The 72089-nt window shown below is 38.7% G+C and overlaps 2 protein-coding genes across 6 annotated transcripts; one reads left to right on the top strand and one right to left on the bottom strand.

The window, feature by feature from the left end:
- Positions 1-21932: 21932 nt before the first annotated feature.
- On the bottom strand, positions 21933-51642 carry Atg3 (autophagy related 3). 2 transcript variants are annotated; one of them, NM_026402.3, is made up of 12 exons: positions 51300-51642; positions 48024-48065; positions 43442-43491; positions 40535-40605; positions 38718-38825; positions 35173-35222; positions 32160-32241; positions 27781-27815; positions 27495-27650; positions 26662-26789; positions 24237-24305; positions 21933-22811 (listed from the first exon to the last, which is right to left on the bottom strand). In NM_026402.3, exons 1-12 carry the CDS (start codon positions 51369-51371, stop codon positions 22730-22732), a joined length of 945 nt encoding a protein of 314 aa, NP_080678.1. In that variant the 5' UTR covers positions 51372-51642; the 3' UTR covers positions 21933-22729. The 2 variants fall into 2 exon arrangements, with proteins under 2 accessions (NP_080678.1, NP_001343295.1); NM_001356366.1 differs by lacking the exon at positions 43442-43491.
- A 155-nt stretch (positions 51643-51797) lies between these two features.
- Positions 51798-70898, top strand: Slc35a5 (solute carrier family 35, member A5). Of its 4 annotated transcripts, none has more exons than NM_001356453.1 (7): positions 51798-52089; positions 52825-53010; positions 57796-57894; positions 58888-59018; positions 63136-63203; positions 66070-66850; positions 68259-70898. In NM_001356453.1, exons 2-7 carry the CDS (start codon positions 52845-52847, stop codon positions 68322-68324), a joined length of 1311 nt encoding a protein of 436 aa, NP_001343382.1. In that variant the 5' UTR covers positions 51798-52089; positions 52825-52844; the 3' UTR covers positions 68325-70898. The 4 variants fall into 4 exon arrangements, with proteins under 4 accessions (NP_001343382.1, NP_083032.2, XP_006522710.1 ...); NM_028756.4 differs by having other exon boundaries at positions 58885-59018; XM_006522647.4 differs by lacking the exon at positions 51798-52089 and adding an exon at positions 52103-52335 and having other exon boundaries at positions 58885-59018; positions 68259-70851.
- The last annotated feature ends 1191 nt before the right edge of the window (positions 70899-72089 follow it).

Here is a 72089-nt window from a genome sequence, read left to right as displayed (position 1 = left end):
GCCCATTGGACTTGCAAACTTTATATGCCCCAGTACAGGGGAACGCCAGGGCCAAAAAGTGGGAGTGGGTGTGTAGGGGAGTGGGGGTGGGTGGGTATGGGGGACTTTTGGTATAGCATTGGAAATGTAAATGAGCTAAATACCTAATAAAAAATGGAAAAAAAAACTCAGGTGACAGCAGATGCTGGCGCGGATGTGGAGAAAGAGGAACACTCCTCCATTGTTGGTGGGATTGCAAGCTTGTACAACCACTCTGGAAATCAGTCTGGCGGTTCCTCAGAAAATTGGACATAGTACTACCGGAGCATCCAGCAATACCTCTCCTGGGCATATATCCAGAAGATGTCCCAACCGGTAAGAAGAACACATGCTCCACTATGTTCATAGCAGCCTTATTTATAATAGCCAGAAGCTGGAAAGAACCCAGATGCCCCTCAACAGAGGAATGGATACAGAAAATGTGGTACATTTACACAATGGAATACTACTCAGCTATTAAAAAAATGAATTTATGAAATTCCTAGGCAAATGGATGGACCTGGAGGGTATCATCCTGAGTGAAGTAACCCAATCACAAAGGAACTAGCAGTTGAGTTTTAAATAGACCTTATTTACTAGAGCAGTTTTTAGGGTGTGAAGGATCTGGGAGATTCCAATGAGAACCTATGTACCTGCCTTTACAGTTTCTAGCAGCCACCTGTATTTCTGAGCAGCTGCTTCCTTTGTCCATCCTAAAAGCTAGCATCCTTTTAGCATTAATTACCAAGTTTACCTTTGACTATGATGCCCTTCATCTATTTACAATAGCCCATAATAAGGACTGAATCCACATGGATAATGCAGGCTATCTATCCATTTTAAAGGACAGAATTCATTCACATCTACCAACTATCTGTAGCCATTAAGGAAACATCTTCAGTTTGAAGAGTTAGGTTATGATCTTTTTTCGGTAGACCATTATCTGTTCTGCATACATATACTCTCGTTAGTTGAAGATTAATCCTAGAAAAGTATTATTACTTCAGATTGTACTCGGGGTGGCCAGGCAAAGTTGTGATGTCAGAGAAGATGTCAGCAAGTGGAATTTGAACATTTGTCTGAACATAGTTGGAATGGGGAATAATCTATAATTTCTCTTAGATGTAAGTCAACACTTGGAAGTCATATTTTATCCTTATTTTAGTTTTTGAATTAAGACAAGAAAGAAGGAAGGAAGGAAGGAAGGAAGGAAGGAAGGAAGGAAGGAAGGAAGGAAGGAAGGAAGGAAGGGTGGGTGGAAGGAGGGGCAAACAAACAAAAATACCAATTGTATATGTCATATATATGATATATATATATATCATATATATATAAGATTCATCATATAAAGGTAGAAGAGGGACACTAAGTACATAAGACTGGCCATATTTTTAATATAGGAGAGAGGAAGGAAGAAAGAAAGAGAGTGTCAGAGACTATCCCGTGAGAAAGTGAGCCCTTCACAATCTCCCTAACAGACCAAATGGCCTTGTACTAAGAGCTGGTTATCACCCCCTTCCTCCTTATTCCCTTCCTAACACCTAAGGCTGTAAAATTTGAATAATAGTCCCCTCTTCCCTATCTCTTCCTGAGTTCCCATGACATCCAAGGACATGAGTTATGCCTGAGCCCAGCTTGATACCCAAGGCTGTGAAGGAGGATCAATGTTCAGGAGATAAGATGCAAAGTACCCGCTGCTTGGCGCCTGACTTCGGCCCCCATGTCAGCAGATGCCCACTTCTTTGTTCTTTGTATAATTCTCCCTCGACCCCTCCCCTATTCCCCGCGATGTATGCTTTAAAAAGAAGGCACATCAGCATAATAAACGAGACCTCGATAGGTGCCCTTCCTGGTCTCCTATTCCTCTTTTTCTTCCTCCCATTTCCTTCCAGGTTTGCGGTCTCCCTCGCACCCACGAATGACTGAATCCCGCCGGACGGGATAAGAGAGAAACAGAAGGGGACTCTTGCTGGTGGGATTGCAAACTGGTACAACCACTCTGGAGATCAAGATGGAGGTTCCTCAGAAAATTGGAAATAGATCTACCTGAAAACCCAGCTATACCATTCTTGGTCATATACCCAAAATATATGGGTATATTACCCCACCATGCCACAGGGGCACATGTTCCACTATGCTCATAGTGGCTTTATTTGGGACCCATCTCAAAAGTTGGAAACAACCCAGATGTTCTACCATGGAATAATGGATACAATAAATGTGGTTCGTTTACACAATGGAATACTACTCAGCTATTAAGAACAATGACATCATGAGTTTTGCAGGCAAATAAATGGAACTAGAAAATATCATCCTGTCTGATGTAACTCAAAAGGATATGCATGGTATGTACTCACTAATGAGTGGATATTAGCTAGAAAAGTACAAAATACCCAGGATACAATCCACAGAACACAAAAAGTTTAACAAGCAGAAGGGCCCAGGTGAGGATGCCTCAATCCCACTTGAGGGGGAGAAGAAAGCAGAGGGCAGATGGAAGGAGCAACCTGGGTAAGAGAGGGGACAGGGAGGGGAAAGGGGGAACATGATCAGGTACTGCGGGGGGTGGGGGGAGAACAGGAGTGAAGCCCTGAGGGCCAGCAGAATGAGTGGAAATATGCAACCACAGGAGGTGGGAACCCACTAGATATACCAGAGACTTGGAAGGTGAGAGACTTTTGGGACTCAAAGGAAAGGACCTTAGATGAAGTGCTCTACAGTGGGGAGAGGGAACTTGCAGAGTCCACCTCCAGTAGAAAAGATAGGACATCAAGTGGAGGGATAGGGTTGTCATTGCACAGTAAACAAACAAACAAACAAACAAAAAAAACCAAAACAAAACCTCTGACTCAGAATTGTTCCTGTCAAAAAGAACTGCAGGGACAAAAATGGAGAAGAGCCTGTGTCCTGCCCAAATTGGGACCCATCTCAAGGAGAGGCTGAAGGCCTGACACTATTACTGATGCTATGGTATACTTACAGACAGGAGCCTAGCATAGCTGCCCTCTCAGAGGGCCAACAAGCAGCTGATTGAGACAGATGCAAATATTCACACCCAACCAGTGGACAGAAGTCGGGGACCCCTGTGGTTGAATTAGGGAAAGGCTGGAAGAAGTTGAGAATGAGAGAGACCCCAAAAGAAGACCAATAGTCTCAACTAACCTGGACCCCCAAGATCTCCCAGACACTGAGCCACCAACCAGGCGGCATATAGTAATTGGTCCCAGGCCCCAACACATATACAGTAGAGGACTGTCTGGTCTGGCCTCAGTTGAGAGAAGACACACCTAACCCTTGAGAGACTTGAGGCTCCAGGGACTGGGGAGGCCTGGCAGGGTGTGGGGGTAGGTATATAAATATAAATAAGTTAAAAAATAAATAAATTTTTTAAAAGAATAAAGTATGGAATAATTCCTTTATAAAAAACCTGAAAGCATGTCCAAAATACATGTTTATAAATAGATTTTTAAAAAAAAGACATGGACGGTCCACAATAATTTAGCATAAAAAAAACACTTCGAATTAGGTAGTAGTTTAAAAAAGAAAAAGAATAGCTTAATTCAGAAGTAAACTCCAAACAAGAACACAAGTGTGAAATGGCATAAAGATTATATTATAACAAATGAAAATGAAAGATAAAACAATTCTATAAGCCCAAAAGAAGAAAACAATAGAAAGGATTCATTATTGTGACTATCCATTGGATAGTCCAATGCAGAAAAACAATGTGGAACAAATACTTTTTAAAATTATTTCCTAATAGAAGAGTTCTCCCTGCCAGCTAGATGTCATAGTACCCAAAGGTGCTATGCACTCTATTGGGAGAAAAAAAGGCATGGGCCGTGTTATTCAAGCGTGAACCTTAAGAAATATGATTCCAGCTTACTTGACAAGATGTGCTCACTTGTATAACTGTAGTGACCAACTGCTCTCTGATTAAATTTGAAGCTTATTCTACAATACTGAATCTATACCTACACTATAAGTACAGTGCAATGTGGTCATAGACCCCAGTGAGGAAAGGTAGTTTTATGATTTAAATTTTAAATGATTTATTTAACCTCTTCTTCTGTAGGTATTATACCCACAGATAATTATCTACTCTCAGCTTTAATCAGAGAAGACTCTCTTTTTCAGTGAATTTCAGTAAATAGAGACTCATGATTATAAAAGGTGTCAGGAATAAGTGACAGTTAAGTGTTTTGTCCTAAATAAGACATTTATATCATCCCCTCTAAGGGTCAGGGAAGTGAGCAGAAAGAATGTAAAAGTAGCAACATAGAAAAAGAGCTGTGAAATGCCATGTTCTGGGCAATCCACAGACATTAGAATCATGAATTTTCAACTGCAGATCAATGCCCTGAGTGTACCAAGAGAAAGGACCCATCAACAAGGGATGGGTGGAGGAGGGATTCCGTGAGTCCTGTGTTTCACTGCTAAACTATTTCCCACTGCTGGGTTCAGGGAAAGAGAAAATTATTGTCTTTACCTGTATAACCAGTGGTGACTCCATCAGGCCCCAATGGATAGTCACAGTCAAAACTCTATAGCTCAATAGCAGCATCATTTCCATGGAACCAGGAGACAGGGATGGAGAAGAGAGAAAGGAACACTGTTCTGCCCATGCCAGAGTCTCCAGATGCTACAGCTGGAGATGCAACTAAGGCAGCCAGACCAGCCTGGACATCCAACAAGAGACTCCCTCAGAGACTGTACTACATGAATCAGTGCTTTACAGCCCATATGCAGAAAAGAATCATTTCTGCCTTCCCAATTTATTATGTTCAATATTTGTGTAAAAAAATCAATATTGGTTGACAGAAAAAAGATCAAGTTTTTAGATTACTATAAAGTTTTCTGCAAACTTACTTTTTTTTAAAAAGAAGCTTTTTAGTTTATTTGTCCTCTCAGAAATCTGCATGTCACAGCAAAACATCAAATCACTGCAGACCTACTCCTTTGGCTTTTTGCCAGCACCAACATTGGCCTTCGCCGTGCCCCTGACCTTCTTCATTCTGTTCTTTCGTTCCTTTCGCTGTTCTCGGGAGGTCTTTTTCTTCTCATAATGGCCATGTCTTGCGAGTCTGTGTTTAGGCTCATTCTTCTTTGCATAATCCAAAGAATCATAGATCACGCCAAAGCCAGTGGTCTTGCCACCACTTAAGTGGGTTCTGAATCCAAATACAAAGATGACATCTGGTGTGGTTTTGAACATTTTGGCCAGCTTTTTCCGAATTTCTGTCTTTGGTACTGTTGCCTTCCCAGGATGAAGGACATCAATGACCATCTGTTTCCTCTGAAGCAGACGGTTGGTCATGAACTTCCTGGTCCGGATGGTTACTGTGTCATTCATGATGGCTATGGCACCGGAGCTGGAGAGGAGGAAAAAAAATGCAAACTCACTTTTAATTCCTATGTTTTAATTTAAGTTTATAAAAATAAACACAAATACACTTCAGTGGCGGAGAGTGGCAGTGGATTGATGGTGGCTTGGTCATTTATTATGTCAATGATACAATCAACCCTATGACTTTCTCTGGATTTAAGTTCCATTGTTCACAAATAAAAATTAGACATACCCTAAAACTTTCTGCATTGCAGGTGCTTCCAACTTTGTAAGCCTGGTTAAATTATCATTCCGCCCATGTCCTCTTCTGCTAGAGAAGAATTTTCTTCTTGGAGTTTTTGAGTTCTTTGTCTCCAATACTTGCAGTATAAGGCTACAGATTGAGGTCAGAAGTTTACTCGGGCCTTGAAGGGGCCATATTTTCTGGAAAAGCATCTAAGCTAACCTGTAATCACACAGGAAACCAGCAACAAGCATTACCTTGAACCACAGATCCCCAACTTACATAACAGGATCTGTGACTCATTCTAGATGCCCAGGTGCCAACATCTTGAACAACTCTGTCGGTGTTTCTACCATCCTCCACACACTCGAGGGGCCAGTGGTTATTTATAGTAGTTTTCCTTATGCATACCTAATGTCAAGCATTTGAACTGTTTCTCAAAAAAGTGGATGAATGAATGAGAACAATTCATTTACTTCAAGAGCCTTTATGTCTAGCTTGACCTCAGTAAGGTTTTCTTTACCTTTGTCTCTCTGGCTCCTATTGGAACCACCCTGACCCCTCTGCCTGTAGGGAAAGAAAGAACTGTTAAAAAGAAGTGATAGGTTTCAGAGTTTTAAATATTTGAGTTCGGATTCAAGCTTTCTCTGTTTTTTTTTTAATTAGGTATTTATTTCATTTACATTTCCAATGCTATCCCAAAAGTCCCCCACATGCTCCCCCACCCACTCCCCCACCCTCCCACTCCCACTTCTTGGCACTGGTGTTCCCCTGTACTGAGGCAGATAAAGTTTGCACGACCAATTGGCCTCTCTTTCCACTGATGGCCAACTAGGCCATCTTCTGATACATATGCAGCTAGAGACACGAGCTCCGGGGGGTACTGGTTAGTTCATATTGTTGTTCCACCTATAGGGTTCCAGATCTCTTTAGCTCCTTGGTTACTTTCTCTAGCTCTTCCATTGGGAGCCCTGTGATCCATCCAATAGCTGACTGTGAGCATCCACTTCTGTGTTTGCTAGGCCCCAGCATAGTCTCACAAGAGACAGCTATATCTGGGTCCTTTCAGCAAAATCTTGCTAGTGTATGCAATGGTGTCAGCGTTTGGAAGCTGATTATGGGATGGATCCCTGGATATGGCAGTCTCTAGATGGTCCATCCTTTCATCTCAGTTCCAAACTTTGTCTCTGGGTGAGTTTGTCTCCAAACTCCTTCCATGGGTGTTTTGTTCCCAATTCTAAGAAGGGTAATCAGAATATGTTAGACTTTAATTCAACTGCAACCTTTAAACCATAGTGGCTATGTATATATATGTGTGTGTGTATCTATATCTATATTTATATCTATATGTAAAATATGGCGCCTCAACATCTGTAAATGACGCCACAGCAAAGCTTACATGGAGTTTATTTTACTTTTATGTGTCTATGTCCACATGTCGGTCTATGCACATGAGTGCAGCTGCATTGGAGGACTGAGGCATCAGATTCCATGGAGCTGGAGTAACAGGCTGTTGTGAAGCACCTGAGATGGGCGCTCAGAACCATCCTCTCTGCAAGAGCAGCAGGCACTCTTGTCCACTGAAAACTCTCTCCAGCCCTAAGACTTACATATTAAATGCTCATTTTAGAAAAGAAGAAAAGTCAGAACTAATGAGATATGTTCAGAGTAAACATTTAAGCAAAAAGAGAAAAGCCCAAAGTAGTAGAAGAAAATGATAAAAGAAAAACAAAACAAAACAAAACAAAACAAAAAAACCAAAAACGAAACAATCAAAAAGAAAACCAAAGGTATAAAAGCCAGAAGTTCAATCTGTTGCAAAGATTAATAAAACTGATTCATCAGGCACCAAGAGGATTAGAGAGTACAGAACAAGAAATGAAAAGGAATGTGTGCCCACAGCTCCCACATATTAAAATGATAATAAGGTATAGTGAATAATAGCCTTATGCAAACATATATAACATCTTTTGAATAAGCCTATAGATAGAGATTAAATATGTAACAAATATCTTCCTGGAAAAAAAAATTCCCAGAAACATAGCTGTAAAAGGTACTTTACAAGATATCAGCAAAGCAAACACTGGATGAAAAAAACTGAATAACACACTGTAAACAAACAGGGTATATCCCAGAAACATCAAAGCAGTCTAACAGTCAAAACTCAATATACTTAGTAAAATATTTTTAAAGTAAAAAACACCTTTTTCAATCGGTAAAAAAAACATGTGGCAGAATTCATTAATTCAGGAAAAAAAACTCATCAAGTTTTAATGAGAAGAGACCTTTTTCAGTGTAAAGAAGGTTGTTGGCAAGAACTGAGTCTGAAAATATGATATTTGCTCTGCTTATAAGTTAATAATTAGTCTATCACACTTCACAGATGCTGGCAGAAGACATAAGCCTCATGAGGCAACGGTAAGGACAGTTGTTTTGTAGGAAAAGCGGTGTTAATTATATTTTCCTGTTAGAGTTCCAAGCCCCAGTTATCACAAGGTAACACAAGAGCCAGGAATATTCGCATGCCAGGTAGTTTACACTACAGCATTCTGAACTAAGGGAACTCGATCTTCTTAAGATAAACAATAGCTGAACATGCCCGCTCTGCCCAGAGGGTGAGACATTGTCTTTACTATTTGGGATAATAAACAAAACATCCTTACTTTTCAGATGCTGTATCTGCCATGGCCTTTCACTCTTTAAGAGTCCTTGAAAAGGAGAGTCCACAGCAAAGAGTGATTTATGCTTGTGTGCACAAGATACAGTAACATGAAACCTCACAGAAAACGGTCTCCTGGCTGGTAATGAAATAAAGAATGCTCTTAACATAAAATCTGAAGAAAATGATGTAGTTATATAATTTCAACTCAGCATTTGTCTTCCCCAATGTTTTAGTTGATCAGTTACTTCTCTGCTTTTGTAATGAGACAGATTGACCAAGGAAACTTATATAAGAATTTAACAATCATAATTCAAAATATTGCAGGAATCAGTTAAATAGTTCTAGAACTATTTAGAAAGACAAACTAAAAATTATCAAAGTAAGTAGATGTCCTTAAAAATGAATTATTCTGCTACCAATCTTGAGGTCAAGAAGCCAGGTTTGCCTCCATCCTCAGTAAGTCAATTAGCACAGTCAAATTTATTAGTAAAAGCAAAAAAAAAAAAAAAAAAAAAAAAAAAAAAAAAGGAGATGCATTCAATGTGGCCACACTGGGAAGAGGAACAAGAAATACAGTGATATCCCCTGCTGCCCCCCACAAGTCTATCTTCTGCATTCTGAAGTGAAAGCCAAAGGCAAGCCTAACCAAGAAGTCCTGGTTCAGCGCGGTCCTGTCCACCATTGACATGTTTTGGTCAATGACTGTGTCATGTGTAAGGTAGTCTAACAATGCCAAATCTGTTTCTGCATGCCTTCCAACAGGCAGGCACTTTAGGCTTTTTTTTTTTTCCTCTTCCCAGCATGAGATCCCTGGGAAAATTCCAATTTCTTGGGGTGTATCCTGTTAACAGTCTAGAAGCCAAAATAGGGTACACAAGTGTTTCTTCAAAATATTTATTTCCCTGCCAGACCCATTTCAATACTACATTCATTAATGAAGCATAAGCTCGCTGTTGAAAGGTTACTTTTCTACCAAACATATTTATAAATTCATAACAATCTCAGTTAAAAATATAAGGGGATAATTTTTATAGAAAACTTTTTAAATTAAAAAAATATTTGTTTTAAATCATGTGTATGTATGTGTCTGTTTGTGTGTGTATGCACATGGAAAGCAGGTATCCTTAGAGGTCAGGAGATGGTGTCAGATGCCCTGGAAATAGTATTACAGATGGTCATGAGTCATCCAACATGGGCTCTGGAAACTGAACCCCAGTCCTCTGCAAGAATACCTTGTTCTCTTAACCACAAAACCGTCCCTCCAGCTCATATTTGAAGTGTATATGAAATTGAAAGGATGAAGAATATCCAAAGTAATCCGAGGAAGTCTTCCTATAGAGCCATATAATCACAGCGTGGTGTCAGGATAGACAAACATATCAAAGGGACCAATGGAAAAACTCATAGGTTCTCTCACTCTTCATTAAAAGTAAGCCAGGAAAGAAAGTCTTCTAAACAAAATGTGGGGAATAGAGGCATGGACCAACTTGTCCACACCAAACATACACCTAACAGTTAAAACTATCAAGCTGTTGCATACAAATGGAACGTTCACCTTATTAAAGGGTAGAATCTACTTCTGGCTTGGCACATGCCATACTCTCTTCCCTTAAAGGTTAATGCAGTAGGCAGGTCAATCACCTGGCCTCAGAAAGGCAGATCCATTTGAAGCTGTGTTAAAGAGGTGGGAGGAATAATTATCCACTTATTGAGATCATAATATACTTTCCCTTGCCAGCATACTTGCCCTCTCAGTGGCTCATGGGGATCAGAAGGGTAAGAAAGGGACAAGAGGCTCTGTTGGCCTCTTATACAGACTCTGAAAGGTGTATGTTTATTTTTTTTTCTTCTCTGTACTTTTCCTTTAGATGCTGGTCAGAGACCAACCATGCTTTTCCTAACACTTTGGATTCATTCATTCTTCAAGGCTTCCCTCCTTACTATGTGGCTGATCTTCATGATGGCTTAGCTCGAACGGTATGGTCTTTCTCCTCCATCTCCTTCTCCTTTCTTTCTTTTTTTCTTGCTTGCTTGCTTGCTTGCTTGCTTCTCTCTCTCTCCTCTAGGCAGCCAAGATTTGCAGCTTGTTTGCTTTCATTTAATTTTAAAACTCTAATAAAATTTCTCAAGCTTTTATTTTGATTCCATTATAAAGTTCTTTTATTAACAAGACTAAGAACATCAAGAGAGAACCCTAATTTACCCAGTAACAGGGGTGATTCTGGCAAGATAACCCATTTTTTTTCTAACAATTTAAGTGTAGAATGATTTCTGGGCAGAGTATAGAAGCAACACTAGAGAAAAAATTAGAAACCTAGCCTCATAAAAATTTAACTAAAATTTGTATTCTTCAAAAACTACATCTAGGAAAACGAAGACTGGTATTGTGGTACATGTCTTTATTTCTAGCAGGCAGGGGCTGGAAGACCTCTTGTGTTTGAGATCAGCTTGATCTACATAGCAAGCTGCAGGTCAGCCAAGCCTATATCATGAGACCCTGTCTGAAAAACAAACAAACAAACAAGCAAACAAACAAACATCTCAAACAACAACAAAAAAGAAAAAGAAAAAAAGAAACGAACAGTCAATTCACAAACTAAAATTATTTGCAAAACATACATAAACTAAAAGTCTAGTATATAGGGTATATAAAACCCACACTTGAACAAGTTACTAAAAATCCAACTGAAAAACAGGAAATAAATTTGCATAGACATTTTTTTAAAGATCCATGAAGGGGCAGTACATATATGAAAATATGGTCACCACAATTATGGAAGTGCAAATTAGAGACCACAAGTTACTACTACAGGCAGAAAATGTTTAACAGCAAAGACGAATGCCACCAGATATTTGTGAGGTTTTCTTAGCAACTGCATCTCTAGGGCATTCTCAGTGGGAATGCAATCTATGCTAAGTCCCATAGTTTATTAATTGTTCCATAAGGTCACCTGGGCTTTTTCCCATTGCCATCTTTTTTAAAAACAAGACACTGTGAACATTCTTGTACAAGTCTTTTTAAAACTTGTTCCATTTGGATGGGAATGGAAGACTCTAGGCTAGAATTGTTTTATCTCGATGTAGATGTATAGTTTGAAAGAAATTAAACTACCAACAAAACAACCAAGACTGAAAAGGCTTGGGGAAAATACTTTCAACCCATGTAGCTAATATGAATTTATGTCAAAAATACATGAGGTGTCTATAATTCAACAGAAAAAAAAACCATAATTTAAATATGGGCAGTTTTTAAAGGCTTTCTCCACAGGAAATAAATGGCTGGTATTGTAAAGCTAAACAAGAACCTACAGTTAGGTCTAGTTAATAGGCCCCAGGGGTCAACCTACTATTATTATTTTGTTAAATTGACCTAGTGTCAAACTGCTCTCTAAATTCATCTCTGTACCTATAGATTAGTGCAGCTCTCAGGCCTCATCAGATGAGTTTCTTTGTGCAGGGAACAGTGATTAACACAGAAACTCACAACTGGTGAAATTGCAAAGCATGAGTGTCTATAGAGCATCATCTGGAAACAGAACATCTGCATCACCACACCTCTTCCCTCCTTCCAAGGCTAGAGACCATCATGAAAGAAGACACAGAGAGATTGAAAGTCAGAGTTCTGGAAGATCAGGGTGACATAACAAGACCACTCTATTCGTGAAATCAGAAGCTGTAATTGTCTCTACAAGACCTGCACAAGATCAAATCGATCAACATTTCAACATGGAAAGAGGTTCATGAGCCACCACACCTAGATAAGGAGCTATTGACAGTTGATCACTTCTGGATGAGGGGAGGGTCAGTTTGAAGTGAACACCCTCAGGTAGGTTGACCATGCTCCAGTGAATAGCCCAACAGTCATGAGTATATGGAGAGCACAAACTGGATTTGGTTGGTTATTTTAAAAAATAGGACATGAGTTGGGAGGGGGTGGATCAAACCAGGGATAAGTTGGGGAGTGGTAGGAGCTTAATATGATCAAAATACATTGTAAGCATGAACGAAATTCTCCAACAATTAAAACAAATATATTAAAACATTAAGTGTTGTGATTGCTTTGAAAAAAAAAATCTCAACAATGAAAAACAGTGGGCACAAAAGCCATGCAGCTAATAAGTAAATGAAGAGATGCTTAAAATCACCATCCATCAACTAAAGCAAACCCAAACCACAGTGTTTACTACTGCACAGTTCTTATAGTGGCAATTGCCACAGCTTGAAAATGGTTTGCGTTCTCCAAAGGTCTGAGTTCTAAAGCTTGGTCCCCAGCATGCAGTAAATGAGTGGAACTCTTAAGAAGTGGGCGTGTCATAGGACTGTTCCTTCTGGAATAGATTAACATTGTTTGTGAGCTTAAGCCTTGTTTTGTCAGCATTGCTTGGTCCCTGTGAGATGGGCCCAGTGTTTTCTTTCTTACCAGGCAATCTCTTCCACAAATGCTTTTTTGCCATTGATACCATCCATCACCAGTCCCACACTGGAGTCCAGCAATTTCAAGAACTATAAGCTACACAAGCCTACTTTCTTTATAAAGTATCTAGTTCTAGGTATTTTGCCTTAGAAAATAAAAACGTACCAAGAATCTATAATGAAGGAAAAAAAATGAGTTTTATCTGCTTCAAAATCCAGTTACTTGAAAGGCTGCCTGGACTATAGAGTGAGTTCAAGACCAGACTGAACAACCCAGTGAGACCCAGCCTCACATAAACAGTATGCTTAAAAGAACTGGGTACGTATTTCAGCAGTAATGTATTTACCTAGCATGTATAAGACTCTAGGTTCGACACGTACCAGTGCCAAAAAAGAAAACACAGCTCAGTAGAAAATGTTGGTGAGAATGCAGTTATCTATTTCTTGATGTATAAAACTCTCCCCTCCTCCCAAATGCTATGAGAAAGGCCAATATATCAAGTGATAACATATTCCTCTTGGTAGATAGCAGTAGGGAAAGAACTGAAGCCCTCCAATTCCTGGAATTCCCAATGTAGTTCTTTAACACCAAGTGCTTCTGGAAACAGGACTTTGAAAAAAATCACCAGAACAAAATTAATTGGTTTAGTCCGTTCCTCTCATTTTACAAGTAGGCATTCAAGTATTCTGTGTTAAATACGAAGGACAAAAGCGGCACAGGATTGATACTCAATGCCTACCAGCAATCCCCTACATGCTCAAATTTTGTGCTGTTCTACTGCCCTCTGCTGGACAAATATTTCTGAGTGTGTGACCCACGACTCCTGAGAATTGGCATCAGTATACATACAGCATCCCAAGAAATGGGACAGTTCTGAGTCAGGGAGGCAGGACTTGTGGAGGAATAGAATATGAGGCAGAGAAATAGGGGGATGTCTAGCTCTTTGGCTCTAGTGAAGGGAAGAATTGGTACGGGCATGGGGGCGGTTCTTATTGTTCTACAAATTTGTAAAGTCAGAAATCTTCAGCCACAGCTACACATACCAAATCTGAAATGACAGATAAATAATCAAATAAGTGGAAAGTGAAAGAAAGCAAAAGGGCAATAAGTAACTTTATTCAGATCAATGCTGAAGAACTAGTCTCAGTTTCACAGCTTTAGCTGCTATATAGTACCTTATAAAACTACCTGTGACACCTGCATGTTTCACTGGTTGTAAAAAATCAAACAATTTCAAAACCAATTGAAATGTTTTGTGTTAAGATGAAAAATTAAATAAAACTACCTGTGATTAATGAGTAGAATTCTCCCAATTCATACCACCATGAACAGAACCAGCGTCCTCCCAGATGTCCCCTACGGTGCTCTTCAACCATTTCTTTAGGATATATGCCCTACAGTAGGAGTTCCTTGACCAGGTTCTAAGAAATTCTTCTCCCAAAACGCTACACCAGTCAACTGTGCACCAGCTGTGCACCATGGGGGCATAGTGAGGGTTTTTTTTTTTTAAGTTGCCTATTTCTAGTTCATGTTTCTTTAAATTTGAAATTTCTGACCATGGTAGTAGGCCTTCAGGGTAGCCAACTATGATCTATGCCGTAACATTCACATGAAAGTGTATTTTCCAACTACATTGAGTAGAATGAGGGACATGCAGTGTGTAAATTCTAAGAGTCAGTCAAGGGAGAGATCCTGGCTTCTTTCCCACCCTCTTAGGTAAGTTTCTCTGTCTGGGGATACTAGACAGCTATCTAGGGAGGTCCCCGTACCATCACCAACTTGCCCATTGTAATAATCTTGTCCACTTGAAGATCCATCTCCAGGTATGTCTGTGAGGGTATTTGCAGAGCCTAATAAATGAACAACACAGTCCGAATGCAATTGGTGCCATACACTGAGACCCTGGGGGCCTAGATGAAATGATAACGAGACAGCCAAGCATTGGCATTGCCTCTATGCTTCCTGGCTGGCTATGAGGCCAGACCTCCTCTATCCCATTTTCCTATCAATTCATGTTATTTGATCATAGTAACACAAAAGCTAATATATCTGATATATGGACAAGTGCTTTTACGGGTGAAATTTGCAGTTTTAGCCTTCAGGTACTTGCAAACATGGCTGCATGAGTGCTGCATCTCACCTGACCCAGAAAAACACGTGAGGCCACTCAAAGCTCCAGGTTTGTCTTAGTCCATTCTTTGTCTTAGGCAACTCTTATAAAGGAAGACATTTCATTGGGCTTGCTTACAGCTCAGAGGTTTAGTCCAGTATCAGCACTGTGGGAAACATGGCAGCACAGAGACATGGTGCTAGAGAAGAAACTTGAGTGCTACATCTGGGCCACAGGCAGCAGGAAGAAAAAGCTACTGGAACTGGCTTTGGCATTTGAAACCCCAAAGCCCACCCCTTCCCCAGCGACACACTTCCTCCAACAAGGTCACAACTACTTCAACAAGGCCATGCCCCCTAAATCTCTTTCAAGTAGTGTCACTCTTTGATGACCAACCAAATATATGAACCTATGGGGGTCATTTTCATTCAAACCACCACAGGATTCAAACTAACATTGCTTTAGCTACGGAGCTGTAGGGTAATTTTTATACACAGACATTAATATCCCACCAAAGTCATTGCTAATTTGCAGGACTTCTCTGTATAAAGGTGAAACAGACATCTGTTATGAACTTTACAAATACCCTCTCTCAACTATTTGTCTGCAAAATCTATCCATAGTGTCTTTAAAAGAATACTTTTGGCATAATCACACTTTTTTCCTGCATTATAGTCCATGTTAAAAGGACAATGGGATAGATGGGGCTGGTGTTTGGGAGACTCTCTGGGGAGCGAAGCTTGGGAGAGGTTGGAGGGAGGAAATGGAGGTAGCAAAGTGACATAGTTATATTTTAATTTAAAAATGTTAAATCCTACTGCATCCTTGATCACAGTATATTGTCTTATATTTTGCTTTAGAAAGCTGTGATTTTATACTTACTTTAGGCTTAATGCCATTCTTTCATTGTCTAATCAGAAATTTAGCATGTTCTCTTTAATGTCTGGGAAATGGGAAAAGTGTAAATTTTCTTATCTGTAGCAACTAACAAACTTCATGAAAATCAACATTCTTGGGCTCATACATATAACACAACTCCCATTTTCTTACTTCTTGATATATATTTTCTGATGTGACTGGTTTTAAGTTGAGGTTGCCTTTGATATTATAAGGCCAAATACTACAGAATAAAGTATGCATCCTTTAGATAACTGAATTTTGAAGGTGTTCAGAGCTCTCAAATCATTATTTGAATTACACCTTTAAATTCACCATTTTTACACTGCTAAAAACACAAATATCAAAATGTTATGCAGCAAGTGCATTGGTAAGTCAGTGCACATCACCACCTTATGTGCAGAGAGCAGAATATTTCCCACCATCTACCTTCACTGAGTAACCTATTGTGGAACTGAACTGGTATTCTTGAAATATACAGATTTCTGCCTCAGAATGTAGAAAACTAGGAAACATTAATTTCATCCTTAAAGCAAAGCAGAATAAAACTAAATTTGTATTTATAACTTTATACATCATAGAGGAAATCTGAACACAAATGAAATTAGCTGGTCCAAAATTTGACCAGGTGGGAAGAGCGCTGACTCATGCTCCATGTATGTCAGCTGGGACAGGAAACACATTGAAGAGAGTGGACAATGGAGGAAAACTGTCAGAATATAATTTTGAGTCCTCAATAATTTTCAGATTCTCTTCCCATAAAGTCTATCTGGCACTCATCAGAAAACATCAGAATGAGCACTCAGTAGTGTCTATTGTGGTACATAACTGGAGGTGGAGGTGGGATGGTAGTCACACATCTTGAGTAGAAATTCCATCTTAATACCTCCATTATGGTCAAATTCATTAAAAAAGAATCGCCAAATTCACCCTAGAATATATGAAGCCAAGGATTCAATTTCTAGCACTTCATAAACTGGGCATGATGGAGTACACCTGTAATCACAGAATTCTGGAGGTGGAGACAGGACGATGAGAATTTTAAGGCCCTTTTCAACTACATAGTGAGTCTGAAATCAGTTGCAGGAGATCCTTTTTTTTCTTATTGTTTGCTTTTTTGCTTTTTTTAAACCAGTAAATCCTAATTAAAAAAAAAAAACCCTTCAGAAATTGCTTTTAGAGAAGATTTTTCAAAGGTATAGATTTTTCTAATGTATGTGTTTACAAGTGTCTGGAAAGGCCAGCAAGGGTGTTGGATCACTCCCTACACAGTTGGTGTAGATGGAGCTACAGGAAGTTGTGAGCTACCCAATGTGGGGCTGGGATCTTAATCAGGTCTTCTGGAAGAGCAGCAAGAACTCCTGTGCCATTTCTTTAAGCCTAGAAAGCCTTTTCAATTCATACTTGCATTACTCACAAACCCAAATCAACCAAGACTATGGAAAAACCCCACAGAACAATATGCCCAAAAGAGCAGATGCAAAATTTATCAACACAATAGAAAGCTGAATTTAAATAAAATATTTTAGATAAAGACAGATATGCAATTTATCCAAAAAGGGCAAAGTTATTTCAGTAATCAATGTAATCTACTAAAGTTTTAAAAAGCTGGTCATTTCAATAAATATAAAGAAAAAATTCAATATTCAGAGACGCTCAGTCCAAGGGCATTTATACAAAACTAGCTGATGCTACAGAATTGATAAAATAACCCTTCTCAAAGATCACAAAGGCAAGTATTTCTTATCACTCCTACTTGACCATTCCTAGATAGTTCAATATGAGAAAATGGAAATAGATTAGAAAAAAAGTGAAACTATTTATTTGCATTTGACAATATTCTATAAAGGGTGATCTGAAAGTATAAACAAATCACTAGAATTTTTAAAAGACTTTTTACCTTTAATTATGTGTGGGGGATGGGTAGGCACGCATGTGAGGGCACATGCCCACCAAGGAGAAAAGAGGACAACAGATCCTTTGGAGCTGGAGTTAAAGGCAGTTGTGAGCCACCCAGTGGTGGTAGTAGGAACTACACTTGGGTTCACTGCAAAGGCAACACCCTTTTAACTGCAAGGCCATGACTCTGCCTACCTAAAAGCATTGAAATTTAATATGACTCTTAACAGGACTACACAATCTGAAGCCTATCACAGTAAAATATATTTCCATACATAAGAATAAAACAGTGGAATCAGAAATGACAAAAAAAGATAAAATCATACCCAAATCCCACAAAACTATGTCAAGCCAAATATATGAAAGATAAAAAAAGTCAAAATATTATAAAATGCTACACTTCCAGATTTGAAGATTGCTTTGTTTCAAGTCTCTCTTGCTTGGTCTATAGACTCAATGCATTTTCTACCCAAACTCCAGCAAAACCACTGTATATACAGGTGTATCCTAAAATTTACATGTAAAAGCAAAATTGCCAAAAACAACTGTTTAAAGTAAAAAGCTGGCAGGCTCACACTACCCAATTCCTAGATTTATTACAGTAAATCAGGCAGTAGGGTGAGGTGAAAAACATGAATATACCATTAAAACGTCACAGTAATCAGTATTTCAGGCAAGAGCCATGAAAGAATGCCAAATACTGGTTTTGTATGTATAACTATAAGCTGAGTATTTGTGGTAACTAAAAGTAGGTCCCCCAAGGTCTATCAGGTGTGACGGTGCTTTTAACATAGACCATGTTCTTTGAAACTCCTTTCTCCAGAAGCAAAGATCAGTTCCTCTCCTGATGACCCCTCTCCCTTCATGACCTCTGAAATGTTTTAAAAGTTCAGACTCAATCTAATAATGCTCACCACTAAGAGTGCAATTAAAAGGACCTACCTGACATAGAGCAAAGGGCAGACACACTACTGTTGTGGTAGCCTCTCAAATCCCTATTGTGGTAGTCTTCAAAATTTTTTACCTCAGACTATTCACTGAAAACATCAGACAAGCTGAAAACTGAGGATGCTGGATAAAATTTCTACCATTAAGCTCTGAAGGTATCAAAGAAACTAGTGTGTGTGTGCGTGTGGTGTGTGTGTGTGTGTGTGTGTTAGTGCACATGCGCCCACACCTAGTGCTTTCTAAGATAAATATGACCAGCTATTTACCTAAAACAGAAAGGAGAAGGAATTGAAGGTATCTACTTTCTCATGAAAACTGACTTAACTGGGAGAAAACAGGCCAATAACATCTAATATTACATATAACTTACCATAAGGGTATTAAAATGAAAGCATTAAAATAAAAATTCTCCAGTAAAATCAGTCTGGAAAGTTAAGAAAGACTTAATCTGCAGAGAACAGAGCAATGTGTATGAGGGATAAATGCCATAATGAAACCTGGTTCTTGTTAACTTTAAAAAAGGTTCAAAGAAAAGGGAGACTGCCCTACAGGCTGGATGAAGATAGTGGCTACCATACTTACGTCTTGACTGCATTATTATAGCAAGCATCATATTATGCCCACTAAATCATTATCTTCATTATGGACTTTTCTTTTTTAATAAGATCTGAATGGCAATTTAAAGAGCAAGCAAAGGCACTAAAGGCAAGATTTCATTTTTCTTTACAGTTGAGTAATATCCACTGTGAAATGCACATTTCTCATCCATGAGTAGCATCTATTGTGTCTATGTACATCTCTCATGCATTCAGCAGCTAGTCTTGACAGATCCCATTTCCTAGGCAAGGAAGAGAGCAACAATGAACCTGGATGAGCAAGTTATCTCTAACTCGGGATGTAAAATCCTTTGATGTCCTTACTGTAGTGGTCTGAATAGGTATGGCCTTGATGGACTTGGTGTGGCCTTGTTGGAGGAAGAGTATGCTCAAGCTACAAGCAGTGACAGTCTCCTTCTACTGCCTGAACAGGGTGTGAAACTCTTAGCTCCTCTGAGCTATGTGGGCCTGCCACTGCCATTCTTCCTGCCATGAAGATAATAGATTAAACCTCCAACTGGAAGTCAGCACCACTTACCATATCCATGGTGTCTCTTCAAAGCAATAAAACCCTAAGACATTTACCAAGGGTTGTAGAACTGAGTCATATGGTATTTCTATTTCATTTTTTGAGAAATCTCCAATTTGATTCCCAAGGTAGCTACACAAGTTTTACATTTCCACCAAGAATATATAACAGTGTTATTTTCCCCACATCAATGCCAATACTTGCTGTCATTTGTATTCTGACTGTGGTGAAACAGAATCTTAAAGTAATTTTTATCTGCATTTCCCTGAAGCCTCGGATGTTGAACATTTTTTAAGTGTTTAAAAGCCATTTGTAATCCTAACGTAAGCCATTTATCTAGCCCCACACAATTTTTTTAATTAGGTTGTTTCTTCATGTTTCGATACTTCAGTTCTTTGTATATTCTAGACACTAGAATATCTTCTGTTGTATCTATAGTTAACAGGTTTTCTTCAATTCTGGGTGTGGTGTTCACTCTGACGAAAGAGTTTCCTTGGTTGTACAGGAGCCATCTAATTATGAGGTCCTTGTCAATTTTCAACTTTACTTCCAACATTTGGGAGTCCTATACAGAAAGTTCTCTCTCTACCTACAAGATGAAGCCTCTACCAGTTTCAGAGTAAATAGAATCATTCAAATTGCAGGTTATTTGATTAAACAGAAAAAAAAAATACACTTAAGGTGCCGAGGATCAAAAAGACAAATACTGCATGTTCTCTCTTAGGTGGATTCCAGCCTTGACTCATGTTTATCTCGGAGTTGTGCCAGGTAATTACAACAGACCATTGGGAGTAGAAGCATTAAGGTAAGATAATGAAACAGAGATAAAATGTAAGTGGAGTAGGAATACTGAAGATAGAAAGGTTCAAACATGGATGGGGTGGGAGAAGGCTTCACCAAAAGCCTGCAGTGAAAAAGCTAGATGGAATCCTATGATCTTGCATGCTTTGCAACTTTAAAAAGCAGGGGGCATAAAAACACTGGTAGCATAAAAGAGCAGAAGCAGGGATCTGGGGTTCAAGGTTTAAGTGAGGATGAGAGCAGGGGGATAAAAGAAATCAGAGGGTTGGAGATGGGTTAATGAAATCAAGAATGTATAAAGCCTTATGGAAACTCACTAGTTCATAAGCTAATTAAAACAGAAAACAGAGGGATGGGGGGGGGTTGGGCAGAAGTACCCTGCAAAGATGGAAAATATTGCTCTCAGAAGACCTGAGTTAATAAAAATCTAAGGATACCCCCCTTATGAGTTACTAGTCAGGGAGGCCTTGAGGCATCTAAAACAACTTGTTGCTAACAATGTTCTTTGTTGCACACCATAATAGTAAAACCCTATTTCTGAAGACAGCACACTCTGGTTTCCATACACTGAGAAACTAATCTCAAACTGACCAGGACACCTTCTCCCCGCTAGCTAGGTTTCATAGTATTGGAAAGGCTTGCTACTGCCAGAGAAAGGGCATCCATGGACTTGCTACACTACTAACCTGCCAGGAGCACTGTACTCACTGACATGACAATGGCATTAGGGGGAGAAACAAGCTTTCTAGCTGGGTTTGAGGTCTGATACACTAAACCTGGTTAAAAGCCCATGAGTGGGGAAAGATCACAGGCCTTGGGTGTGCAAGGTAACTTACTGACAGTCTTTCAGTAAATAGTTAAGTAGTCAAGCCTCCTAACTAATATTTATGTTTAGACCCATAGATATATGCTGCTTTGAACCTTGGTCAAAGAAACTTCTTACACTGGGCAGCTGTTAATGGAGAGAACAAGAGACTGAATGCTCAGCTGTGAGTCATCTATACCAACCACCCCCAACCAAGGCTCTGGAGACATCATGGAAGAAAAGAATGTTAAAACCTGGAAGATGCTAAGTATAGCTGTGAAATGCTGTCTTTTAGATATGACATGGCTGACGCCTCGTAAAATCACCTCGTAATTTCTATGTTTGCTTACACAAGACAGGCACAATGTCAAGTCAGTGGAAACTTGAGTGAGGCTAGGGAAGGTCTACGGCCTCGATCCTTTCAGCAGAGCTATTCAGTTACTGACTGGTGTGAGACGGTTACATTTCTTATGGCCAGTTAACAGGATGCCCATGCCCCAGAGGGTGGCCTACATCTATTCAAGTATGGCCAGTACTAACTGGATTCAGGGTTATTAATAATAAAGATGACAGTGAAGACGTGAATTTGGGATAAAGACAGGTTGAAGGGTCCTGGAGTAGGGTGGGAAATTAAAGCGAGGTATGGAAGGGAAGTCAAATCAATATATGTGGCATATGTGTATGACATTTTCAAAAGTTTTTAATTAAGAGGGATATTCTTAGATGATGTAAACAAAATGGAAGACAAGGGAAGATATCACACTTGACACAGACTAATATGGAGACTGAGAGGCATAACAGGGATTTTAGGCAAAGGTTAAAAACAAATAAAAAAACAAAACCAAAGATCAGGATTCTCCTCCACAGCTTAAAGTATGTTTCAGAAAAATCTGCTTTTTAAACTCCCATTTTCAGATCTATGAACTGACACAATACAAGCAAAGATTCCCCTTCAAGTCCCACTATTCTACTGACAATCATGTTAAGAAAAACATCCCCATATCGTTAATAAGAAGTAATCTGGGTGATGGCAATAAATCATGAAACAGGTAATGTTTCTGAGCATGTTTCTTGGCATACAGTTAGCACTTCAGAAACATGAACTACAAGCACAGAGCAGATGTAGGGAGAGGACAAGGCTGGGAATGGAGTAGGGAGAGACACACAGGCTGGCATGGAACACTTTCTAGAGCTAGTTCTGACACTGGTAGATGTTCAATAGCACCCTGACTCTGCAATCATCGTCTGACAGGGGAAACCCTACTAGAACCTTCTGACAGGAAATGAAAACATCTCTTCACAAACATTTTTATTAAACAAATAAGGCTGGTAGTAGAACAGTTTTTATTTAATGCATAAACATATAATCCCATTATTAGAGAAATTATTCTTATTGGTAAATATGGTCAATGGTCACAGCTATGTATTAATTCTTTAAAAATCAGAAGCAGTAATTAGGATAGACTCTATAGCCTCTCCACTACATTGTGAAGTGTCTTGTGTAGTCATATTCTATTGTTGGAATGACAGCTTGAACAAATTTCAAAAAAATTAAAAGATACCTGAATGTCCTTGGCTAAGGAAAATAAGATTTGTAAACAGTATTGATCTAAATCCATAATAATTATCAATTTTAATTTATCAGAACTATGATAAAATCTTATAGAGTCTATTAAAAGTCACCTAGCCAAGCAAATTTGTATCTGTTTAAGAGAGGTGCTCTAAAGATGACTATCTGACATCTAAAGATGCAGCTATTTGCTGCAATATTTGAATTGAACTTTCTAAATGAGAAGTTCATATATGTTGAATTACTACAATATTTATAAGGCAATGTTGTCTTTAATGTATTCAGATAAGTATAAACCTCATTCATTTACTTTGCCCCTTTACTGCTTACAAATTTTCTAGAATTTATACGAACTTAAAGTGAAACAAGTATGCAAACACTGTAGCAAATGAAAAACAAATCAGATGCAAACACTTCATAAGGGATTCTAAACTCATAAGGGGCATTTAACAACCATAGAATGGACTATATTGTACCATTTTCATTTAATAAAATGGTGAAATTTTCTTTTATTGTACCTAGAAACATTGCAAGCTTACTTAGTTTTCAATAAGAAAATTATTATGAATCACCTATAGCACTCTAAGCTGCTACCTAGCCTTTAGCATGGAGATAAATGTGAAAGATAATGTACATTGAGATTCCAGAAATAAATCTTATTGGACTGGAAAAAAAGTGTTTGTTTCCATTACAAAAAAACCCAAAGTGCCTCTGCAGAATATGTGTTATTAGCAACACACAGGTTAGGTTTTCATACATTTAAGGTATGAGTAACCCCTGTCTCTCACTGAATGGTATAAATCACAAAATTCAATACAAACCTATGTCCAACTAATTCAGTTTACTTGGCATGTCATCGCTCACGGTGAGTGCTCTGAAAACCCCTAATATGGATACTCGTATCTCGGAGAGGTGTGACAAATTGCTTGGACATCAATACTCATTTGTGCTTCCTGTCCACCCAGAGACTGAGCAAGAAAGCCAAAAGAAGATGCTTTTGCACAGGAGAAAAGCTGCACAGTTGTACTTTACGTCTAATCAACCTGTTTAACTTGACTTATTTGCTTCAGGGAGGGCTAAGGTTGATACAACCTTAACTTGACCTTCACCTGATGGGAACTCACTGTGCTAAACATTACCTCTGTAACAAGGCAGGGTTAACTGGCGCTCATGAACATGTGCGTGCATGCACGTGTGTGCACACGCACACACGCACACAGAGTATAACCACTGAGTGCAGCATACTTTTCATAATATAACACATCCTAGAGAAACTAGATTTTCACAAGAACTTCCATACATGAGGAGCTAAAATAAACTATAGGTTCTGTTATGAAAGTTACACTAAATCTCCAAAATGAACAAAACAAATCTATAGGAGCCATTTGCCACCAATCGTATATACACATAAGGATACATATGAACACCAAGCTCTCCCCCGCCTTCTGCAACTGTCTCAATAATTTTCTTCATCACTTCAGCATGCCTGAAAGCAAACAAATCTTATTAGCATGGGACAATTTGAGCAAAATGAACAAAATTTAAAAAGTCTACTGTAATTGCTCAAGGTAATTTTTAATATAAAATTACTGAACTATAAAATGCTGTCAACTGCTGAGCTATGAAAAGACTTCCATTGGAAAGGATTTCTGAAAGTTATAGTCACCATAAACCCAATAGCATCAGTTAGCTTTTTGATACTAGAGGCAGAAAACCCCAAGGGAAAATCATGCCAAAGAGTAAATGGGAAGCTAGGGCTATTTGCTCTGGAAACATAAATAGCAGGGTCTGTATATACAAAACAAAGAAAAAAGCTCTGAGACCCCCCCATAACTTTGTCATTTTAAATGTCTGTTATTGCTACAGTGTGTGCATGTGCGTAGGCATGTGACACCACATGCATGAACATGGGTATATGCACACCATGAACATGTGAGGTCATAGGGCAATTTTCAGGACGTGATTCTCTCCCTTCCCTAGTTGGTTCCAGGCTCCTTGAGCAAGAGATTTTACCAATAAGCCATCCTGCCAGCCCCTTAAATGTTTAAATATTTATTCAGCTTAGGAAAAAACTATAGCTGAAAGGCTCAATAAAAGCTAAGAATCAGAGCCAACTCTGTATTGATGAGTATTATTTATCTGATTCTATTTAAAAACAACAACAACTTTGGATTTACATGAAAACATATTATCTCAAGATTCTGTCCTATGCACAGACATATACATAATTCAAGTATCTTCTATGCTGCAAATAGAGTGAATCAGCTAAAGGGAAAAATTAATATAGAAAACAAAACAGCTCTTCACCCTAATTTATACGGTGCTATTTCAGTTCTTATCAACAATCCTTTACACAGAAGAAGATCCTCAGAAAACAAGTACAGCCCAAGGCAGTCCTAAAAATGTCCCCATTTCTTGCATATGGCATCAGATTTTATATCTTATCTCATTCTACTTTATATAATCATTTGTTTTACTAGAATGTTTAATGTAATTATCAGGTACTTATCTCTTCTTCTCAATAGAGTAAACTTATGCCACAGACACACATTCCACTCAATTAGAGCCTATTAAAATTTCAAACTCATAGAACAGATTGACTCAAAAAATGATCAGCTTTAGATAATTTAAAATTAAACGTTGGCCACCTGGTGCTTATTATAGGCTGTTCTCACTACAGAGAAAGGAAAGGCGGGGCAAATCTACATATATACACTTAGCCCAAGTCTTGTTCATGGTAAATAAGTGGGGAAACAGGAGAAGAAAATCAAACACAAAACAACAATGAAACCCTAATGAATTACTTTATAGAAATATTAAAATTCTTGACATAAATACACTGAGAAGTGGAAGCAAGCTTTCTCTGGGGGTAAGAAGCTCAGTAAAAAAAAAAAAAAAAAAGTTGCACAAAATAAAAGGATGCCATCAAGGTTTTAGCTTTGATACATACTGTGCAGCCCAAGATGGGCTAGAATTTGCAATCCTCCTGCCTCAGCCTCCCAAGTAAGGGTGGTAGGATTATTAGTGTAACCCACCATGCTCACCTAAACAATTTTTTTTGGAAAAATTATCATATAATTTTCAATAGATTATCAGCATCCTCAGTATATTCAGAATGTTACTTGTTATAAATTACTAATCCAAAGAAGCAAGCATGATGCTTTTCTATAAGGACCATTTGAGACAAATCATGTATCTTGGTTCAGCTTGACTTTTTGTGGACTCATGAAAACACATTGAAAAGGAGAGAATGCCAAAGCTCAAAACTGAGTTGCCTTGGGAAGGCTAAAGACTTCCTAAAGGAAGAGTTTATACTCCACACTGATGTAAAGAGGCCCTCGCAACACTGTACACCAAGTCTAAAAGATGAGTGCTATGAATTTACAACAAGCTGCCTAAGCTACTGATCAAATGAGATTGATCAACAAATCTAATCTATAGCTAAACAAAGAAAACCAAAACAAAATTCTTAGTACTACATTTAAAATAAGTAGGTAGTCGAGCAGTGGTGGCACACATCTTTAATCCCAGCACTTGGGAGGCAGAGGCAGGCAGATTTCTGAGTTCAAGGCCAGCCTGGTCTACAGTGAGTTCCAGAACAGCCAGGGCTACACAGAGAAACCCTGTCTCTAAATTAATTAATTAATTAATTAATTAATTAAAAAAATAGGTAATGTTTATCCTCCTTTCTCTTGGATATTTAATTAAGCAAAAGAAAAACATTTCTAAAGATGAAAGAGAATTTTGCTTATAAAGTAAAATTTTCTTTTACTGATGTTTACACATCTCCACACGGACAACACAGACACTCTCACTTGCCCCACACACATATACACCCAGACCTGCATGGGTGAACTGAACACATAGGAGGTGGTGGGAGATGAGGATGGTTTTCAATGGTCACTGTTTTCTTCACATGATCTTGACTGATGTCTTCATACATGTGCTCAACTGTTAAAGGCTGCCGTTGCTGAAAGCATAAAAGGTGCTGTGAATCCACTATTGAAGCTTGTAGCCTACGCCTATTTATAAATATTAATTCCTTCAAAATCATTTGGAATTTACGATTCCAGATTATTCAGAATTGCCAGATTGTTTGAGAAAGGATCCTGAACACTTGGGCTCTATAACAGGAGCCATCGTTAATGTTGAAAATATGGCACAAGTAAGTAAGTTTATAGATGCCAAACATTTTCAAATTTTAAGAATTTATCCCTTAAGCCCATTTCATTTTTTACTTCCTTTTATGAAGTCATAAAATGGCAAGTTAAATGAGTTGATCTAACTTCAATTATTCTGTAATCCAATATCAGCAGAATAAAAATTGGTAAGGGAAATACTATAGGACATAATCTGTTTGTAAATGTTTATATACTCCACAGATGGATTCTGACAAAATATAAGGAGTTATACAGAGTTGAACTTCTTGAATTTTGAAGCAATAAGCTTAGAGGAAAAGACTCAGGAGTCAGTATACAACATAGTATTTGTATTTAATCCCTAGCACTGTCACACTGAATAGTTTATTCTAAATGCAAATCAAGTTCAATAATAATAGAACTGTAAAAAATGACTTCAAAAATTTAAAAGACCATATATACTCATGGATCAAATAAAGAAATTGAATTAAATCCACCAGTTTAAAGTCTTTACTTTCTATTTCTTTCTACTTTACCTCATCATAGCCAAACAACCATAGCCGTGGTGTCTGGTAATATTTGTCGTAAGTGATGTACAGGTCGTATGTTCTTGTTTGTAAAATAGCATCTTCACCTCCAGCGTCAGCCTTAGCTTTGCAGGCTTCCACTATTTTCCTTGTGTCTAGGGTAGCCTGTCACACAACAATGACAAAAACTTAGAGCCAGTAAAAATTGTTCTGTAAGACTATTGCCATTATTGAAAACACTAACACCCAAGTTCACTCATAAGAACTATCTTAAAAATACATCAAATTTACAAACCTCATCTGTTTCCAACAATCCACTCTCTTCATATTCTTACAGAAAAAAGAAAAAGAAAAAAGTTAACTGAGTTATAATGTATCAAGACTTTAATCTTTTTAGTTTGATATATTATCACCAAGTAGCATGATCTTTTTTCTTCTTGAAATTTAATAAACAGCTTTGTTCTCACCATAGAACCTACACCCCCGGTATAAAATTTTCTATTCTGACCACATCATGGGCTTTCACCTTCTCACTTAAATACTTCCCAGACTCTCTCAGACATACCCAAGTGGCATCAAGTGCCCTTCGAGGCCATTATTAAGTAAAATAAAATAAGCCTTACTTGAACACAAGCACTGTGGTGACTGATAATGGCCATGATATCACTGAGGTGCTTACAATGGAAGCCACATAGCATGCAGCACAGATATGCTGGACAAAGGGATGATTTAGGTATCATGGATGAAAGACATTGCTCAGCATAAGATGCCATCGTTTTACTTAGAAAACCTGCAATTCAAAACTTAAACTATCATATTTCTGGAATTAATTTCATATTTAATATTTTCAAGACAGCTGATGGCAGGTACTGAGACCCCTGAAGTCGTGTTATAAGGTAACACCACAGCTGACCACCTACACTGCATTCTTTAAAGTTAAAAGTGGTTTCGGTTTTACTATGCCCAAGTCTATATGACTAGTTTCCACCTTCGTGAACTCAGAGGCCGCTTATAAACCAACATAACTTATCACAGTCAGACACTTTCTTTCCTTGCCTTTCACATTATTTTGTATTGCCTTTCTCCTAACTTTCCTGATGCTGCTTCTTCAGTATTTTCTACTCTGCTTCTTTTATTGCATCTACTTAAAAACAAAACAAAACAAAACAAAAAAGCCCAGCAATTTACTAAACAATGTTTTAGTAACAGAAGTAGGAAAGATTTCAAGCCTGGGACATTGTCTTTTCAAATACATTGCCATTAAAGATAAACTCATCACATCCATTGTGTGGGTTTTGTTGTTGTTTTGTTTTGTTTTGTTTTGTTTTGTTTTGTTTTGTTTGAGACAGGGTTTCTCTGTGTAGCTCTGGCTGTTCTGGAACTAACTATATAGACCAGGCTGGCCTTGTACTCAGAAATCATCATTAGGGTTAGGGTGTGTAACATGGACACAAACTTTATTTTGCAACACTACTATATGACTAAGGGGAATTACAAATCATATATCTAAAACTGACCTGACTCCTTTCAAGGTAATTACTCTCAGTTAATGGCATTTCTCCAGACATTCAGGTCACATTTGTCTACCCTGCCTTTCACATTTCACATCTAATCCAGCATCAAATTGCTTTCACCCTACCCTCAAAATATTTACATTATTATTTTTCTCACTGCTACCAATGTTATTATCCTAGCCCAAGCTACTATTATTTTGCATTTTTATTTTATTTAGTATATGTTATAAAAAGTTTCCTATTTTCTTTTTCCTCTCACTATTCTTCTATTCTTGGTTTTCAACTTGATTAAATATGGAATTAACTAAAAATGAAATGGCTAGACACACCTGTGAGAGATTTTTCCTATTATTTGACAGGGAAGACCCACTTCTAATACAGATCTCTGAGGTGAGAAGATGCACCTTTAATCTGGGTCATACCTTCTGCTAGCAGCCTAGATAAAGGACAGGGAAGAAGGACACTCCTTTTTGTTTGCTTACTCTCACCCTTATTTGCAAGCCCATTTCGTCACTGGCATTAGATACTACTTCTCTCAAGATTCTGGTATGCACTGAAGATTAGCAGAGACATGTGTCCTCACGGACTGAACAACTACTGGATTCTTGGACCTTCTGTTCATAGACAGCCATTGTTGTATTAGGTGAACCACCCTGTAAGTTATTCTAATAAATGCCCTTTATATTATAGATCGATAGATAGATAGTCAGACAGACATACATACTCATTCTATATGTTCTGTTACTCTATAGAATTTTGACTAACACAACCACAAATTTACAGTCACAGCGATTCTGTTCAAATGTTAACTCATTTTACCTAGAAAACTGCTTCAGTGACTTCTCTCTAGTTAGGACACTATACCATTTGGCTCCCAGTTACTTGTCTGACTCCACTATCTTCTTCTTATTCTCTAGCTATAGAATACTTTATATAAGTCATACATGTTCCCTTCTCAAGACCTTTGTTTACTCCCTTCATTGCAGATATATTCTCAAAGTATATTCCTTGACTAACTTAGCAAAATATAGAAATGGTACTCCCTAAGATAAATTATTCTCTTACGTCATCTTTCTCTTTTAACACTGAAAATAATTCAACATAATATATTTTATCTATTTTCTAAATTTTTTATCTAGTTAAATCAAGAATTCCAAAAGATCATAATATCTGTTTCATCTTTAGCCCTAAATGGTATCTCAACATACATTTACTTAAAAAAAAAAATCTGAGGGCTGGAGGCTAGCAATGATGTAGTAGTATTTAACAGCTATGCAAAAGAATAAAAGGCCCAACGGAAGACATAAACATTAAGAAAGAAAAATCAGTCACAAAAATAAAGGGAGAAAAAACCAAGAGGATGTATTAACACAATCAAACAATAAAGCCACTAAATGCAGTAGGATTGCTGTATTATATAACAAGGAGGTTATCACATGGTGACAGCAATTCCTTCATCTATCTTTAACTGAGATTTAACTTCTATTAAAGATTAATTAAACAGAGGTAGCTCAGTGGTTAAAAGCACTAGCTGCTCTCGTAAAGAACTAGGGCCTAGTTTCCTACATCTACATGGTGGCTCAAAATTATTGGTAACGCTAGGATCCAACACCCTTTTCTAATCCCCTTCATGAATATGATGCACATTCATACATGCAAGCAAAACACTCATACACACCAAATAAATGTAAAACGATAAAATAGGAATTTTGACTAGCCGTGTACTTAGAAACATTTCTAGTGCTCCACTATGCTTTGAATCTGCAGCATCCCCAGTAGAGGTTCCTGTTCTGAGTGTTTCCCTTCTGACAGCACTGTTTCAGGAGGCTGTGAAGCCTTGAGGAGGTAGGGACTGACTTGTGGAACAAGTCAGAGGGCGTGGGTTTCTATAGCTTAGCCCTTGGTTTTAACTCCTCTGTTTCCTAGCCTGCTACTGTGTAAACAGCCATTTTGCTACATGTTCCTCCAATCAACAGGGCAACTCCACCAGGTTTTTCCACTACTGATGAACTGAAAGCTCTTAAAACTGAACCAAAATAGATCTTATTTCCTTGCTTCTGTCATATATCATGGTGATGTAAAAGTAACTAATACACTATTCTGTTAGAATGATTGGTTTTGATTTTTGTAATAATGTTTCATTAATATACCACCCTGCTCTTTCAAATTCGTGGCCTCTTTTCTCATTAACTGTTGTTATATGCAGCAACAAGTATAGTATCAGAATATAAACTACTTATGTCTGTATAATGTTACTTATAAAATATGTTTGCAAGACTATTTGGTATTGGATAACCAGTTGGTGTGTTCTTCCCTGGGGAAAGACTATTTCTCCCATTCTCAGCATCCTTAGTTGCCTGTAGTTCCTGTGTAGGGTTGAGGACTCGTGGGCTTTCCCTCCACCCACTCAGCATGTCTACTGTTGTTATCCTTGTTCAGCTCACATTTGGGCAGTCATGCTGGTGAGACTTTAAGTGGACATAGCTCCTGTCACAATCTCATAGCAAACCCCCTAATCCTTTGGCTCTTACAATCTTTCCATCTCTTCTATGGTAATGATTTCTGAGTATTAGATGTGGGAGTTATTTGGTTGATGATTCTTATCTGGTAACCAAGATTATTTCAAAATCTAAAGGAACAAAGGATTCTGCACAGCTCCAAAGTCCACATTAAACAGACATTAAGTCTCTCTGCCCATGCATGACACACACTTGTAATTCCAGCACTCAAAAAGGCTGAGGCAATAGGATCATGAATCTTATTAGGCCAAACTGAATTACGTAAGATCCTGCTTAAAAACAAAACAAAACAACAAAAAAGCTATCTTTCTATGTCTAAAAGCACAGGACTGACTGCAGTCCTAACGGAGGTGGGAGAATTTTGAGCCAAGACAATATAACAAGACAATGTCCAGTTGTCCAGTTTGGGATTTATCACTAATCATCCTAGTAAAAATAATTCTGTCAAAATCATGTTCTAATTAAAACAGAAGAACGTAAAACCAAAATAAGTTTTTATCCTGACCTGATAAAATATAAAACAAACTAAATATTCACAAGGCTCTTAAATGTTAAGCCAACAGAAAAGAATTCTTAGTCCACATGACATATAAATATTCAAAAATCAACAGTCTAATTAAAGCAATCTAAACTAGCAATACCTTCCATGTCTGCAGCTTCCCCTTCATCTTCCTCGTCTTCTTCATCACACAGTGCTGAGCAATCTTGGAGTTTTATACTGTCCTTTGAAATTAATTACACTTAAGTTATGAAAGTGTATGCTCATTAATTCAACATTAAGCATACTTAACATGAGATATTTATCAGCAGTATTTATTTCCTTCAAAACCATTATTAGACAGCCCGTCACATACATGGTTCTATTCTTGGTGTTGCTGATTCAGAAGGAAGAAAACAGAAGAAATCTCCTTCCTCTGACTGCCTGTGCTTCTTATGTGAATAGTTTTACGACCATGCACCATCTAGTGATGAGGACACATTCTGAGAAATCACTGCTAGGTGATTTCACCAAGAGAAGACCACAGAGTGTAGCTAAGGTAGCCTTGACATAACCAGAAGATGTTATCTTACAGAAACTCCAGCAGTAGTGTGGCCATCCTCATAAATACTCATACTCAACACTGAGCACAATGGTAACTGACCACAGTAAAAAAATCAGAATCATCTAATCAGGCAGTTTATGTTCCCTAGAAATTCACACACCAATGACAACGACTAACCCATAAATAATTCACTGGAAGTACCATGCTAGATGCTGTGATTGAGAAGTATCAGAGGGCACGTATCATTGTATCACTATTATTACCTTAGGTGACCATTTTAAAAGTCATTTCCAACCAAAGCCTCACTGCAACAGTACATACTGTAAATACTTATTTACTTGGTGTGTGTACACATGTATGGAGTTCAGAGGAAATTTTTAGAAGCTGGTTCTCTCTTCCCACCAATGTTTGTTGTAGGGATTGAATTCAGCTCATCAGACCTGGCAGTCAGCACCTTCACTCACTGAGTCATCTCACAAGTGCCAAAAAGTATTTTACTGCTAACTACCAATAATGCATTGGTATTAAAAAAGCTAGTTCAAAGTTATGTTAACCTGCCTATTTACAACGTAAAGAAAAACTACATATTTATAAGCCAAACACATTGTAACTTGAAATGAAGTGTGAAGCTTTATTATATGCTAACTTACTAAGAATATCCTAGCTGGATAAATCTAAAGTTATAAGAGCTTACAATTACATTTTCATTCACCTTATTAATAGTATTATATAAGAAAGAATAATGCCAGTGAGAGCCTACTTAGGGCTTATTTACCACTAGAAACAAATGAAATATATCTCTATTACACTTAAAATGTAAACCAAAGAAGATTGTCAGTACTTGGATAATTATTTAATGAACTTTCCAATGTCAGATGTCATTGACACAACAGGGTAGAAATAAACAACACTTGAGTTCAGATGGAGAATATTGTAAAGACTAAATTACAAAAAAAGAAAGTTCTATTTATAATAAATTACAGAAGGCACATACCTAGCTAAAAAAATTAGTTCACCACTTCCTCTTTAGAACAAGAAAGTTAAGTATCAAAATAACCATTACCGTATTTGTTAAAAATTTTTTAGGCAGGCCTGCTGGCTTAAAACAAGTAACTCCAGCTAACTGGGAGCCTATGGCAGAAAGAATTAAAGTTTAAGTTTCTCTGAGCTACATTCATAGCAAGTTTTAGGCCAACAAGGGAAACCTAGTCAGATGCTGTCTGGCTACCGAGAGAGACAAGCAGCTCAGCAGTGAAGCTCTTGCCTAGCACCCTATGCAACAGGTTCCGCCTTCAATTCCCAGTATAAAACCAAACACCAATCATAGTACCTTGCCATCTGTCACTACAAATCTGAGCCACAACAACAGACAAAATAAACAACATGTTGTGAAGCAACAACACAATTTGTAAGATTTCTTCTCCGTCATACTTCCAAAAATTAGAAAATCAAAAGGATAAATGCCTAGGCCAATGAACTATCACTCCCAAATTACAAAGCATATTTGACTTTCTTATTCTTTAAGTTCCAGGTAATAAATCCCCAAAGATACAGTGACTAAAACACACACACACACACACACACACACACAGGCCTTAAATTAGTAATTTATGTAGGGAAACACAGGGAGGTTGGTGGGGGGAGGAGAGAACTGACTGATTGATTGATTGATGGATGGATGGAAAAAAGCAGCAACACATATATTAAAACTAAAACCAATACAAAGAACATTTATATGATCCCTACATAAAAGTGAAATGGAAATTAAGAAAGCAATCCATATCTTCATTTGTTAAAAAAAGAAAAGTAGCTGGGCAGTGGTGGAGCATAGCTTTAATCCCAGCACTTAGGAGGCAAAAGCAGGTAGATTTCTTAAGTTCTACTTAGTGAGTTTCAAAACAGCCAGGGCTACAGAGAAAAACCCTGTCTTGGGGAAAAAAAGAGAAAAGAAAAACAAGTATTCTGTTTTGTTTTTTTTTTTTCATAGCATTTCAAACAATCATAAAAATATAAAGCAGATGCAATCAATCTGAGAAAAGGGCTGAAACGTCTGACCTAAATCGAATGCAAATGTAGTCGCACAAAAGCTTCACCCAATCATACTTATGTTTACCCACACAAACTTAAACGATTTTTCAAAATGTCACCATTTTGGCTGATACTAAAGTACACAGTGAAACCTCTAAAAACAGAATTTTAGAAGTTACTACCAGTAATTTAAGAAACAAAACAATAAAATTGGTTAGAATAAACTACAAAATGTAGTACTAATATAACATTAGCACCTGCTCATCAGCAAAGGCAACCTCTCCCAAATCTTCCTTTTAAGCATTTACTGTCCAGTGGAGTTACACTAGGACTTTTATTTATTACACTAGGACTTTTATTGCAATTCATTAGTTACAAGCCTGATTACCTGAATTCTATCTGCTGGGCCCACCTCACGAAACAAGAGAACCAACTACCCCAAGGTATCCACCAGATTTCTACATCCTTGCCTTGATATACACACATTCACATACACACACCCAAAATAAATACACAAATACAATTTAAAATTTAAATATAGGCAAAAACTAGGGTCACTGACTTTAGAAACGTTAAGTAATACCTTGCTTTCCAGTGTAATCTCCTTAACTGCTTCAGTAATTCCTGTAATACCTGTTTAGAATTCAGCAGAAAAAAAAATAACTAAAATTAAGCTGCAAACATTTCAGTTATGTGAATAAAACATTTATTTAACTGCTTATAACAACACTGAAACAGGCATATTTTGACAGATTCTTTACAAATGAACTTTTCCAAATAATCCAAAGGTACCTCCAAAAATATGCCTCAAAAACTCTAATTTAGCAACGTATCTATATCACCATGACTTGGTCCATTTTCTATTCTTCATTTGAATTTTTTCACAACACACACTACAATCAAGAGAGTATATGACTTCTGTTTACACTTTAATTAGAGCTGCATCAAAATTAGGTTTTGGTTTTGTTGACACACACTATTTGCTTCAAAAACATTGGCCATCTGAATGTAGTAAGACCATACCACACTCGTACAGACCTTTTACTTCACCAAGTATGTCTACATTTTATCCATATAATTCCATCTGTAAAAGAGAGTAACAGTTTCTCCCTATGAAGAATGAAGTTGACAGTCAGACTTTGGCTAACTATTTTAAGTGTATTACTCAGCGGTACATCCTCAGAAGTCCCTTGTCACAGAAAGGTACAGTGCAGATAAGCAGCAGCACTACACCAGAGTCCTGCATAACAATTCAATCCCAGGCACCTATCAGTTCTCAAAAGGACAGTTTAACCAGGATGGGAGACTCAGTACCTAATGTTACAACAGATTTAAAGTCCTAAATTCAAAATGCATTTAGCTCCCAATAAATGCAGCGTATTTTCTTACTCTAAAGTTGGCATGCCTTTAACAGTCCTAAACCAAAGGATTATGAGCTCACCTTCACAAATGGAAGATGGCACCCTCCAAAGACCAGCATTACAAGTCTTTATTTCATAGCAGTTTGGCTATCATCCTACAATAGATATGATCAATCAAGACGGTAAAACCCAAATCTATCCAATCAAACTAAAAATACAGAATTATTTACTGAACATAAAAAGAAACCTCATCAACCTGCCAAAATATAATAATGTAGTAGCATCCCATTACACCAACCCCCAGGCACTAGCTGGAGAAGCCTCTCTCTGCAGTGGGAAGCAGTCATGCAGAGATTCCTGATGGTCAAAGGGCTAAGACTAAGTGACTACTAGGTAGCTGCTCAGCCCTCAGTATGACTCTTTATCCCCAAGGCTTAGGGAACTTCAGGGAGGAAGTGGTAGAAAGAAAGGAGAAGCTGGTGGGTTGGGAAGGAATGCTGAGGGGTGCTGTATTCTGACATGGACAATGTACTCATGATCTCACAGCAACTCTCTGCTTATCTGCACAAGACCTACATAAGATTTAAGCCAATTAAGCTCACATCATGGATGGGGAAGGTACTCATGAGGTTCCACCCCAAGTGAGTACCACTGGTGTTGATGGCTGCTCAGGGAGGTAGATAAAGATTTGTGTTTGTTTTGCAGGCAGGCACCACTGGTGGATTGCCCAAGCTCTGGCGGTTGGTCCCACATCCATGTACATGTAGCCTACATTAATTCAACTCAGTGAAATCATTTAAAAAGAAAACAAAGGAGGGGCTGCTTAGAGGTTAAGTGCACTGATAGCTCTTCCAGAGGATGGAGGTTAGGTTCCCAGCACACGTGGTAAATAAGAACTGTTTCTAACTCCTGTTTTAGGAAATCCTATACTCTTTCTTCTGGCCTCCCCAGGCACTCCACTGTGTGCACACAATGCAAACATACATATTGATAAGACATCATACACATAAAAACAATAAGGACATGAGAACTTTTTAAAAAGGACATAAAGTGAGAGGGGTAACCAAGGATATGAACAGGGTATACTAGACATATATGTAAAATTGTCAAAAAGATAATTTTTAAAATATTCTTAATTTTAAAAGTATAGCACACCTGACAAAGCAAAAGAAAGCTCAAATGTTTATAAATAGTCACACTCCAGACTTGTGATGTTCTATTCTGTCAATCTGGTTAGTGTTGGGTTAGCTAGCTAGCTCGTCAAAAACTAGTCCAAAGGTTGCAGTGGAGGTACTTTTTAAGAGACTTTGAATAAATATTAAAACCAGTATTAAATAAAGCAAATCATCTTTCAAAAAGTAGGTAAATTGCATCCAATCAAGTAAAGGAGAGAAAAGAAAATGAAAGCCACTAAAGAACTGCCCACAGTATCAACCGCTCCTTGGTGCTCCAGCCTGTTGGGGCATGCTCTGCAAAGTTCAACTGTCATATAAACCAATTCCTTAAAATATATTATATCTACTTATATTACAGTGTAGCAGTGATCCTCAAAGAATGAGCACTGGAGAATTAAAATTTCCACAAGAGATCCTATCCTGGGAGAGAGTAGGATGTAAGTCCTGGCTATAGAGGAAGAGGGAGAGTATTCACTTAGGCCTGACAATTTATGTCCTAGCTAAATCTACATTACATTTCCTGAACTTTGTCTCATCTTTTCTGTAAAATCATAGCATCACTGAAGAGAAGGAAGAGATCTTTTCTATTTCAGGTCTAGTCACAACTGTAAATAAATCCATTTCTATGTCCTGTGGTTTTCCTCTAGCGTGACAGAAAGCTCCATTTCTCCTGTCATACCTATCCTTCCAGCACACCCCTATTGGTTCTGCACCTCTAAAGAACTGACCAATACAGAGGCTAATTAATAGGAAAAAACAACAATGAAACCTGGATGAGGTGAAGCAAGGCACTTATTGGGAGTTGGGAGTACTGCCTTATCCTGAGACACAGTTCAAAGTTTTAATTCTTTAAGTATCTCTAATAAAGATAAGAATTAATTACATGCATTTAATAAACTGAAAAGCAATACTACTGCTATTTCCCACAGAGGAAAAAATGGTGCTACTTGTTCTGTATCTTTAAGTAAACATTTTTTAGCAGTCAACATTTTGTAGACTTTTGCCAGTCAAGCATACTAACACCTACTTAGCTCTGTGCATTAGGACCCTATATGTAGGTTCAAAGTTTAGGATAGTGTTTCTAAAATAAAATACAACTAGAAAATACAATATCTTTCCAGCTTTTCAGAGAAACTACACTATAAATAATCATTTTAGTCAGTCACCAGGTAATTTACTACCAACATGCTACCTTTATCTTCCAACCTTGAGAAAACTAATGAAGAGTATTGAAAATTCTCTGAAGGACGGGGGCTGGAGGTGAGGGAAGCATGACAACATGGACAGACGAAGAATGACGGATGCTGAGCCTACCTCTTCTAGACTTTAGCACAAGAGATTCAGAGCAAATGCATGTGCCGTCAGTACTTTGTATAGATTTATTTTCTCTTCTATTTAGAAATAATGAAAATAAGTGACTATTTCCCACTGTAACTGAAGCAGCAGACGCTACCTTTTCTTTTTTGACTTTGGGGACAAAATTGTAACTTATGTATCCTTTTTTAAATTTTAAATCAAGCCTGTTATAAAAAGATTGTGAAAAACTTTAAAATAGTTTAAACTAAATACGTGCTATTCTGTACACGTCTCACCTGTGTTGTGATATGTATCTACCCATCCCCCATCACCATCATCTTCTTCAATGATAGCTTCCAATTCATCCGAATACTCCATCTGTTTACACCGCTTGTAGCATGGAACTGTTAAAACAAACAAACAAATTACTAATATATAACCCACTAATAATAAATCCATTAGAAAGAGAAGTCGTCTATCTTAAAAAGAAAAAAACTCAGTATTAAGTAAACCTTTCCCTCCCAATGAGACTGATATTTTCAGAGTTACACTCAGCCCACAGACACATCATTATCTAGCCCCATTAATCCTTCCCCAGTCTGCTGTATCAGAAGACAAGTAAAAAGGCTCTGGTGTGAGCATGTCTGTCTTCCTTTACCATGATCTGTGAGGAACAGCTGGCTGAAGCCAGATGATGGTGCTCAGTTCCAAGCTAATGAATAATATTTCACACTAACGGCTCTAGTCTCAGAATAGCAAACACCACCTGTCACACTGAAAGGTGGTAAAGGTGACCTCTGGAATGCAAGGCTAAAGTAACGGTTAAAGTGAATTTCATATTTAAGTTCCAATTATTTACCAAGGATAAACAGATTAAAATTCAATAACCTGCTAAATTTTACTTTAATAAAGGTGCCAAATGTTTATATAGATGTATTAATTAATGAGTACTATTATTTCATAAACCTATAATTATCGATAACATGTGGTATAAACATTATGCTCAAGACATCATCATTAATTTCCTGATTAAACAACCAGGATATAAATTATCAACCTTAAAAATATATACAGCATAGGAAGAACGTCTGGATTTTTTGCTTGTGTTTTTGGTACTGTGCATCAAACACAGGGCTTTGAGCCGAGTAAGAGCCAGCATTCTGCCTTTTTAACCACTGAAATTGAACTGGAATATGATCACTGGAACTGAAGGAGACTATGTGATCTCCTTAGGTCTCCTTATATAGCTCAGGCTAGCCTTGCACTTACCATGCAGTCCAGATAGCATTCTTTCATCCCCATATGCAAGAAAATGCACACAGGCATGTGCCTGCAAAACTGCTACGCGTTACATATTATCTGCCTTCCAAGTTTAGGTTAAAATACAATAGAAGTCTATATATTGTTACATGGTTATTTTAAGACCATCACAATCTTCTGATGTTTTACAAATTAACTTCATAAATATGATGACTTCTATTTTAAAAGAGTTGTGCCTGTGGGTAAACTTTTGATGGCACAGTGGATAATAAAATCTTTAATCTTAAGATTTTATATGTCACAAGTGAAATCAATTTCATGTTCCATGAAAGTTCACATCTAAACATTAAAGACAAACAGCTAAGTATATTGTGATTATGAAATCAACTTAGAAAAAACTATTAAGAGGAATCTAAGTTTTCCTGAGGACTTCTTCCATACCATGACAATTAGATCTTTTTGATAAAAAGAACTAAAAAGGAAGAGATAAAAATCAGAAAACATTACTGGGATAAAAAACCCAACTCTTCATGACATTTTCATATTTTCATCTGCAAGAAGCCTAACTTCAGACACATATTAGAATCAATAACTATAAATGGGATTTTGTTATTTCAGTATACTATGCAAGGCTGGAGAGAGCAGTTAAGAGCACTGACTGCTCTTCTGAAGGTCCTGAGTTCAATTCCCAGCAACCACATGGTGGCTCACAACCATCTGTAATGAGATGTGACTCCCTTTTCTGGAGTGTCTGAAGACAACTACACTGTACTTACATATAATAAATAAATCTTTAAAAAACATATGTATACTATGCAAAATTTACTAATGAATACAGTGATATAATTCTTACCATTTTTGGTTACCAAAAATTGTTTGTCTGTCGGAAGATATGCCTTCACTTTCAATTCTTCCCCTGTAGCCCTTTAAAAACAGTGGAAAACACAAAAATACAAAATGTTGTAAAAGTCAAATGTGTAACAGACAAAATCACATGAAAATCTATTAAGGATGTACTTCTGTGGAAATTGTTTTAGCACTATTAGGCAAGTCTGCCATTAAGTAAGGGCACAGAAAAGCATATAAAATATATTGGGAGATGCAGACAGAAGGAATTTGTATTTAACATTAAGCTTAAATGGTAGAATAATAGAACTAGGAAACTATTATACTTGGTTCTAAACAAAAAAAAATGCAGGTCTTTCATAATGCATCCCATCATATAACCTCTCAGACAGTCAATATCAAAGTACTGATCATTTGAGATAAGGGTAAGGGATGGGGATGGAAAAAGCCGTATGCTATTACATACAACGTAGACAATCAGCAAGATCCCTTATGCCCTAGAAGTGGGAATGAGTTGGGGAAGGTAAGGAAGGGCGTAGTGATAAAACCTATCACTTTGTACAATGACTATACACTAAAAACTTAAAATAAAATAATAATATCCCTCTCCCTACTATGTCTAAAATTGAAACTAAAAGATAAAAGGTATTGAATCAAAGATGGTAGTACTGAAAATAATGCTTAATACAAACAAAATCCTGTTATAGCATGTAACTACAGGACCTCCAGCTCCAACATGAGCTATTAATTATCAATACATTCTTTAAAATGTTACTATCACTACTATTCCCATCTTATAAATAACAAAACTGAAGTTGAAAAGGGTCAGAGTGCTCACAATCAGTAAAAGAGGCTGGAAGAGCTGGGATCAAGTCAAGTGACTGTAGGTTCTTCTTCAAGCACTTCTACTATGAGTCAGGAGCAACTAGTGATTCTGAGTGCTCTGAACCCCTCTCTGTCTTCTGTGCACCATCTACTAGACTTGGCCAGGACAGAGCTGGCATGTGGTGCCTTCGCAAGTATCAACACAAGACTTGTAAGCTACATTGCCTTTTCAAGATTCTTCAATTTAAACCCCACAGAATTGAGAATAAGATAAAGCCAGGAATATTATTTATAAACCTTATGATCATCTTTCAATAAGCTCAGCTATCAGATTCAACACCAGTGCCTAAGTTGTAAGGGAAGGAGAGTCAGGACCACGATGGCTTATGTACACAAACATATTAGCATGTAAATATTTGCTTCTGGGACTACTTATGTAAATATTTGCTTATGGGACTACTTTAAAATAAATATTCCTTGGTCCCAGCAATTCAGACAAAAGTGTAGGCTCTGGCATGGAGTATAACTGGGTTCTCAGTTACAGTTTAATTATTTCAACAATCACAATTTATAAAAGTGAAGCTGGCGAGGTTTATCTCAGTGGCTAAGGGTGCTGCAACCACCTGAGCTCAATCTTTGGCATCCATGAGGCAGAAGGAGGGAAATGACCCCACATATTATCCTGTGACTGCCACATGCATGCTCTAGCATGCTGTGCGCGCACGCGCGCGCGCGCGCGCGCACACACACACACACACACACACACACAGAGTAGTTTTTTAAAAGTCTAACTACAGTAATCTTAACTACGAATACCTGTTAAAAGATACTGCCTATTTATACACAGCTCCTCCTCACTGTGCTAAACTTGCAACACCTTAACTACCTGGGTAATTTAAGGCAAAAACAACAAAAGACCTTTAATAAAGAAATATGGGTCTATCATAGTAAAGAAAAGGCAAATAAGTTATTTGGTTCAAATAAGTGTTACCTTATTTCTAATGTGTATAAATACACACCAGGAACTAATTATAGCAAGAAATTTAGAACACACTAAATCAGAGAGCATCTATGGATTTTTATATTTTAGGGCAAAAATACAGACATGTGCACATATAAATAAATGAAGCTGACAATCTGTCATTTCTTGGTACATAAGAATTTATGCCCTATAAGATACACAGCAAATGATAAAAACCAAAGACAACTATTTCAGGTACATGTTAAAAACAAAAATGAAAGGAACTAAAACGGGTCACAAGTGAAAGAATTTTCTAACTTTGGTTTAAAATAATTGAGGTGATTAAATTCTTTAGCTAAAAAGAAAACTGGAACGAACTACAACCTTGTCATCCTAGAATCCAATAATTAGAACTGTATCTTTCAAGTATAACTGAAAAACATCATTAACAAGAAGATACAGCATGTTAAAACATCCCTACAACATACACATGAAACTAGCTTATTATGTACAGACAACTGTTATCCAAACACAACAGGTCAGCCAGCACTGAAATAAGATTTTAGAAAAAAAACCATTTGTTAGTACTAAAAAGTAATAAACTTTCATTCATTGTAAAGCATATTTATGTTAAATTACTTTGATATTTAAGAATAATGTTATTGAAAAATTCTTTCTAATTCTTTATGGACCTAGTCCCAGACAATTTCCAAAGCGGGACATTCACCTGTGATGTTAAAGTTCAGGTATTATATCTTAAAAAACATAAGCTCCATAAAATCTCTGCATTCATCACAAAAATGTTCAAATTTATTAAACTCTTAATCATATTTTTAAAAGAATCACAGATCAGATTTAGGGAAAACAAAGAAAATACTAGCAAAGGAAGTTAAGTGGATTTGAGTATGTCTACACTTTGTGCTAAAAGAACAAAGTAAAATACATGACACCTACCCTCCCCCACCCCTCACCCTTTATTTTCCTTGGGGGTTCACTGTTTCAGGAGAAGAACCTAGTGAAGAAGGCTATGCTAGCTCATCTCCCGACTTTTCATGTGTTAACCACTTTACAAACTGCCTGTAATCCTAAGGCTCAGCAGTGTTCCAATTTTCACTCAACAATACTTACCATTGCCATGTTGGACAGTGGTGGACTAAGTGATCTCCAGCTGCCACAAACTATGCAGGGATTGCAAGGAATATGGAAAAAGCGGAAAAGATACATTGAACATCACTGAATACAGGATGGCAAAATACCAAACTGATCACCCTGGGTAACTCTGAGACTCAATAATCAATTAAAATGAAAATAGCCCAAAACCTGCTTTATCAAGCTGAAGAATTACAATTAGTTAACTTAAAAAAGTTTTGTTTAGCACCTATAAAAACCTCAATTTTGGAAGAAAAAAAACACTGCTATCATTTTGTTTTGTGTTCTGTGTATCCCTGGCTGTCCTGGAACTCACTTTGTAGAGAGATTGGTCTATCTGCTGACTCTGTGTCCCAGGGAGGCACCATCACAACCGGCAGGCAAACACTTATCTTTAATTCAATTTTCATCATCAAATCATGTTTCAAACTTTAAAATTGAAACCCTGACATTGCCGGAGGGCAAGGCAACGAACATCAAGTGTCAAAATCTATCTTGCAATTCAATAGAGTCCTGTTAAGGACTGGAAACTCAAGGAAGAAGTTTAAAGATACAGATATAGGTCTAATGTCAACCTATTTCATTACAGTGGAGGTTTCTTCTTCCTCCTGTGTTATTTCTTAGCTCTTTCCATTAATTTATTTATTTATTCCCTTTACATCCAGATCTCTTATCACTTTACTCCCCCTCTCACACAGTCCCTCCTCCCACATCCCATTCCCTTCTCCTCTGAGAAGGGGGAGGACCCCTGGGGACCAACCCACCCTGGCACATCAAGTCACTTCAGGACTAGGCACATCCTGCTTTGCCTGCATATGCATGTCTTTGCATTCCTGGTGTCCATGGGGGTCAGAAAAAGACATGAGGTCCCCTGGAACTGAAGTTAACTGATGGTTGTGTGCCATCATGTGGTTGCTGGAAACCACACTCAGGTTTTCTGCAATATCTAGTGATCTTTTAACACTGAGGCACCTCTTTAGCCCTCTATTTTTTAAGAAACCTTTTTTTTTTTTTTGTGGTATCAACCCTGGGGCATATTAAACAAGCATTCTATGTCTCCCCCAGCCCTGGACCAATATTGAAAGAGAGCTTTATTATATTCTTAGAAGGACTCATTAAAAAAAAATTATGGGGGCTTGAGAGATGGCTCAGCGGTTAAGAGCACTGACTGCTCTTCCAGAGGTCCTGAGTTCAATTCCCAGCAACCACATGGTGGCTCAAAACCATCTGTAATGAATGGGACCTGATGCCCTCTTCTGGTGTGTGTGAAGACAGCTACAGTATACTTATATATACATAAAATAAATAAATCTTAAAAAAAACAATTATACTATAGTAACAAACAACATGAGATGGGGGGGGGAAGAAACTTAAGTTATAACTAACTAAGAAAGCATCTGCAAAATCAGATCTGGGGTCCAGGTTGGCTTTCCAGCAGCAAACCTGGTGGCACACACATGTAATCCCAGTACTTCTGAGGTGGAAGCAGGAGGACCAAAGAGTTCAAGGGCCTTGTCAGCCACCCGGTACATTCCAGATTGGCCTGGGATACATGAGACCCGTGCAAAAAATTTTTAGAGGGAGAGGTATAGAGGGAGAGGAGGAGGAGAAAAAGGAAAGATCTAATGGATTCCTTGGGCTTTCTGAGCAGGCTGACCATTACATCAGCTTTCATTTTTTATCACAAATAAAAATCAGACTCAGGGAAAAACAATTTAATATTTGAAAATGTTCTAGTTCACATGAATATAAGGTAATCTGGCTGAAGAATACTAACCTGGCTTACCTTTAAATGCAGAAAACAAGAGTCAGCTAAGCAGAGCTACATTGTAACCACTGGAAAGATTTGAAAATGCTTTCCCAATTGCCTCTATTTCTATTTTGTTTTGTGTTCTGTGTATCCCTGGCTGTCCTGGAACTCACTCTGTAGAGAGACTGGCCTATCAGTTTCCCTTTTAACTTAGAACTCTATCATTTGTGGGTTATTACACAGCACAAAATTAGGAGACTTTTCATATTCTCAATACCTTTTGAAAAAGTCTATCTATCCAAAAGTCCATGTTCAATTGACAGAGTAAAATTCAGCTGTATAAGCACTCAGAAAATAGCCTACTTAAGATGATATATCACCAAAGTTAAGATATGGCAACTTTATTCCAAACATAAACTTTTCTTCTTTCATTTAATGCATTTGGGGGTTACCACAACCAAGTGTTGCTTTTTTAGCTGTGTGGTTGTCAGAAATTTAACACATCAGAGTAACAAATTAACAAAATGCAAGCCAAAGAGATTATTAAAAATGAAAATTCTTTAATTATATTGTCTTCAAATCATAAGACATTAATTTTATCTAGTGGTCTCCTGATAGTAACTATTTAAATATAACAAAACATTATGAAATAAAACTGAAAAAAGAAACCCACAGAACTGCACCAACAATTAGCACATGTGGATGTCTGTCCTCATTAGCAAAAGCCATTATTACTAGTTTCAAAACTCAAGTGAAATAACTTATTACAGTCAAATTAACAATTGCTTATAGTAGCTTTCTCATAGCAGAAATTCTTCTGTGGTGTTTCTCAATACACAATACTGGTCAGTACTCGATCCAACAAGATACATGCAATATTTGCATTTTAGCAGACACTATTCCTCAATTGACCTTTAATTCGTTTATCACTATTTAAATTAGTTATGCCAGCATTTGCTTGTACCCAACAGATACAGTATCATGCTGCCTCTCTTGAAACAAGAGTATTTCCACATTTCTCAATGAAGACAAAGAGAGCTGGAAACTGGTGGGTAAGAGCCCAGAAATAAGAAGAAACAAATTAACAACTCAATTCAGTGTGTAGTATTTATCCCAAGCAAATCATACCTTCTCATTGTCTTCCCTCAGGCTCATTCTAATTTAGTTCAATCCTTTAATTAAGTTCTATCTAAGCCTAGCATTACAGCTTTGTATCAAATTAAGCTAATTTTGCCTTAGTTCTTTTTTTTTTTTAAGGGAAAATTCATACTTCATGAGGCCATTAATTTATTCACGTTAGGATGAATTTTTGTTTGAAAACCGATTGATTCTATAGCACTGCAGCCAACAATTAGTTATATTCACACAGTAAAGATAAAGCAAAATATGCAAGCATAGCATATGATTATCTTTGCTCTTGATTTCAGGTAATTAAAAATCCACAGCTAAACAATGCCTGTTCAGGAAGAAAATTAATGAGACCCTTAAGAACAAAACTGACTTTTAATTGGCATTGAACAGATTACAATCATGACATCTAAAGCAAAGTAAGTGCTTTCAAAGAATTTCCCATCCAAGCCCCTCATTTTACAGCGGGGTAAACGTGATGCCTAGCCCTATATAGCTGATTTGCTAAAGTAAGAGATTAGACAGATGGTTCTAAAAAGTACATTCCTTAGGCTCTTTCCACAACACCCCAGTTCTTTATTAAGAATAAAGGCAATTTAAAAATATAAAAAAACCAAGTCCAATCAGTACAGCAAGCCATTATTAGGCCTCCAATGAACTGGACTGCAGAGAGTAGCGCCATAACTGGAAACTGCTTTAAAGTTAGTTTATAGCTAGACCCAGTGCCTCATCATGCAACACAGCTCATTTTATGTTTCTTTTTTTTTCCACGTGGAAGAGGTTTTATTGGGAGAGAAAAGGTGGCAGAAGAAAGAGAGGAGGTGAAGAAAAGAGAAAGAGAGAAAGGGGCGGGGGGAGAGAGAGAGGTGGTGGAAGAAAGAGAAGGGGGAAAAAAAGCTCATTTTATGTTTCTATCAAAACAAGGAATATGATTCTACTGCTAATGAATTATAATAAAACCGAAGATCAATTTTAAATAAATCTGTTGCTTTTATTAAGAGCAAGTAAGCAAGTGTTCATTCATAAAATTTATCCCCTGGAATAAATCTGTCTGGGGGTGAACTATCTAAATGAATGAGATAACAACACAAACTTGTTGAGCAAATAAAATGAAGTGACATTCAAAATGTTGCTCTATCTGAAAAGTTTAAAAAGTACAGGGAGCAGGTAAACTCTTCATAGCTCTAACAGCACTTAACTGTCAACACAATCTGTTTAGCAGACAAAGTGAAAACATGGTAAAATACTCAGTGTCAACTATGTAAAATTAAGCTAAATGATAGGAGAAAAATCACTATCAAAGTTTTAACACAATATCATAAAATATACATTTGGTCTAAACAGAGCCAAGACAGCAAATGCCAGAGCCAGGGCACATCCTCGCAGCAATAAAAGATAAGTAAACACAACTATCTTTTCATCTCCCTTTTCCCACTGTCACTTCCACAAAGAGTTCAACTACGGAGAAATATGAGAAGCAGAAAAATGAAAAGATGTTCTATATCATCTGCTAAGGGAAGTAGGAATTCTCTTAACCTAATTATTATAGTTACCTAAATGTAATTTACTAAAAAAAAAAAAAAAAAAAAAAGAAAATCAAGATGTTTTCTAACAAGGAAGAAAAGGCACTAGTCTAAAATAATTGTAGAAATATAAAGGCTTTAGGGTATCTTCAACACTCACCTCTTCTGGGGTGATTACACCCGTTTCCTTAAATTTTGATTCCTAAAGAGGGCAGAAAGAATAAAAGTATTAGACCATGTTCACATTCAACTAAAAAATGTCTTAGGGACAAATATTTGCCCCTCCCGGACAATGAAGAATATGAATATGAAACTAACAAAACACTAAACCTAAATATACTGTGTATAATAACACTAGTCCTTGCTAACAGAGACAAACAGGTATACTGTAGATGAATTACAAGAAATCACTTGCAGTATAATTTAATCAGTACAGTTTTTAAAAAGCATGCCAAGATTTAGATCAGAGTGGCCCTTGTTGAGGAACAAGTCATTCTGCAGCACTCTATCTCAGACAATGATTAAATAAACGGATATATTAGAAGCCAGCAGAAGAAATCATTTAGTACTTCATATTTTCTATTATTCTCATCCCCATCATAACTTTCTTCTTTTGTTTTGATTTATTTTCTTCTAGATTGGGTTTTGTTACTGAGGCCAAGCTGGTGTGTAACTCAAAAGCTTCCAGCCTCAGGCTCCAGAACATTCTAGGCACTGTGTCACTACCACCAGCTTCATTAAACTTTTAACAGTATTTTCTCCTCTGAAGCAACAATGCTATTAACTAATTTTTGTTCCACAATTTTACTTACAAGATTTTTGTGGTATAGTCTACAACATAAGACATCCATTTGTGAATATTATTTATTCAACAAATATTTACCATTATATGACAGTACAATTTGAGACAATGTGCTACATGCCTGAAAAATAAATCAAACTGATCTTTATAGCATGAAGAGGAAAAAAAACTAGGTAGGGGAGAGGTGGTATTAAAATAACTCCTCGGCTAAGGGTCCAACTTAGCACCTCCAGAACCCAATGGAATTTTGATTGGCTTGATCTTGTTCAGGTAGTGAATGACTGGCACTCTGAGTTTGAGTGTATCAGTCTCTTTCAAAGACTGATACTTTGAAAGCAGTCCTCCCAGCCTCTAGCAGTTTCTCTAGGAGAAGATAAGTCTCTTTTCTTCAAGTTGTGGTCTTTGGTAGGTTGTCCACTCTCCAATGGGTGACCCTATGCCCACACACACCTAGGCAGCAGTGACTGTGCTCAGAGAATTAAAAAGAAAACACTAAGTTGGCAGAGGTATATGCTGGGGGTGATCTGGAAGAAATTGGAGGTGGGGAGGTAGAGATGGATATAACCAAAATACAATGTACACATCTATGAAATTCTCAAGAAATAAGAACAAAATATATTATAAATAAATAAAGGATAGAAAAAAGACTAAAACCATAAGGCTGTTTGGAGTAAAAGGATTGCTGGCTAAGGGAGAAAGAAAAATTATAGAAGCAAAGTCTGCTTGATTGTGTACTAAGGAGGGAGGCTACGCCACAGTACTCACAAGTTAGAGGAGACTGGGACTTGTAGTGACCAGAGACCCTTCAAGATCACTCTAAGGATTTCGGCTTTACTACACAGCTGCCATCTAAACAAAGCCATCTCTAAACCTTCACTTCCTAACAAAGCATCATTTCTTTCTGGATTATCTCTCTTTTTCTCTTTCCCTTCCCTCATCTATAAGGATTCTCTTTACAGGAGTGACAGGAGTCACAAGGAGGGGCCATTAATTCTCTTTTATACTAAAAACATATGCTACACATTGCCTCCAGGCAGGTCGGCAAAACACTTTAACCTCAGAACTTGGGAGGCAGAGGAAGGTGGATCTCTAAGAATTCAAGGTTAGTCTGAGCTACACAGTGCGGTCCAAACCAACTAAGTCTACACAGTGTGTGTGTGTGTGTGTGTGTGTGTGTGTGTGTGTGTGTGTGTGTGTGTGTGTGTGTGTGTATGTATTTTTGATTCCTCGAGAACTATTCTACAAGTTCAACAAAATGCAAGTGCTATACAAGATAGCCATGTTATATTTAATTGAGAAGTGTTTTGCTCATCTCTCCCTCAGACTAAAAGTTAAATTGATGGTACATTATTAAAACACTGTGAATCTACACAGATACAATATTCTGGAAGTATAACATACAAAAGAAGCATTTGATGTCAATGTAGAAATTATTTTCCAATTCTTAAGTAAAAGAGTAAATCTTAACTAAAATGACTGTCACTGTATACATATAAAAGAAACATTCGCAATTGTTCCAGATTCTTCAAACTTGATCCAAAAATGTATTTTTTTCAAAAGTATTTTATTTTATTTTACTTTATTTTTTGGTATTTTTCGAGACAGGGTTTCTCTGTGTAGCACTGGCTGTCCTGGAACTCACTCTGTAGACCAGGCTGGCCTTGAACTCAGAAATCCGCCTGCCTCTACCTCTCAAGTGCTGGGATTAAAGGTGTGCAACCCCAACGCCTGGCCCAAAAGTATTTTGGTAATAATTATTGGAAAGCATTCCCCCCTTGCCAAGGAAAGATCGAACAGCCTACTCTGCCCATCAGCAGATTTCACCCCTGCACTAAGATTGGTAAAATTCTAACTGAAAGCTAAGTACAGAACAAAAACTACGCAAAATTATCTGTTTCTCTTTTACTGCTTGCTTTTTACAAAGCAAAATCAAGTTACCGTATGTAGCCTAGAAGGTGTAAGAAAGCTCTGAATGAAGCCCTGAAATTTTACTTTTGAAAGCAAGTAATCCAATCTGTGCTAACAGCTAACCTATCACAACTTTCACCTAAAAATGTCAATAGTGTTTCCAATCTATACAATATACAATCGGCTGTGCTGAACTGTTGCTGTAGGATCACTCAAGTCCAAGATTAATAATCACTTACGGCTACCTTAAAGGCTTGAGAAACGTCAAGTTTCGCTCTAGTTCGGCTCAGAGTTACTAACATGTCACAGTTTACTATGTTCCTCTGAAACCTAAGCAAGTTGGGAATTAGATCACCCGAAAAGCAAAACTTCCTATGAAACTTGGAAGGAAACGTGGCATGCTGTTTAGCCACCAAGCTGTCATCTTTTCAAAGGTTAACCCAGTCTACCTATTTAAAAGACTATGGATGTCAGAACGTTCGTACCTCTGCTCCGCACCACCTAGCCGTGCACTCCAAGGCGGCACTGATCAGTGGAGACAGCAGGCACCCAGTTTCACTCTAGTGGAAGCGGGGAAGCCAGCAAGCCTTGGGACTGGCCCAGGAGCCCAAGGCAAGAGGCAGCACCCGGCCGCGCGACTCGCCCCTCCACCTTCTACACCCCGTCCACGCTGGGGACCGGGACTTGGGCAACCAGGGCAGAGCAAGCCAGACCCTCCCCGCTTACCTTGAGGACCGGGGTCAGGTACTCGGCCACTTCCAGAGCCTTTCCCTTCACCGTGTTGATCACATTCTGCATCCTGGGGCTGGAGCAGCGATAGGGCACGGAGGGACTGTCGCAATCCGGGCCACAGGGGAGTCAAAAACTGCCCCGGACGTGCCCGACTGGCATCGAACCTCGCAGCGGCACCGGCCCGGCCGGGGGGGAGGGGCGGCGACACGCGGAGGCCCGGCCCAGCTGTCACCTGGCCGCCACCGCAGAGGGCCCAAGCCGGCTGAGCGAGAGGCGGGTGCGCGCGCAGCCCCCGGCCTTCTCCAAGCTGTCTCTCTTCCCCGGAGCTCCACTGAACACCCCTTCCGGCTTCCCCTTCCTCTTCTCACACTCTCCCAACAGCCCCGCCGCCACCTAAGGCCTCACGTGACTCGACTCTCCCAGGACACGTGACAAAAGGAGGCCCGCGGGGGCGGGACCGGCCGGCCTCTGCTCCCTCCGGCCCGCCCCCCGGAAGCGCTGGAATGAGCGCGCCTGCGCAATGGCCGCTCAGGCTGCTCTTCCCTAGCGGGCGGCTCTTAGCTTTGTATTCCAGCCCTGGAAGGCAGCGTGAGAAGGGTTGATTTTTATTGTTTTTTGTTTGTTTTTGTTTTTGTTTTTTGTTTTTTGTCGCCTTTGCTCCCGGCTCATAGTTTCCCCACCAATGGGCCTTCAAAACCTACTGCTGCTACTACGAACTTAGGCAGTCACTATGTCGGCTCTATGATGTCCGTTCTTGCACTAGAACCTTCCCTGAGCGACTGAGGTAACCGCGCCCTCGCGGGCTGAGTGTTGTGGCTCGAGCGTGTTAAGGGGCTTGGGAGCCGCCCGCGATTCCTATTGCGCATGTGTGGGAGGGTTTCCCTGACAGTGAGGGAAACCTGGTGGAGGTGGGAGGAGTGCTGACCCATTGGCCTTCTGTCCATTGGCTTGTGCCCACCTGCTCTCTGATTTGGGCCTGTGTCTGCGGCCCTTGACGGCTCTATGTTCCCATCCTACCTGTGCGCGTTGGGCAAGTATTTACCCTGCCTGGAGTTTCGTGACCATCTGTCGTGAAAGACCGACCAGTTAGGCTCACTGACCCAAGATGAGCCTTCTGGTCCCATCCTGGTTCACTTAAGAGTCATTAGCTGTGATTCAACTATTTGCACTGAGGTCGCTTCTGTAAAAGAATCGTTCCCAGTGAGCTCTTTTTCTGCTCTGAAAGGAAAGGCCATTCCAAAATTCATTCCTTGTGGACCAAAGTTAATACGAATAAACTGCTTTTCTGCAGTCCCAAACTGTCAGTTACACATTTCCTAACTTATTTCCAATCTGGCCATCCCCTCTCTGTCTTGAGACTTGCCTCTCCTATCAGATGTTGGCAGTATGGTTTGTTTCCTTTAAGTCCTCTCTGTTGTCCTCGGCTGTCTTCCGTCTGCTGTAGTTGTGGCCAGACTTCTACAGGTTTCCTTTTCTATTCTTCACAGTCTTCAGTCTTTGCATTGTGTTTAATCCTTAGGTCTGCCGACGGGGCTGCTCATGAAAGTGATCTTCTTAAGGCAATTAAAAACCCGTGGAATGGAAAGAAAATGCTCCAGGCGCCCTGGGTTAGGCCCACCAACGCTGTACACATTCCTGCTAGGCATTATATTCATTACTCTAAGTTCAAGTCGAATCTTACTGGTAAAATACTCTGCCAATGAAGGTGAGTTAAAATGGAAATGTGTATGGGGTGCTTTTAATCATTTGCCTGGTGTTCTTATGAATAAATTATACGTGATGCCTTTTAAAGTACTATGCTTTGTGTCCATGATAAAGTGTATTGAAAATTTAAACTTTAACCTTGTGTGTTCCTTGGCAACATTTTTTTAACCCTGGATGAAATTTGGATCATTTAAGTGCAAGGTAAAGCACAGTGTATCTAACATCTGATTATACCCAGATGCCCAACAAGTGTTTCTGGATTTCTAGTAAAACATACAACTATAGCTTATTTGGAAATACAATATATTTGTTTAGTTATCTAGTTGGGCTCCTACTTGTGAATGTAAGTCTCGACTTCAGTTAATATCATGCCCTAGGCTCTGTTTTAATAGCATATTAGTTTCTTTCCTCATTGCTCTGACAAAATACTTGCCCAAAGCAGGTTAAGGAAAGGGTTTCTTTGTGCTCACTATCTGAGCGTAGGGTTCACCAAGCAAAGAGGTCATGGTAGCGGAAGCTCTCGTAGCAGTTATTCACATGGCACCCACAGGCATCAAGCAAGAAGAGAGAGTATGCTTGGGGCAGAAGAGATACCCCAGAAGCAAAGAACACTGGCTGGTTTTCTCGAGTCTGTAGGTTCAGTTCCCAGCATCCACATGGCAACTCAAAACTGACGATAGCTATAATCCCAGAAAGTTGAAATGTACTCCCCAGATCTGCTAAATACACTTCATCCACTGTAGTCTTCTGCCACCTAACTAGAATTCTACCATCCATTGACATATTACAGGAAAAATATTTTCAATTTTTTTTAAAAAGTCACACCCAGCTCATTTTCACTTTCTTATTTAGTCTAAGATATTAGCCCAGGAAATGCTGTTCCCCAAAGGTAAGGTGGTTCTTCCTACCTCAAGCTAATTTACATAGTCCCTTACAGGCATGCTCAGAGGCTAATCTAATTGAGATAATTCCTCACTAGACCAGAGGCCTAGTCACAGTCATAGAGTTCATAGTGCATACAGACGATATCCTTAAGAGCTTGGTTTATTAGAAGAGATAAACATGTAAATATGTTATAGAAGTCTATTAAAAGAAATGGAATAAAAAAGACTATGTCCAAGCTGCAGAGACAGTCTGAAAAAGTACTCTCTGGGAGAGGATGGTGGGCCCTGCTTCCTATGTACTCTTTTTGTTTGGTACATAGGAAAAAAGAGTACATAGGAAGCAGGGCCACTTCTATCTAGATGCCAGTTGATTTGCCAGAAGAACAGGGATGTGGGGCATTGGAATCAAAGACAGCAACTTATAAAAAGGAACAGAGGGAAAAGAACAAACAGTTGGGGAAAAACGTGTAGTTAAGAGTTATTAGGTGATAGTGGCTCACACCTTTAATCCCAGCACTTGGGAGGCAGAGGCAGGCAGATCTCTGAATTCAAGGCCACCCTGGGCTACAGATCGAGTTTCAGGACAGCCAAGGCTACACACAGAGAAACCCTGTCTTGAAAAAATCCAACAAAGAGAGAGAGAGAGAATTATTGAGCAAAACATTTTAAAAGTGTTGTTGGATCACAAAGGGGCATTTGGCTGGAGAGAGAAGGAACACATTGCCAAGGGCTTCATATACCCATCGGTGATGTTCTGCCTAGGGTCTGGGCAAATAAACATTTGAAGGATTATAGCTGCTTGTCAGTAGAGTAGACTGGAAGAATGGAAGAAGGCTAGTTAGATAGGAGATTATTGAAAGTCAAGCCATAAGTGATGAAGACTAACCGACTCTGCTATCAGAATATAGGTGATAGAGTCAAGAAATATTCAAAACACACAAACATATGCAATTGGTTAAAATACTGGATATTTCAAATCTTTTTGGTCCAAGTTGCAAGTACTTTGATAGTGGTTTTAGTAGGGACTATTAGTGGGAAAAGTAAGTTGGGTCAAGCTTGAATAAAACGTACAGTCGTAGGGTATTACCTTCCATGAGGCCATTATGTATGCCCTGTTTACTACAATGTGTAACAGTGACTGGCACAAATGCACATAAAGAAAACACCTAGCAAAGGAGTAAAAGGGAGCTAGTTACTTGTAGGTGTATTTGGTGAGCTTTAAACTAAATGTTGGAGAATTTAGATCTCAGTTATTCTTGAACTGATATTTAGATTTTGGGAGTAGCAGCTTGTGCAGATGAGAAGACAGAGCAGTAAGAGTTACAGTAAGTGCCAGGCCAGTGTGCTGAACATTAAGAATCCATTAGAGCTGGGAGCCAGAGTTGAATGCATTTGAAAGGTTTTTAATCTAAGCCTTTGGGAGAAGGCAGGAGGATCACAGGAGGCAGAAGTTCAAGTGGTACACACAGAGCTTGCAAGTACCCTGGAAGAGAAAGCCTGTTGGAAAAGGGAAGAGAGGTGGGGACTCCTCCACACCCCCTCAAAAAGATCACATGTTTTAGTTACTTTGTTGCTTGGAATGTGAAAGAGCTAGGAAACTTCAGTTAAGGAAGGGAGGGTTTGTTTTGGCTTCCAGTGTGAGAGGACAAAGTGCATTGTTGGCAGGGAAATCGTGAAGGCAGGAGTGTGAGGCAGTAGCCGGTCATAGCATTCACAGGAATCAGAGAGGTAAGTCCTATCAAAGACCTCACTCTCTCCCTTCCCCTTGTGATTCATCCGGGACCCAAGAACTTAGGTGAGTTTGCCTCACTACCTTCAGACACATCCCCACAAATGTACCTAGAGGCATGTCACCAATGACTCCACATCCAATAAAGATGACAGTGAAGATTAACCAGTTAACCAAAAGAGATAAGACAAAAGTGCCATATGATGAAAAGATACCGATTAAAACAAGCCCAATGGCATTTGTAGCTAGAAGATATTTATCAGAAAATGAGTAATTTGAGCTAGACAGTGATGGTACACACCTTTGATCCCAGCATTTGGGAGGCAAAGTAGAAGGATCTCTGAGTTTGAGGCCAGCCTAGCCTACAGAGCTAGTTCTGGGACAGCCAAGGTACACAAAGAAACCCTGTCTTGAAGAAGAAAATGAGTAATTTGAGTACAAAGAAACAAAATGGATGTTGACTGGTAGAGTGTTAGGGCCTGGTGTCTTACATTTCACTTATCAAATTTTAAGAATTGATGCTAAAAGTCAGATGAACAGAGGAGTAAAGGAGCTGTGCTGGAGTCAAAGTAGGTAGGTATTGAAACTAATCCTGAGAAGGACAGATTCTGACAGGAGAAGGGCAGATAGTAAGGCCGTGCGTGGTTCCTTTCTCTGGAACTAGAGGAAAGGCACTTATAAGTATGTATAAGAGATGCGTGGACTGAGGCCACACATACAGTCACACAGTCTGGGGTTATCTGTAAGAGGAATACCAGAAAGAACTAATAGAAAGCAAAAATGACTTAAAGAACGTTGATGCAGTGTTCACTATTGTAGCCTGAGCTGTCTCGTGTCTCATTTTAGTTCATTTGTTTGCATATCATGATAAAGATTATGAATAATGCCTTTCAAGGGTAACAGTGTGATTGAAGTCTGTCTTTAAAATGAGTCAAGGGAGTGGGTATTTGAACTAGTCTTCTGATGATGCATATAGTTGAACAAGCAAATACTTAAATTCAGCTGGACGTTTATTAAATGCCTGTTATATGAACATGTCCAAAGCCTGGTCCATTTGTCATAGGACGTTTACTTTTTAAGAGTTTCATAACATAATAACCTCTCAAATGCTGTTGTAGAGGTTGATAAATTGTACCTAGAAACAGACAGTCAATTTGGCATATGTTGAATGTTCAAGGGATTCTGCAGCAAAGAGGGAAAAAAATGGAGAGAGAAGGTTAAATTGCCAAACCACCTGCCATGTTTGCCAAGTTTTACTACAAGAGAAGCAACCAAATGTTTGCAAAGGAGAAATGCATTTCTCAAAATAGTCCTTAATAAAGAGTCTATTTGTTCTTGTCACTATTATAAAGCAAGTTGTTGTTAAGTATTTAGAAAAAAAAAAAAAACAGGTTATAACTAAGACCAAAGGATGCTAACCAAACCTCATGCTTACTTCAGTTGTCCTATTATCTAGAATATGCTTTATAATTCATCAGTGGATGTAGTGATCCAGAGTTACTGCTTCTCAGCCGTAAAAATAGCAAAGTTCTTTGCCAGCTATATTTTTTTCTATCCCAGTTTACCATTTATGGCAGGGGTTGGGGAGCCAAGCAGTGTATATAGTATGATATGAACCAGGTTGAAGAATTCTGAATTAAAGACATGCCATTGGCAAAGTATACCTTGATTTTTTTTTTAAAGGCAAATAAGTCAAGCTAAATACTAATTCAGCTGGTAAATTCATAACTATTGATAGGCTGGCGAGATGGCTTAGCAGGTAATAGCACTGTCTGTTTTTCTGAAGGTCCTGAGTTCAAATCCCAGTAACCACATGGTGGCTCACAGCCACCCGTAATGAGATCTGACGCCCTCTTCTGGTGTGTCTGAAGACAGCTACAGTGTACTTAATGTGTAATAAATGAATCTTTGAAAAAAAAGAACTGTTGCTGAGTCAGGTGCTGAATGTTAATTATCTCTTTAGAAGTCAGTCTCTGCCTCCTTCCCATGGAACTTTCTTTGCTCTTGATTCTAACCTCCCAACATATTTATCCAAATGTTGAGAACTGTGCCAGCTAAAAGACATTTAATGTAACAAGTGTTAAGTTTGATTTTTAAATTTAAAATATACTAATTACATGTAAAAACATGCAGAATAAACTTGATGGTTTTAAATTTTCCTGTTACATTTCAGAGAACAAGTATGACTATCTCCCTACCACTGTGAACGTGTGCTCAGAGCTGATGAAGCTGATTCTCTGTATACTTGTGTCACTCTGTGTTATAAAGAAAGGTAATTGCTAATATTGTCTGTTTCCTAAGTCATGCTATCAGAAAACAGTAGAACTGGTGCAGCGTGTATAGCGTTTAGTCTAGTCCAAACATGAGTATATCTTATAGGTAGGGAAACAGGATCAAAGAAAATGATAGGAGACTTGTATTGAAAGGAAGGGAGCTAGGAGGTTTTCCATTGTATTTCTCAGTGTCATGCTCCTAATCACTGTTCCTGGGTTGGACTTCCTCAGTGGGTTTTTCTTAATTTTCCATCTCAGTTCCCCAGTTACAGACGTTGGCACGTTCATATTACTCTTTTATCTCATGTGAACTAAACAGAGCTTTTGGAGCACTCAAGTGCTTGCACATTCACACCACAGAGTTTCAGTCTATGATGAGTTGAGTGCATTTCATAATTTCATGAAGTGTGTGCATTGCTTAAAGGGTTTAATTTACCTTTTTTCCCCTTTCTTTCCATTTTATTTCTTTCACAGCATGTCTCCAGAAGTCTCTGGAAGTCTGGAGCAGGAATAAGAGCTAAAACCAGGATTCGTAAACTTAACTATCTCGTAGTCCATGCATAGAAAATTTCACTTACTAGCTGTCTTCTTTGATCACCCCTTGAGGGGAGAGTGAAAACACAAAGGCTTCATTGTTCTTGTCTACTTACTCTGTTGAGCTCTTGGTTGTACGTTCAGAGAAGTAAAACACACAAGTCTATCTGGAGTCGCTTAGTTACTAAGATTATGGTTCTGTGTCTGCTAAGGGTCTGGCCGACAATTGTTCATGACACACAGGTGGGGAAAAAGAGATACTAATAAATACCATGTTATCTTTTACTTCTGTAAACCTGAAGTCACTTACAGAGGCAATTTAATAAAGCCCAGCTAATAGAATTATATTAGTAGTCAAGCTTAGTGTACTTTCAATGGAAACTTAAGCATTCTCATTGGAGATTGTTTGCTTGTTGTATGATTGCTTTGTATGATGCATATATTTCTTTCTTCAGAAGATCATCAAAGTAGACATTTGAGATGTACTTCCTGGAAGGAATTCTCAAGTTTCATGAAGTGGTCCATTCCTGCCTTTCTGTACTTCCTGGACAACTTGATTGTCTTCTATGTGCTGTCCTATCTTCAGCCTGTAAGTAGCAGTGTAACAGGAAGTGCCTGAGGAGACATAAAGAAGTGAATCCCCAAACTGATCTTGCTTTTTCCACTGGCCTTCCTGACACTTGGCTAGAGCCACCTGAATACTGACTTGCCTGTCTGGGCCAGATCTCAGGGTGTTAATGATTTCTGTGCTGGCTTTTTGGTGGGGTGGGGAATTGCTCTCGGGCAAGAGGACTCAGAAGCCATCCTGATTTGTGTAAACGATCAGTCTCCCTTTAGTTTGAGCTCTCTTATGACCACTCAAGACCTCCACTCAGACTTCCAGTATTAATTCAGAAAATAATACCGCTAATGGACCTCTCCTTCCCTGTTATACTGTAGCTTATCCGGTTACTATTTAAGTATTTAGATCCATAGTTTCTATATGACTTTTCCTGTTACTTTTTGTTATATTTATGTGTGGGTTTGTGTATGTATATGTGTATACATGTGCCATGGCAGGAATGTGAAGGCCAGAGAAGAGCTTGTGGGTGTCTGTTCTCTCCTTCCACTATATGGATCCCAAGATCAATCAAACTCAGGTCATGGGCTGGCTCTAAGCACCTTTTCCCATCTTGCTGGCCCCTTTATATTAATCTTATCTTCAGATTCCTTAAGAGTGTGGAACTATATCAATTCAGCTGATAATACTAGGAATACTCACTTCTGATGCATCTTTTGTATTCATTAGGAAAGGCATTGGTAATCACAATTAAAAGTCTTCTGCCTGGGTGGTGACTCACACCTTTAATCCTAGCTACTGCTTTGAAATCAGGGTAGGCAGATCTCTGATAACTTTGAGGCCAGCCTGCTCTACGTAGTGAGACCCAGGACAGCCAGGGCTATGTAGAGATTCTCACTCAAAGAAAAAAGAAAATGTGTATTCTACTTTTACCTGTAGTCAGTTTGGGTTCCATTGCTCCCTTTCTCCAATATATTTAAAAGTGGGCGTTTTTATTGCTTATGTGTTTTAAAAATAATAAAATTAATCGCTTTAATTATAAGTAGCATTCCTTTATGTGAAGCCCTGATCTGCTTTAGAAACAAGTGAAAAGGAGGGAGCAATAGAACATAGTAGGAATGAAGAGCTTGGTGCTTTTTCACACGTGGAAATCTGTGTGACTGGGAGGGCCCTGCCTGCCCTCTGTTTCAATTCTTCTGTCTGCAAAATAGAAGAAAACATGCTAAACCATCTCAAAGGCAGGTGCTTAGGCCAACTGAGCACCTGTGCTCCTGTCTGCTCTATGATATAGGGGATGTTTTGTCTTTTGTTTGTTGCTTTGTTTTCCATTAATTTGTTTACTTTACATCCCAATCAGAGCTTCTCCTCCCTCCTCTGCTGCCAGTTCCTCCCTCTCCTCTCCCTTCCCCCTTAGGCCCTCCTCTCTTCTCCTCAGAGATGGGGAGACCTCCCATGGATATCAGCATACCTTGGCATACCAAGTTGCAGTAAGACTAAGTAAGTGCATCTTCTCCTATTGAGGCTAGATGAGGCCATCTAGTTAGGGGAAAGGGACCCAGCCCCTCCTCTTGCTACTAGGGGTTCTACGTGAGGACCAAGCTGTACATCTGTTACATATGTATAGGACTAAGTCCATCCTAAGCACGCTGTCTATTTGGCGGTTCAGTCTTTGTGAGACCCTATGGTCCAGGTTAGTTGTTTCTGTAGATTTTCTTGTGATGTTCTTGACCTCTCTGGCTCTTTCAGTCCTTCCTCCCTCTTTCACAAGATTCCCTGTGTTCCGCCTAGTATTTGGCTTTGAGTCTCTCGGCATCTGTTTTCATCAGCTTCTGGGTGAAGCCACTTAGATGACTATTATGCAGGCCTCCTGTCCACAAGTATAGCAGAGTATTAGTAATAGTGTCAGGGATGGGCTCGCTCGTGGCCTGGGACTCAAGCTGGGCAGTCACTGCTTGGCCACTCCTCCACTTTCTGCCCTCTCTTTATTCCCTGCACCACTTATAGGCAGGAAAAAATTGTGGTTCAAAGGTTTTGTATTTGGATTGGTATCCCTATCTCTCCATTGAAAATCTTGCCCCGTTATAGGAGGTGACCATTTCATGTTCCATATTCCCTATTGCTAGGAGTCTTAGCTAGTGTCACCCTCATAGATTCCTGGGAGTTTCCATTGTCCTAGATTTCTAGCTTGTCCCAGAGATAGCCCCACCCCCACTGATTTCAGTTCTTTCTCTTGTCATCCTTCCTACACTTGATCCCTCCTGTTCCTCTCCCTACCCTCTTTCCTACAGAGTTCCCTCTCTCCATCCACTCGGATGTCTATTTTAATAATTTTCTCTTTTCAGATTTGTAATGATAGTAACAGTTCAGCTCATATAACATACCTACTTCTAAATTCTTGTTTATACCTTTTCAGATTTGATAATTCCGATCACAGCAATGTGATTATTCATATTCAATAGTAAATATTACTTATATTTTATTGGAAACCAACAGATTACCTGTACATTTATACCCATTCCTACGAGCCTAGTATTAAGCAAAATTACCGCTTCCTTATTCTTCTTCCGTATTTATTGCTTGGCTCTTCCCGGACAGCTATAACCACAAATATTATGAAACAGTTTGCATGATTTATTGTATGTATTTCTTGTCTAATTCTGCTTAAGGAATTAAATAAGGGTGCATAGAAGTTTGAGGACGTGGACTATAGTTAGATGCATTCTCTGGTGTTAACACAGGAAGCAGCCAGACTGACTAGTTGTGTGCATTTGCACCGCTCCTGTGTGATCGCTCAGCGTCACTACTTCCCTACTCTTACCAACCAGCCTCTTTCCTCATCATCTCTTCCTCTTCTCTCCACCTGAAGCTCACAAACAGTTGTGTTATAGTGAGCTACACTGAGAAAGGCCACTCACAGTCCCTCACACAGACAAATAAGAAATGATTGGAAAGCCAGAAACGTTGATTACCCTGATTCAATAATTATACATTATGTATGTATAGTAAACTACTACTTTTTATGATGAGTAAATACATATATGATTGACTAATTCTTACTAAGAAATTCAGTAGAAAAACATTAGATTCTTAGAATTACAATTTTATTCAATTTCACTTTTTTGTTTCTATTATAGCTGTGTTTGCTTTTATTAGTGGTTATATAATATAAGACTTGGTAGTTCCTGTTGTTTGTTTATTTGACTTCTTGGTGCAGAGTTTTACTATGTCTCAGACTACACAGGAGCTAAAGATCCTCATGCATTAGCCTTCTGGGTGGTAAAACTACAGCTAGATAACAGCACACCTGCTGTTCTCCCTAAAGAAGTAAGGAAAAGTGAAACATACCTTTTGAATATTGTTAAAAAATATTAGTATTGCCAGATCCAGTTATAATTAATAATGGTAGAATTTCATATCTTCCAAGTAATACAAATATATGTATGTGTGTTGTGTCCACTTTAAACAGAAATATAACTATATTCACAAAAACAAACTACTATAAAATCTAGGTGATACAGTTCTAAATGTTTAGAGTAATTCAGATCAACCCAAAAGACTATCTAACATGAATTATGTTTTAAGTCGTGTCATTTCAACTGGAAAACTGATTCAGTTTCTAAAATAACAAAAGTGCTTAAAGATGTGCATGCATTTTCTTAGCTACAGATAGGCCTAGCACTTTCCCTTCTCTCTGCCCATCAGCCAACACTAAAGCTCTAAGGGGATATGGTCAGAGCTCAGTGCTAAGGTGTGAATCGCTCTTACTTGATTCCCAGGACTACACACAAAAATAATAATTTTTAAGAAGTCTATAAAGTGTTTTGACAGCTGTTAAAATAAAAATAAAGAAGTATGCTTCACCTTTAGATTGTGTATGTCTTGATCTATATACATTCAGGTCATTTGTACACAAGCCTTCGCCAAACTTAAACACGTATTGTCAAATCCTGACAATAACTTGATCATATCTGCATAAATTTAACAAGCAAACGAAAAAAATGGAATCTAATCCCCCAGTGAAACAGCTGCCCTAATAACCCTTCTGCTTTGTGATTCAAAAGTTTTTGTATCAGGTGAGCAGCAAGGCAGGAGGTCCTTAGGTCAGTGCTTTGCTGGGATTGTAATTCTATCTTCTCTCTCTTTCTAGGCCATGGCTGTTATCTTCTCGAATTTTAGCATTATAACAACAGCTCTTCTATTCAGGATAGTGCTGAAGTAAGTAATTCAGAATGGAAACACATGCCATCCTTTAAAGTGGGCCAGTCCCGCCTGAGAGAATTACGCAGAATGCTGAGCCTTCAGACTCCATAGGCCATGGTTTTGTATCTAACTAGCCTTTAATATTAGATACCTTGCTTCTCCAGTGAGGAAAGCAACTCTAGTGCTGTTTAAATCCTCTGCCATCAGGTATATAAAATATCCTGAACTTTTCAAAAGTAAGATATTTGATTACTATTTGTTAGTAATTTAATTTTTAGTGTTTTTTTAAAGATGTGTTTTAAGGTCTTGTGACAGATCTTTGTAACTCGGAATAGCCAGGAACTCATAGTCCACCTGCTTCAACCTCCCAAGTGCTAGGATTACTAGCCACATCCAGTCTACCAGGGGCTGCACCCTTGAAGAACACTAACTCCCTGTTCTAGCTGCTGTCAATTCCTTATGGAGGGATGTGATTATGTGCCCACATGCCTGCTCCATGCTGGGCCTTCCTCTCTCCCTTGAGCTTGCATAGGTCTTGTGTATGCTGTCACAGTTGCCATGAGTCATACACACATCTGCCCAGCTGTGTCCACATTATTCACCACCGCTGGCTCTCACAGTCTTTTTGCCACCTCTTCCTCAGTTAGCCCCAAGCCTTGGGAGGAGGGAGTCACAGACAATTTCTTAGTCTCTGAACCTCGACCACTTATGGGTCTTGATGTTAATACAAAACAACGCTTCTGTGATGAGGGTTAAGGTATACATTAAACTACAAGTGTAATGATAAGTCATTAGGAGTTAGTTTAGTAGTATGTCTATTTAACAGAATAATGATTCCAGTACTCCTCTAGGGCCGATGACCTGTCTAGCCACAGGTACCAGTTCCTGTTAACAGCACCAGGTATAGGTTTCAACTTTTGGAGTGGGCCTTAAATTCATTCAGAAGAGGTTGGCTACTTCTGTGACATTTATGCCACTATTGTATCAGCATGGATGTGTTGCTAAGCTGATAGTTACTGTATTTCTCAGGGGTCCCAGCTGGGTAAGGTAGGTGATGACCTTTCTCCGCTGATAGCATGAGTAGCACCTTCCAGCACTATGAGCTAGCCTATAGAAAGCTTGCATAGAAGGCAGCAAATAGTATGGCACCATTTCAAGGGGATGAAAGAGGCATCTCAACTTCTTCATGAACGGATTTTTTTTTCTCAAGAGACCTTAACAACCTTAACATATTTTTTCCTTTCCCTGTTAAGTTGAAATTTTTCAGTATTTCGCTTAGAGGAAACACCTTCCAGCATCTCTGGAAAGTTAAACTGTTAGTACCAAACTTCCTTTGCACTTTGGGACTATTAAGTAAAATAAGAGTAACTTCACTGCAAACATTGTGATACCTCGTAGTCTATCAGAGAGCAGGCAGGTGCTGAGTAACTGGCAGGGAAGTTACATACATAAAAACAAGGGGCAAAAGGGTGATTCACATGGACGATACGGCAAAAGGAGCAGGAGATTCTGTCATGCTCCTCACATGGTGGATAATTAAAATCTTAGTGTTGGCAAGATGGCTCAGCGGTAGGGCTATGACTAACCCCGTCACTGGGACCTAAGTCTAGTTATATGAAAATCATACCTGAGAAGTCATGATACACAGAGATGCTGCTTCCTAAGCTACCATGCGCATTTAGCAGTTTCAGAGAATGGAGTTGTAGAATAGAAGTCAGTCTCATTTTTCTGCATATGTCATGGGAGTTTAGAATGAGTCTTTAAAGCTGTAGCTCTCTAGGAGGAAGAATGTACACAAAGCCATGACAAATCTCTTTCTTAGTCTTTCATAAACACACGAGCACGGGAAGCATTTACCTCTCACTTAGCTTTTTCCCTAAGAGCAAGAATTGCCTACAGTGTCCTAGGCGCTCAGTAAACCCGCTAGTGATAACAGTCTTGTCACTTCCAGTTCTCACTTTGACACTTCTGCTTTTGCTTGGCTTTCCCCATCTTCTCAGGGGCCTTACAGACTGTCCCCAACTGAGAGATAGGTGCAGCACACCTTCTTTGTGGCCTTTGCATAGTTGGTTTTCTGCCTTACCTCTACAAGTACCCGTCCTCGGTATAGACCCCTGGCTAGTATGTCTCAAGTCTGCCATCACTTAGCTCATGGCTCTCTTCTGATTATAATGTAAGCTCCCTCAGGAGGGAGGGCAAACCTTTATTTGCCTGTTGAGTGCATGCCATTGAGCTGAGTAAATGACCAATTAGAATGACAATACGCATCCTCTATAGTTCACAACTTTATTGTCAGGTAAAGCCAATAAGTAAAGCCTTGTTGGGTTTTATAAGAAATGCTACACAAGTGTAATTTTTTTCTTTCCTTATCCTCCAGTATTCTGTTTTATGGTGGCTTATTAATAGGCCCTTGACCCAGGAGCTAATGTCCTCAACAATGTGTGTGTCATGAGTCTAGTCTTCTTTGAGAAAATTTATCTATATTGATTACTAAAGCTTATCCATACTGCTTTTTTTGATTCTTGCAAACTGAGCTAAGATCCTCTGTTAGAATTTATAGTTTATCACAATAAAAATCACTGTATTAGAGGTCCAAGATAGCTGTCAAAGACAGGATGCTGTGTTACACCTGCACATTCAAGGTAATTTGTAGGAAGAAATTAAAAATGTCCCTAACGCATTCTGAAAGTGAATAGAAGGGTTGGATGCGAGACACAGTCCTGTCAAGTTATAGTGCAGTTGGACTGTAGGGAATACTAGCAACTGTGTACAGTTTATTCAACCAAGTATTCCTGTTCCCAATTTTTCAGTAGGACATTTAACAGGGGAAAGAGGAGTGAAAGCAGATGTGGTAAAGTCTTGTTTTCTCCCTTTTGCATAGGCGGCATCTGAACTGGATCCAGTGGGCATCCCTCCTGATTCTGTTCTTGTCTATCGTGGCCCTAACAGCCAGTACCAAAACGTCCCAGCATGAATTGGCAGGACATGGATTTCATCATGATGCCTTCTTCACCCCATCTAATTCCTGCCTTCATTTCAGGAGAGACTGTTCCCTAAGAGACAATTGTACATCGAAGGAGTGGACTTTCAGTGAAGTCCAGTGGAACACCACAGCCAGAGTTTTTAGTCACATCCGTTTGGGCTTGGGCCACGTTCTGATTATAGTTCAATGTTTTATTTCTTCAATGGCCAATATCTATAATGAGAAGATCCTGAAGGAGGGGACACAGCTCACTGAGAGCATCTTCATACAGAATAGCAAGCTTTATTTCTTTGGCATTGTTTTTAATGGGCTGACCCTGGTCCTTCAGAGCAGTAACCGTGACCAGATTCAGAACTGTGGGTTTTTTTATGGCCACAATGCATTTTCAGTAGTCCTTATTTTCGTGACTGCCTTCCAGGGCCTTTCAGTGGCTTTTATCTTGAAATTCTTAGATAACATGTTTCATGTCTTGATGGCCCAGGTGACAACTGTCATCATCACAACAGTGTCCGTCCTGGTCTTTGACTTCAGGCCCTCCCTGGATTTTTTCCTAGAAGCCCCATCAGTTCTCCTCTCCATATTTATTTATAATGCTAGCAAGCCTCAAAATCTAGAGTGTGCACCTAAGCAAGAAAGAATCCGCCATCTGAGTGGCAGTCTTTGGGAGCGTTCCAGTGGGGTAAGTCGGTGCAAATGCACTTTGTGCTAATTCTTAAAGTCAAAGCACATGTATTCAAGAAAGAGAATAGCATCAGTGTGTCAGAAAGTGTCTTAGATCTCTATGACAGAAGTCATGACCTGGACTTCCGATGCTGGTAAGGACTAGGTAAGCCATAGTGCCCCAAGGATTTTGTGTGTTAACTGTATAGTTGTAACACATAGAACTGCAGACCCCAAAGGTACTCATTCCTTGTCTCATCCTGTCTCCCCTAGATTTATGGTTAGAGAGTGAGCCAAATACTTTAAAGACAGGAAGTAAAAGAACTGATAATGGAGCTGTGTGCTCTGGCTCCCAGTTCCTTGGTTTTCTACTACATAGTGGTTGGAAAAAAGAAGCTAGTCTCTTACGTTGATAAATCATGTGACAGAAAACTTGTTACCTTGATCTTCTCCGTAGTTATCTGTTTATTTCACATAAGAAAATGGTTTTTAGCAAGAGCTCTCTTGGATAAGAATATATTCTAAAAAATGTAGTTGTTCTGAATTTGCAATTTTTGTCAACACACAAAGATGAACTATTTCACATGAGGAGCCCATTTTACTATGTAGGAAAATCTGTCATTTACTGGCCTCATGGCAAAAGTCCACATGTTGTATCTCTGAGATTTTGATAACAGATTTTAAGATTTAAAAAAACAACAAAACAAAACAAACCCAACAACCCTACATCATGTGACCCAAACTTGAGTCAGCAAGAGTGTGTACATTCAGGGTTCCTCTGTTCTTTCCAGTGAGCTGATAGTAACTGCTTGCCTTGCTCTTTAAGGAAGTAAAAGCGTGTTAGTACCAAGAGTTCTTCAAATCATTCACCATCCTTGAATCACTTCCCTGAAAGACCTGCAGGTGGTGGTCTCAGTCTGAGCTGAATACACTTCCCTTTTTTCGTAATAAAACAAAGAAGATTTTGTCTAGGTTTATTTTAGTGTGTGTGTGCATGTGTGCGTGTGCGTGTGCGTGTGTGTGTGTGTGTGTGTGTGTGTATGTGTATGTGTTTTGCTTCCATGTGTGTATACAATTTGTATGCTTTGTGCCCTCAGATGTAAGAAGAGAACATCAGATCCCCCAGGGACAGGGATTACAGGTGATTGTTAGCCACAGATAGTTGTAAAGTACCATGTGGGTGCTGGGAACCAAACCCGGGTCCTTTGCAAGAGCAAGTGCTCCTCACCCCTGCGCTGTCTCTCCTGTCCCATCTTTACTTTTGATCATCTCCTGTGCTTCTAACTGTAGCAATTTCAACTCTTTACTTTGACCAGATTATATACACAGTTAAACTGAAACTCATAATTCAGTGAATAAACCTTTGATTCATGTATCCAATAAGATCTCAAACTCTAACTAGCTACTCATTTCATGTTTCCTTTTAGGATGGAGAAGAGCTGGAAAGACTTACCAAACTCAAGAGTGATGACTCAGATGACGACACTTTATAATGGTACCTGGTTGGTGGACAACTCACACAAACTGTGTTTGCACATTTTCAATTGTGGCAATTGTCTTTTCTGATAAAGTGATGATGTTTGAAAGCATAGTATTCTTTACATGTATCTAACCACTGAATAAACAACTCCATCTAAGACCTATAGCAGCCACAGGGTGGCAGAGTTCTGAGACCTAAACATAGAACTCTCTGCATAACTGACTACCTGATGAGTCAACAGGACACTATGCAGATTGTTTCTTCAGCCTCCAGGGTCCAGAAATCATGTTAATTTGACCCTACAGTTACACAAATGGAGATAGCGTGCCAGATACTAATCATCGTGTCATATCATCTGCCTGCCAAGGTCATCTCTCTCGCTCTGTCATTGTTATATCATCCTGCCTGTCCCTCAGATTTCGAGGCCTTAGCAATAGTCGTTTTGCTTTTATTAAAGCAATAACACTCTAAAAGTTTTGGCTGAAAGACCTAAGTATCTGGCTGTGCCATAGATTTTAAATAACATCCTTTGTGATAAATATTTTTAAGCTATTAAGAAATAAAATTTCAAATTTTTATTTGTTTTTTTAAATCATCTTTTTTTTAAAGCTTTATTTACATGAAAGTTGGTTGCCATGTTATCATACTTAGCACTTGTATTTTAATTCACCTAAGCCATTGTAGAATTGTTTGTTTGTTTGTTTGTTTGCTCTATCCTTGGTTTGTACATTTACAAAATCTTGACATCATTACCTTTTGATGTTGAGTTACTGTGCTGAGAATTCAGTTGATTTATTTTTGAGTTATTAATTGAGCTGTAGAATTGTTACCTATCTTTGTGTAATATCCTATTCTGAAAGTCAAGTCTCTGGCTTTAGGATGCCTTTATAAGAATTATTTTGTAAAAAAAAAAAATAATAATAATGACTTTTAATGAAATAGAGTAGTGTTACTCCAAGAGGGCCAGTAACCAGAAAGTCACCTCTCAACAACACTTCCTACTTAGAAGTGCATGGTATTTCTCAAGACAAGTTTGCATGCAGCCAGGTGATTCTTCATTGGTACAGCAGTCATGTGGCAGATAATTATAATGTAAGAAAATAGAGTGATTTGTTCCAGGTCTTATAGCTGAAGGGTAGTAGAAACAAGCTTCAAGCCTGTGTGTTTACAAATTCCTACACTGTAAATATGAATTATAAGCTAACATGAAGTTTGCACATTCCTTCTTCAAGTTTCCATGTATTTATATATAAGATATTACTATTATTATAATCCATCTGTCTACCCAGAATAATATAACTGTTAATAATTGCTAAAAATTTTTAATTAAAATAATTACTAAACTCTTATTTTGAATCTGTACTATGTCATATGAGATGTGGTGTGGAACAACTTAAAACTTGGTCTTTGACTCAATTTTGATGTCTAAAGAATGGTTAAATTCTCTACCTTATTGTAGGAATTCTCACCAGAGTCGCATGAAATGGGATTAACCAATGTGATTCATTTTAAAGATAAAGAAAATAAGATAGAGAGCACTCACTTTTAGAAATGAGAGCATGAAAATTATCTTACTGAGCTTCAGAAGAAATTGCAAGTATCACCTACAGGATACTTAGTATAGCAATCATTTGTATCAGTGGTGTGGAGTCATTTGATTTTTCTTGTCTACAGTTATTTTTTGCATTCTTACTTCTTTGGAAAACATTTATTGCTCACCATCGTGTTAACTAGCCACTCCCTAAAAGGGCTGAGCTGAAAATAAAATGTCAGAGAGATGCACTTGGTTATTTTAGAAGCATTATTATTTTATGAAGGACAATGTGAAGGTAAGAGGTCCAGAACCATTTCCCAGGTACTAATGGAGTGGGAATTGTATGACCTAAAAAGTTGTCCCACAGAAAAAGGAATAGACACAGTAATCGTGACATGGTTCCTACTCCAGGAACTAAATGGCAGTGAGGTAGCAGGGCGACTCTTATTCATACACATAGGCTAGAGATCCCAACAGGTTGTATTTCTCAGCATTGGGCAAGGAAACAAGAATGTGGATACTGGTTGTGACAGGGAAAGTGGCTTAGACCTAGATCCCAATCCTTTCCCTAGCTGCTGCTTGCCCCGTTTTCAAGCACGGTGTACTGAATGGCCCAGTCAGAGCATATTTGCTCGGCTTACAGCTAACATTATTTTCTTGTTTCACTCTGAATTTCCATGTGGAAGCCCTGTTGCTTGGGAGGTAGCTATTGTGGCTTTGTTACTGCTAATGTTGCTGTAATCCTTTCTCTCTACATAAGCCAGCTGGCTGGATGTGCCCAGATCCTCCTTGGTACCCTGTCCCTTTTCCTACAATGATTTTTCTATGAGCTCTTAACATTCCAAGCAGAGAAGGCTGAGCATAGTGGTAAGAGGGTGATTTTCTCTCTCAAAGCCTAGATCAGAGTTCTTGAAATTGAGTGATATATTTCCACTTTTAATGAAGAAAACATTTGATACAAGTTTCAACGTGAATTTTTACTCTTATTAAAGTACATCCAAACAATGTGATTTGTGAACTTATTTTTTCAATACAGATTTTCATTGTGTTCTGTAGATTAGCCTTGAGTCCACTTTGTAGACTATACTGACCTTAGAGTAATCTACCTGCCTCAGTCACCCAAGCTGATATTTCAGCTATAAGCCACCATACCAAGCCTCACTTACATGTTTTATATGAAAGCCAAAACACATTTACAGAATAGAATATAGTACTATAAAGACCAATAAATTTTAAATTAAAATACAAACTTTGCTGGCTAGCTTTATGTCAACTTGACACAGCTATAGTCACTTTAAGAGGAGGGACTGTCAATTAGTTAAATGCCTCCATCAGATTGTGCCGTAAGCAAACCTGTAGACCATTTTCTGAATTATGACTGGTGGAGAGGGACATGTGCATGGTGCCATCCCTGGGCTAGTGGTCTTGGGTTCTATAAGAAAGCAGGCTGAGCATGCCATGCAGATCCAGAAGCCACACACACACACACACACACACACTATGGCCTCTGCATCAGCTCATGGCTCTTGGTTCTTGTCTTGCTTCCTGTCCTGACTTCCTTCAATGATAAACAGTGATATGGGACAAGCCCCTTCCGCTCCACTCGAGCCCCAGGCTACCTTGCCAGCAGAGTCTCGCCCAACACCCGCAAGGGCCCACACAGGATTCCCCACGGGATCCTAAGACCTCTGGTGAGTGGAACACAGCGCCTGCCCCAATCCAATCGCAGAACCTGAGACTGCTGTACATAGGGAAGCAGGCTACCCGGGCCTGATCTGGGGCACAAGCCCCTTCCGCTCCACTCGAGCCCCGGGCTACCTTGCCAGCGGAGTCCCCTGACACCCGCAAGGGCCCACACAGGATTCCACACAGGATCCTAAGACCTCTAGTGAGTGGAACACAACTTCTGCCAGGAGTCTGGTTCGAACACCAGATATCTGGGTACCTTCCCTGCAAGAAGAGAGCTTGCCTGCAGAGAATACTCTGCCCACTGAAACTAAGGACAGTGCTACCCTCCAGGTCTGCTAATAGAGGCTAACAGAGTCACCTGAAGAGCAAGCTCTTAACAGTGACAACTAAAACAGCTAGCTTCAGAGATTACCAGATGGCGAAAGGCAAACGTAAGAATCCTACTAACAGAAATCAAGACCACTCACCATCATCAGAATGCAGCACTCCCACCCCACCTAGTCCTGGGCACCCCAACACAACCGAAAATCTAGACCCAGATTTAAAAACATTTCT

The sequence above is a fragment of the Mus musculus genome, chromosome 16 (genome assembly GCF_000001635.26).
Source record: "Mus musculus strain C57BL/6J chromosome 16, GRCm38.p6 C57BL/6J".
Classification (NCBI taxonomy): Eukaryota; Metazoa; Chordata; class Mammalia; order Rodentia; family Muridae; genus Mus; species Mus musculus.
This window is presented reverse-complemented; position numbering and strand designations above follow the sequence as displayed.

Coding starts and splice junctions, on each gene's coding strand:
- Atg3 (NM_026402.3), bottom strand. CDS start 51,371: ATGCAGAATGTGATCAACACGGTGAAGGGAAAGGCTCTGGAAGTGGCC. Junction 43,492..48,023: donor GTGTAATCACCCCAGAAGAG/GTGAGTGTTGAA, acceptor ATCCCTGCATAG/TTTGTGGCAGCTGGAGATCA. Junction 22,812..24,236: donor GGAGAGCTTGGTGTTCATAT/GTATCCTTATGT, acceptor AAGGACATTCAG/GTATCTTTTAATTTTTTTGA.
- Slc35a5 (XM_006522647.4), top strand. CDS start 52,308: ATGTTCCCATCCTACCTGTGCGCGTTGG. Junction 57,895..58,884: donor ACTCTGTGTTATAAAGAAAG/GTAATTGCTAAT, acceptor TTCTTTCTTCAG/AAGATCATCAAAGTAGACAT. Junction 63,204..66,069: donor CTATTCAGGATAGTGCTGAA/GTAAGTAATTCA, acceptor CCTTTTGCATAG/GCGGCATCTGAACTGGATCC.